Source organism: Oncorhynchus mykiss, chromosome 11, assembly GCF_013265735.2.
Source record: "Oncorhynchus mykiss isolate Arlee chromosome 11, USDA_OmykA_1.1, whole genome shotgun sequence".
In the NCBI taxonomy this organism is placed as follows: domain Eukaryota; kingdom Metazoa; phylum Chordata; class Actinopteri; order Salmoniformes; family Salmonidae; genus Oncorhynchus; species Oncorhynchus mykiss.
In genome coordinates, this window is record NC_048575.1 from 32,198,169 (window position 1) to 32,270,257 (window position 72,089).

General features: G+C 42.2%; 1 protein-coding gene across 1 annotated transcript; it reads right to left on the bottom strand.

Annotated features, from left to right (window-relative positions):
• Window positions 1–47,297: 47,297 nt before the first annotated feature.
• On the bottom strand, window positions 47,298–60,239 carry LOC110535572 (inhibin beta A chain). Its single transcript, XM_021620643.2, has 2 exons — window positions 58,983–60,239; window positions 47,298–48,565 (listed from the first exon to the last, which is right to left on the bottom strand). Exons 1-2 carry the CDS (start codon window positions 59,404–59,406, stop codon window positions 47,775–47,777), a joined length of 1,215 nt encoding a protein of 404 aa, XP_021476318.1. The 5' UTR covers window positions 59,407–60,239; the 3' UTR covers window positions 47,298–47,774.
• Between the last annotated feature and the right edge of the window lie 11,850 nt (window positions 60,240–72,089).

A 72,089-nucleotide genomic window follows, 5' to 3' on the forward strand; every position in this document is an offset into this window, starting at 1 on the left:
CTTTCAACAGTCCCACATCTGCTACCCTCCGCCAACAATGGTGTGCATCACGCAAGGTAGTGCAAGCAACCTTGCGTGCTCTGCAGAATGCATGCAACCTTTAAGTTTTACTGAAGACTCATCTCTTCAGTGGGTCATATGATTGAGTGTAGTCTGGCCCAGGAGTGGGAAGGTGAACGGAAAGGCTCTGGAGCAACGAACCGCCCTTGCTGTCTCTGCCTGGCCGGTTCCCCTCTTTCCACTTGGATTCTCTGCCTCTAACCCTATTACAGGGGCTGAGTCACTGGCTTACTGGGGCTCTCTCATGCCGTCCCTGGAGGGGGTGCGTCACCTGAGAGGGTTGATTCACTGATGTGGTCATCCTGTCTGGGTTGGCCTCCCTCCCCTTGGGTTGTGCTGTGGCGGAGGTCTTTGTGGGCTATACTCAGCCTTGTCTCAGGATGGTAAGTTGGTGGTTGAAGATATCCCTCTAGTGGTGTGGGGGCTGTGCTTTGGCAAAGTGGGTGGGGTTATATCCTTCCTGTTTGGCCTTGTCTGGGGGTGTCCTCGGATGGGGCCACAGTGTCTCCTGACCCCTCCTGTCTCAGCGTCCAGTATTTATGCTGCAGTAGTTTATGTGTCGGGGGGCTAGGGTCAGTTTGTTATATCTGGAGTACTTCTCCTGTCCTATTCGGTGTCCTGTGTGAATCTAAGTGTGCGTTCTCTAATTCTCTCCTTCTCTCTTTCTTTCTCTCTCTCGGGGGAACTGAGCCCTAGGACCATGCCCCAGGACTACCTGACATGATGACTCCTTGCTGTCCCCAGTCCACCTGGCCGTGCTGCTGCTCCAGTTTCAACTGACCTGAGCCCTAGGACCACTCCCCAGGACTACCTGACATGATGACTCCTTGCTGTCCCCAGTCCACCTGACCGTGCTGCTGCTCCAGTTTCAACTGTTCTGCCTTATTATTATTCGACAATGCTGGTCATTTATGAACATTTGAACATCTTGGCCATGTTCTGTTATAATCTCCACCCGGCACAGCCAGAAGAGGACTGGCCACCCCACATAGCCTGGTTCCTCTCTAGGTTTCTTCCTAGGTTTTGGCCTTTCTAGGGAGTTTTTCCTAGCCACCGTGCCTCTACACCTGCATTGCTTGCTGTTTGGGGTTTTAGGCTGGGTTTCTGTACAGCACTTTGAGATATCAGCTGATGTACGACGGGCTATATAAATAAATTTGATTTGATGGTGGACAAATAAGGCACAGGAAATCCAAATGAATGGCGACAAAAATGACATGCACAATTTCTATAACTCAACTAAAGCTATCTATGGCCCCTGAGGTCGCTCCATCACCCCCCCCCCCCCCCCCCTGAAAACAGCTGATGGTCTGACTCTCTTGAAGGACCAAAACCAGCTTGTGATAAGGTGGGCTGACCACTTTGAAGCACCACTCAATCAGCACTCTCCTACAGATCACTCCATCCTGGAAGAACTGCCTGTCCATCCAACCATTCAAGACCTCAACCATTAGCCAACCTTCCAAGAGGTGTTATCAGCTATTCAATCCCTCAAGAATAACAAAGCTCCTGGCTCTGACAGCAAACCGGCAGTACATCAGAGGTTTGGGACCTGGAGATCGTCCCCCAACAGTGGCGGGATATGGGGAATATACCTTATGTCTGTTGCCGGCAAAGTCCTGGCCAAGATGATGCTACCCAGGCTGGTGAACAACATCACAGAGGAACTGCTGTCAGAATCACAATGCGACTTCAGACCGACAGGAGTACGTACGGTCGACATGATATTCACGGCATGGCAACTCCAGGAGAATCCAGACCTTTTCATGGCTTTGTGGACCTCTCCAAGGCATTCAACACTGTGAGCAGGGAACTACTATGGGGCATTCTTCTCATATTTGGCTGCCCAGACATATTTGTCAATATCCTTTGCCAGTTCCATGATGGGATGATGGCTCGGGTGGCTACAGGAGGGCAGGAGTCAGTGCCTTTTGGAGTATGCATTGGTGTGAGGCAGGGGTGTGTGCTGGCACCTGTTCTCTTTAAAAAAAATCCTCCTATGTGGCGTTGCGGTGGACTTCAGACTGGATGGAAACCTATTCAACATCAGGAGGCTCCAAGCAACCACCAAGGTTTTGACGGAGCAGGTTCTGGAGCTGCAATATGCTGATAACTGTGCTCTTATGGCCCACACTCTGGAAGACCTTCAGTCCATCCTTGTAGCGGCTGTGAGGGTCAATAGCAGGATGGGACTGTCTATCAACACCACCAAAGGGGTGGTCTGCCAATGGAGATCCAGCCCTCCACCCACCAAGCCTGTCTTCACCATTGAACACAAATCACTGGCATAGTCCCGTCCTTCAAATACATGAACAGCATCCTCTCGGAGGACTGTATTATCGACCTCGAAATTCTAAATAGGATCAAGCAGGGTCTTCCAAAACAGGGATCTCCACCTCCACACCAAAGTCGCTGTCTATCAAGAAGTCTGCACCACCACAATTCTTTACAGCTGTGAAGCCTGGGTTTCTTCCAAAATAAGATGCCGGCAGCGCATCCTGGGAATCACCTAGTGTGACTGTGTGCCCATACAGAAATACTTGCTAAGACCAACTGCAAGAGTATGGAGGCCATGGTCACCCAACACCAACTACGCTGGTTTGGGCATGTCATTAGAATGTCTCAGGAGCGCTTGTCACAGAAGATCCTGTATGGCCAGCTACATCTTGGCCGGCGGTCTACAGGGGGGCAGATGAAGCACTACAAGGACCAGCTGAAAATGTTGCTGAAGATGTGCAACATCAAACCCACGTACCTAGATGATGCTGCTGCTGACGGTTGCCCCTGCCGGAAGCAGATGGCAGATTGCAGGTTCCAATCTACTTGATTACCATTCTTTAAAAAACTGTTTGGACAACACCCTAGTAAAATATAAGGATGTACGAAGATTAAAAATGCCATTTGTTTAAAAAGTATGGCAACTTCAACTGAAGTATTTAGAACCATCATGTCATAATGTCACACTATAACCTTATGAGACTATAGTAGGAATATTCCCTGCTAGTTGTTATGGGTGTTTTGAATAACATATCCATGTCACACCCTGATCTGTTTCACCTGTCTTGTGATTGTCTACATACCCCTCCAGGTGTCGACCCCGTTCAAGGTGTCGACCATCTTCCCCATTATCCCTTCTGTATTTATATCTGTGTTCTCTGTTTGTCCATTGCCAGTTCGTCTTGTTTGTCAGGTCAACCAGCATTTTTGTTCTCAGCTCCTGCTTTTCCCAGTCTCTCTTTTTCAAAACGTCCTGGTTTTGACCCTTGTCTGTCCTGACTCTGAGCCCGCCTGCCGACCTGTACCTTTGCCCCACCTCTGGATTGTTGACCTCTGCCTACCCTGACCCTGCCTGCCGTCTGCTGTAATCACTGCCAAAAGTGCTTCTACAAAGTATTCACTCAGGGGTGTGAGTTACCTAAATTATTAGATATTTCTATATTTAATTTTCAACAATTTGCTAACATTTCTAAAAACATGATTTCCCTTTGTCATTATAGGGTATTGTGTGTGTGAGGATTTAAAAAAAAATCTATTTAGGATTTTAGGCTGTAACAAAATGTGGCATAAGTCAAGGTTTGTAAATGCTTCTAAAGTTCGTAATTTCGATTTATAATTAAAATTTCATCAACACATACAAAATGTCCAGCAATTATAAGCAACATAGTATTTCACATTTCCTGTTGCTGCAGAATTATTTTCCTGCTGTGAGAAACTGGTCAAATTAAGATTCTATACCTGGGTAGGCCTCTCGGATAACATCTTCATGAATGTTGGAACAATGTTCCAGTAATGTTTTCTCAGAACCAATTTAATTGAATCCAGACATGATTTCTGAAGAATGTTAGGGGAATGTTATAGGAATAATCATGTCATAACATCACACAACATTTATAGGAGTGTTGAGGGAATGTTCCCTTTTTGTTGTTATAGGTGTCTCGGATGACACATCCGTTAGTAGAATGTTACAGAAATGTTTTCTAATAACCAATTAATTGAATCCAGATGTGACTGCTGAAGAATGTTTAGGGAATGTTATTGGAATAATTGTCATAACTTCATACTATAACTTTATGAGAGCATTGTCGGAATTGTGGCATTGTGAAAATATTCCCTGCTTGATATTATGCGTGTTAGCATAAAAACATTGGCAGAAAGTTCCTATAATGTTCTCAGAACCATTTCTATTGATTCCACATTTTGTTTTAAAAACATTACTGGTACATTGTATTATATTGCCTGGAAACCTATTGAGAATATTTCAGCGATTTAAAAAAAAAATAACATTCTAATGTTTTTGGGATGTTATCCTAATGTTGGATAAAATAATAACTAGAACTTAATGGAAATCTTAGCTAATGTTCTGGAATGTTCCCTGTTTGCTGGGTACAGTCTTAAATATCTCCCCTGCGACTCCACTCCATGTGTTTGATAACCATCTCTTATGTTTCTCATTCTGAATGTCACGTTCGTTGTCTGGATGAGATCAAGGCACAGCGTGAGATGAATACATCTTCTTATTTAATGAAACGAAGAACACTTAAACAAACTTACAAAACTTACAAAAAAAGACAGGCAACTAACACATAGACATACATAACACCTAGACTAGTTAACACCCATAGACATACAAAACCCCTAGACAGGACAAAAACACATACATCACCCACGTCACACCCTGACCTAACCAAAATAATAAAGAAAACAAAGAATACTAAGGTCAGGGCGTGACAGTACCACCACCACCCTGGAGACGCACTGGAGGCCTGGTGCATGGTACCGGCACTGGTGGTACTCGGCTGGTGACACGCACCTCAGGGCGAGTGCGGGGAAGAGGCACTGGATACACTGGAGCGTGGAGACGCATTGGAGATCCAGAACATAGAGCTGGCTCAATACGTCCTTGCTGGATGACCATTCTAGCCCGGCAAATGCGAAGAGCTGGAATAGAGCACACCGGGCTAGAATAGCGAACTGGAGACACTGTGCGCATCTCTGCATAACACGGTGCCTGACCAGTTACACGCTCCCCACGGTAAGCACAAGGAGTTGGCTTAGGTCTCCTACCTGACTCAGCCAATCTCCTCGTGTGCCACCCCCAAAAAATCTTGGGGCTGCCTCTCGGGCTTCCGTGCTAGCCGTGTACCCTCATAACGTCGCCGTTCCTCCTGTGCTTTCTCCACCTGCTTCCATTGCAGAGTCCTTTCCCCTCGGTACTTCTCCTCGTAGTATCGCCGCTCAGTTTTCGCTGCCTCTTACTCCTCCTTTGGACGGCGATACTCCCCCGGCTGTGTCCAGGGTCCTGCTCCATCCAGTATTTCCTCCCAGGTCCATGTCCCCATTAATCGCTGTTCCTCTTTATCACGCTGCTTGGTCCTTGTTTGGTGGGTGATTCTGTCACGTTCGTTGTATGGATGAGACCAAGGCACAGCGTGAGATGAATACATCTTCTTATTTAATGAAACGAAGAACACGTAAACAAACTTACAAATCAACAAAACGAACAGGAAGCTATATATGATGAGTGCAGACACAGGCAACTAACACATAGACATACATAACACCTAGACTAGTAAACACCCATAGACATACAAAACCCCTAGACAGGAGCAAATACACATACATCACCCATGTCACACCCTGACCTAACCGAAATAAAGAAAACAAAGAATACTAAGGTCAGGGCGTGACACTGAATTTGAAAGGTAGGCAGGTGATATGCACATCCTACATTTCTCCACTGGTGCTCGGTTGGGATAGGGTCTGTAAAATGAGTGATAATATATAAAGAAAAGTCTGCACACCGTATCCTGCTACTGTGTTTTATTTGTGCACCTACGTATGTGGGTTCAGGAACGTGAACGATGTAAAAGTTGTCAACCACATGAACCAATGGGAAGCATTTCAGCATTTACCCTGAACAGGCTATTCTTTTTTATCCTCATACCTCAATTGACAACTGTGTACTGTAGCCTATTGGAATGTTTCCAAAGCTCTTCTTCTGTGGTACTTCGAGAGAGACTCTTCATATAGCTCTTCATCCACGGTCGGTCAGGCTAAGTCATCTCCTGAATCAAATGTACACGTATTTTCCTCTGACAGGGTAAAAAAAAGTGCCCCTAGAAACCCATGCTCAACTTTCCCGTATGTTAATTTAATTACCTGAACCACATAATGTCTTCAGCAGCACTTCCTTCACAGAGGATATGTTGGAAGGGCAACCCCCCAGGTTTCCAAAGCAACTAGTAAACAGAGGCACTCCGATGAAGGTCAGAATGTCTCTGCAGAGGATTCACATGTGAGTCTGGGCTTGCATGATTGGACATTGCCTGTTATTTCTGCTCAAATAGTTTACTTCGATTTTGAGACCGCTCTACCAGTCTCACTGTACTACTGAGGAAATGAGGGCAGTGAAGAAACCAGTAGGAAATATTGAGCATGAACATGTTTGGGGATTTCTTTTCCTGGAGAGGAATGCCAGTCCAAAAACGAGATAATCTTGATTTAACTGTGCAGCAGGCACGTGCACAAAAAGTGCTCTACCTGTGCAGAGAACATGCTCCTACGCCCTTCGTGTCCTTTTCAGTGGCAGTATAATTTCCCCCAAAACATTTTTGTTGTTCTAAACCCACTTCCCACAAGTCGTCGTAAAATTCTTATCTATGCTTCAGAACCAAAACATTGTGCATCTTGATTGTTGACCAATGATCAGTCATCAGCTTTGGCACACAAAGGCAGGCATGCACAACCAGATTAGTAACCAAAAATAACTAGATTTCTTCCAGTTTTGCTTGGCAAAGTAGGCATATATATATATATATATATGCAGTACATACATACTGTGCATACACACATACAACCAAAAAACTTAAATTAAAATGTTAAATGAAAATATATTCTTCAAAGTAGCCACCCTTTGCCTTGATGACAGCTTTGCACCCTCTTGGCATTCTCTCATCTAGCTGCATGAGGTAGTCACCAGAATGCATTTCAATTAACAGGTGTGCCTTATTAAAAGTTAACTTGTGGAATTTCTTTCCTTAATGCGTTTGAGCCAATCAGTTGTGTTGTGACAAGGTAGGTCGGTATACATAAAATATCCCTATTTGGTAAAAGACCAAGTCCATATTATGGCATGAACAGCTCAAATAAGCTAAGAGAAATGACAGTCCATCATTACTTTAAGACATGAAGGTCAGTCAATATGGAATATTTCAAGAACTTTGAAAGTATCTTCAAGTGCAGTCGCAAAAACCATCAAGTGCTATGATGAAACTGGCTCTCATGAGGACCGCCACAGGAATGGAAGACCCAGATTACCTCTGCTGCAGAGGATAAGTTGCTTCACAGCGTTCAAGTAACAGACATCTCGACTTTACAGTAAAGTCTATTTACTTTACATTATTGTCCCTGTTACGAATCCCTTTTGGCCCGACAGTCTAGGGGGGGGATGGTAATGAGACGCGTAACATAACTCATGCAAATTATAATTGTGACAAAGTAAAAGTGTGAACGAAATAACCAGGACAACTGAAATCTACCGTCAAACTCAAGGTTTATTTATAAAACACACGGTAATGGGGGGAGCAGGAAAAGGGGCTGAGCTGGACCCAAGGAACGAAACAATAAGTATACAAAAACACCCCTAAGCTAGACTAGCCTACTTTAACAACAGCTAACTAACTAACCAAAAATACAGTGGGTGGTCCGCCCAGTTCTAACTAGTGTATTTAACAAAGTTCACCTACGGGTAGTGTATGCCCATGGGCGACTTGTCTTGGTTTCCCCTTTTCCCACCAGCAACAAACAAACACCATAACCAAAAACAATACTCACAGGTGATGACAAAGTGCTATGGAGGTGCTCAAACAAAAGGAGAGGTTAAGACATAAAGAGAGAGTGAAACAGAGCGATCTACATACATGGCATTTACAGAGAGATTGAGCTCAAGAGCAAACAAATTATGGTTTTTTTAAACCATGGGGAAGGAACTGTGATAGGGTAGGAAACAGGAGGAGGTGTGTCTTCTGATTGGTGATTGATTGTTGACTGATTGGGGAGTGATGATTTTCACCTGTGAGGGGAGAAGGAGAGAAAAGAAACACACACACAGGATACACACACACACAGGATAACTGTATCCGTCACACTCCCACCCTTAAAAGAGCAACCCTAGGGGGGATTGCGATCACAGTATTACAATGAATACTCACAAGATCAACAACAAAGTCAACCTAACAAAACATACAAAAATCATCATTACACACGAGACAAAGCATCTGCCAGTACATTATCTGAACCCTTTTTGTGGCGGATCTCCAAATTATAATTTTGTACAATCATCGCCCAACGCATAAGGCGCTGGTTCTGGTTGTACATCCGGTGGAGAAAAACTAAGGGGTTATGGTCAGTATACACAATTACTGGTAGGGCACTGGAACCAATGTATACTTCAAAGTATTGCAGAGCCAACAACAAAGCAAGAGCTTCTTGTTCTATTGTCGCATAGTTTGTTTGACATTTATTAAATTTACGGGAAAAATAACAAACAGGATGATCCACTCCACTCTTGTCCTGCTGCAGTAGAACAGCACCAGCACCTCTGGCACTAGCATCTACCTCAAGTTTGAACGGTTGTTCAAAATCTGGAGCAGCAAGTACAGGTGTACTACATAAGAGTGCTTTCGCTGATTCAAAAGCTCTCTTACAATCAGGGGACCACACAAATGATCTAGCCGGACTAAGCAAATCGGTCAATGGAGCAACTACCGCAGATACATTTTTACAGAAGCTACGGTAGTAGCCAACCATCCCTAAAAAGCGGCGTAGCTCTCGTCTGGCGGTAGGTGCAGGGAATGCAGTTATAGCCAAGACCTTGGCATCAACAGGGCGCACCTGTCCATGGCCAACCTCTTTACCAAGATAGGTAACAGTAGCCTTCCCAAACTCGCACTTTGCCAAGTTCAGGGTTAGAGAAGCAGCTGCCAACCGTTCACATACTCCCCTTAGCGAGTCAACATGATCTGACCACTCAGACGAATAAATCACTAGGTCATCAAGGTATGCACTACAATTAGGAACGCCAGCTAATACGGAGTTAACCAGTCGTTGGAAAGTGGCTGGTAACTGTATTGCCTCAGCAATAAGTTCAATGTTCTTTGATTCTTTCCTGGGCTGTTTGTCAGAGGTGATCAACTTCTCAGAGGTATCACACAATCCATCCTCTTGATCAACCTCTTTGAACAGAACAGTGTTCGACAAATCTATCACGTCACCCTCTTGTAGTGCCTGAGCACGAGTGACAGCACAAGCGGGGAACACATGTGGATAACTCTGTGCCAGCTCCTTCGAGAGAGAGTGGTCACTTTTATCCAATACTTCCAATACGGGTACTACCTTTCCTCCGGCAATATCGTTACCCATTATAAAGGTCACACCTTTCACTGGTAACATAGGACGTACCCCCACTCTGAATATTCCACTGATTAACTCAGAGTGTACTTTCACAAAGTGCAATGGCACTGGGACAAAACCCATTTCAATACCCTGCACTAACACACTGGAACCACAGTATGTATCGTCAGATAAGGGCAACACATCAGACAATATAAATGACTGCGCCGCACCAGTATCTCTAAGGATTTTAACCGGATGCTGAGACGCTTCGTCATTCGTTAGGGACACAACCCCCTCGAAAATGATTTTACACATCTCCAAATCTAACTGCCGCTGTTCTCGTTCTTTTTCTGCCTCAATTTTACACATCTACAAATGCCGTTGTTCTCTTTCTGCCTCAATTTTACACATCTCCAACTGGAGAGTCTCTCGCCTAATTTGGGCTCTCTCTTCCACCTCTAGTTGGAACTGTGCTAAACGGACATCCCTCCTGGCATCACCGGTTGACAGTGGGGAAAGTGGATCGAAACGGGGCAATGTGGCTGGAGCTTTAGCCTCGCCCTCATACTCAGACACCAATGGGCTTACAGGAGCAGTAACATCCCCTACAGGGGTAGTATGCTCAGGCAGCGGTAACACAAGCACCTGCTCTTCCAACGATACATTTAACACTAGCTGTTTAACCTCCGCCTTAACTAAACTCTGCGAAATCAATACTGAATAATGGTCAGCCAAGGTAATTAAGTCAACTCTACGACATTTGTCAAAAACCTCCCACGTAGGGTTATCCAAAAAGGATTTCAAATCAAAAGTAGCCATCTTAAACTACTTCACAAGAGCCAAAGAAAATAGCAAACACTAATGCTACTTCAGCTATAACGTTCAACACTGAACTATACCACTATCACAATCTACATGAGTGGCATGGGTGTCAGTTATGACAGATCCCGGATGAGGCTCCACTTATGTTACGAATCCCTTTTGGCCCGACAGTCTACGGGGGATGGTAATGAGACGCGTAACATAACTCATGCAAATTATAATTGTGACAAAGTAAAAGTGTGAACGAAATAACCAGGACAACTGAAATCTACCGTCAAACTCAAGGTTTATTTATAAACACACGGTAATGGGGTGAGCAGGAAAAGGAGCTGAGCAGGACCCAAGGAACGAAACAATAACTATACAAAAACACCCCTAAGCTAGACTAGCCTACTTTAACAACAGCTAACTAACTAACCAAAAATACAGTGGTTGTCCGCCCAGTTCTAACTAGTGTATTTAACAAAGTTCACCTACGGGTAGTGTATGGGGAAATGTTGTTGCAGTGTTATGTACACGTTTAAGTGGCGTTTAAATAACAAAACAAATTGACAATACAACTTCACAACAGTTACATACCAATAAAAAGAGACTAGCTGATAGGAACATTATCCCAATCTTTTTAGGAATGGATATCACACCTGGCACAAATTATTGTATAGTTCTTTTTTTCCTGCCGAGGGGTGCCCTTTACCTGCACCTAGAGGGGAGTAGTTCAAAGTCCGGGTGGCTTGGGTCTACAATTATTTTGTGAGCCTTGCAGAGGGCCCTGACCTTAAAGATCTTCAAGTACCTTGCTTGCTGTGCTGATAATCCTTCTCAGCATATTTCTCTGGCTGACAGTGGAATTGCCAAACCAGCAAACAATACAAAAAGTGAAAATACTCTCAATGAAAGATTTGTAAAACAGAGGCAGTATAGTACAATTAACATTAAAAGATCCCATCTTTTTGATAAACTACAGTCTCACTTGACTCTTTTTGTAGATTAGGTCTGTAAATTTACTCCACTGAAGCTTATTGTCCTTGAGGACACCCGGATATTTGTATTCCTCATCAACTGTTCAGAGGAGACTGTGTGAATCAGGCCGTCATGGTCAAATTGCTGCAAAGAAACCACTACTCAAGGACACCAATAAGAAGAAGCGACTTGCTTGGGCCAAGAAACACTAGCAATGAACATTAGACCGGTGGAAATTGGTACTTTGGTCTGAAGTCCAAATTTGAGATTTTTGGTTCCAACCGCCGTGTCTTTGTGAGATATGGTGTGGGTGAACATATGATCTCCGCATGTGTTTCCCACCGTAAAGGAGGTGGCTTTATGGTGTTGGGGTACCTTCCTGGAGACACTGTCAGTGATTTATTTACAATTAAAGGCACACTTAACCAGCAGGGCTACCACAGCATTCTGCAGCAATATGCCATCCCATCTGGTGTGGGCTTAGTGGGACTATCATTTGTTTTTCAACAGGACAATGACCCAATGCCTGCTTTTCCTTCACTCTGCGGACTGACTCATCCCAAACCATCTCAATTTGGTTGAGGTCGGGGAATTGTGGAGGCCAGGTCATCTGATGCAGCACTCCATCACTCTCCTTCTTGGTAAACTAGCCCTTACACAGCCTGGAGTTGATTGATTTGGATGGGGATTGTTTTATATTATGTTTCTTAAATTGATGTGTCTGTCAATAGATTCGTTTTTTATCATGCATTTATTATGAATCACTTATATTTAAGTGGTTTGTGCTTTAAAGTGGCTACATACCTTGATGTACGTTTAAGGCCAGGCATTACACCCATATAGGATTATTCTTTAATCTTAATCACATAATAATCAACTTTCACTAGTTGAATCTTACAATTGTTCTGAAATGTTGCATTAAAATATGCATTTAGGCTATATCTCATTAAATATGTATATGCATATCATGCAAATCCATATCTTCAGGACACTGGATGAAGTCAAACTCAATATTTTGTTTTCTTTCTGTTAAGACACCATAGGACCAGACTTGTACAGAACAAATTGTGGATAAATACTTGTTTCATCCCTATATCTGTAAAATACAAAATATTTATTGGGGGGAACATTTACTGTATCAAAAGAAAGGTATAGAATACATATCAAATCAAATAAAATCTAATTTATTTAAATAGCCCTTCGTACATCAGCTGATATCTCAAAGTGCTGTACAGAAACCCAGCCTAAAACCCCAAACAGCAAGCAATGCAGGTGTAGAAGCACGGTGGTTAGGAAAAACTCACTAGAAAGGCCCAAACCTAGGAAGAAACCTAGAGAGGAACCAGGCTATGTGGGGTGGCCAGTCCTCTTCTGGCTGTTGCGGGTGGAGATTATAACAGAACATGGCCAAGATGTTCAAATGTTCATAAATCACCAGCATGGTCAAATAATAATAATCACAGGCAGAACAGTTGAAACTGGAGCAGCAGCACGGCCAGGTGGACTGGGGACAGCAAGGAGTCATCATGTCAGGTAGTCCTGAGGCATAGTCCTAGGGCTCAGGTCCTCCGAGAGAGAGAAAGAAAGAAAGAGAGAAAGAGAGAATTAGAGAGAGCATACTTAAATTCACAAAGGACACCGGATAGGACAGGAGAAGTACTCCAGATATAACAAACTGACCCTATCCCCCCGACACATAAACTACTCCAGCATAAATACTGGACGCTGAGACAGGAGGGGTCAGGAGACACTGTGGCCCCATCCGATGACACCCACGGACAGGGCCAAACAGGAAGGATATAACCCCACCCACTTTGCCAAAGCACAGCCCCCACACCACTAGAGGGATATCTTCAACCACCAACTTACCATCCTGAGACAAGGCCGAGTATAGCCCACAAGATCTCCAACAATTCCCTCCGTACAAGTCTGGAGAATATATCTAATTATAACCAGACACAAGTTGGTGTGTGGGAAGAGTCAGACTTTCGGGAAATGGTAGTTAAAGGCAAGTACAGTGAATTTAGACTACCAAACGCCTATTTTGGCCCAATTACAAACTCTTCAAGCATACTAGTGCATTGTACAGGCACCTCAAATGTTATGCAATGGAATATAATATTCTCTCTAAAATATGAACACGGCTACTGTACAATATATATGTGTACTGACACCTAAAATGAGTACAGGCACCATGTTTCATTCCACTTCAAGCACTGATAATTGGGACTGTGCATGAGACAAAGCAAATGATTGCATGTATCACTGAATACTTAAACAACACCTGTGACGCGCATCATTGCAAAGCCAAGTGGGTCCTTCACGTGATGATATAGGATTTGACTCATCATTTTCAGCCCCAGAGGGATTTGAAGAGGCATGACACAATGGTTACATGATGAGATATGGATAAGAGAAAAATCATTTTAGTTTGATAACTGCCAGCCAAGCACTGATTATGATGCCACCAGCATACAAATAATACCCTTGATATATGTTGGAAATTTGCACGCAAGCTCATCACCGTGCACATAACCACCATGTGAAGTTCATCAAAACATTATTTAATCTGCCTAATTAAAAAACTCTTCATGCTTTTCCATGTCATGGTCAGAGGACACAACATATCATTGTTTGTGTTTACCTTAACTGTCTTATACTCTTCACTGTCAACATGGATACAGGAAATGTCTTACCGTCTCCATGCGGGCCGTTTCACTAGGTACAATTGTAGGTCAGCGGTGTCTGGGCTATTTACCTTAACAGGGTCTGTTAGGGTGTAACTCATCTTATGTGCCCAACAAAGGAGCATAAAGGAGCATAATTCTTTACCATAACAGATCCATCTGTTATTGTTGGTCATTATGAATGAACGTTTTGTCAATTTATGACACTGTTATTCTCTCTTCTTGGGGTCGGCCGTTCCAATGTGGCCGGATCCCCTCTTTGATCGCAGCCCAGAAAAATGGACTGGGCTGCAATCAAACAGTGGGAACATACAGCTCTTCCTCCATCTTCTACTCTCCCCAAACAGGTTCAACATTTTGAATTGGCATGTTACGAAACTTCAAATCTAAATAAGTTGAAACATCTGTTATGAGCCTATATCTGGATGTGAGTCTCCATGTTTGACCTGTGATTGTAATATAAGGCTCTGGGGAACTCAAATGTCAAGGTTATGGTTGAATGTGTAACTATGTCCAAAAGGTTTTTGGAAATTCTGGCGAAATCTGTCCCGAAGCCTAGCGCTTTGCCATCTGGCTGCTTAGGGCCCTGAGAAAGCCCTTATTCGCTGTGGCAGCTGTCTGTGGCAGGAAGGAAGCTGTCTGTGGCAGCTTCCTTCCAATAAAGCCGTCCACCTTCTCCCAGACCAGGAGCACTACTCCAGATGCATGGGTCTTCCAGGCTCCATCAAAAATTCCCAGGACATTCCCAGTACAGCAAAAGAGCGTGTTGTATAGAGAATAAGAGGAGATAACTGGGAGTGAATGTGTATAAATCCAGCCAATAAATCAATAACAACAGTTTTAATTTCAGTCTTATGTTTGTAATTCTCTTTGTACCTTACTTCCCAATCAAATGAAATTGTATTTATCACATGCGCCGAATACAACCTTACCTTGAAGTGCTTATTTACAAGCCCTTAACCAACCATGTTATTTACTAGAGTAAAAAAAGTAACACAAAATCACAATAGCGAGGCCTTATGCTAACAGCAAGTAACAAGTAGCAGTGTAAATAGTCTGGGTAGCCATTTGATTAATTGTTCAGCAGTGTTATGGCTTGGGGGTAGAAGCTTATTCTGCCCTCGCAAAATAGTCAACTTCTTAAAAGCTTAGCAGATAGATAAAGTCGGTGCAGCTACTGTAGTGTTGAATGATGATGTATTTCCACCACTTCATAGGTACAGTAATAGTGACTGAAATGAGTAAAACTGAAATATAGAAAGAAAAGAACAATGAGTATGACTTATTGTATGCTAGCTGATTACTAGACTAGCTGATTCTATATAATAACACAGCATGTATTTGTATGCATGTCCATAGAAACGTAGAAATATGCAGAATTATGCATTAAATCAGATGTAAATGATTCCCCAAACCATGACAGATCAAATGCACTGAACAGATATCCATGTGGCTATCAAGAAGATTCATACATCGCATCAAAATGATCATCCGTACAAAATATCATCATGAATTGAATGCCAAATGTGTTATGATTATTTTTACTTACAGACAATGCTTCTACAAAATGACATCAAGAAGGATGGAGTTTGATAACGTCTGCAGCTCCACAGTGTAACTTTCACCATTTTGGAACATAAACAATTCTTCTTCTACATGGTTTAGCATATTAAATGAACAACACACTTCAACACACTCCCCGGCTGGTGTCTGTAAGGATGCCACCATTAACCATTAAGACTATGTATAGTCATGGCCAAAAGGTTTGAGAATGACACAAATGTTAATTTTCACAAAGTCTGCTGCCTCAGTTTTTATGATGGTAATTTGCATATACTGCAGAATGCTATGAAGAGTGATCAGATGAATTGCAATCAAACTGCAAAGTCCCTATTTGACATGCAAATGAACTGAATCCTCAAAAAACATTTCCACTGCATTTCAGCCCTGCCACAAAGGGACCAGCTGACATCATGTCAGTGATTCTCTCGTTAACACAGGTGTGAGTGTTGACGAGGACAAGGCTGGAGATCACTCTGTCATGCTGATTGAGTTTGAATAACAGACTGGAAGCTTCAGAAGGAGGGTGGTGCTTGGAATCATTGTTCTTCCTCTGTCATTCATGGTTACCTTTAAGGAAACATGAGCCGTCATCATTGCTTGCACAAAAAGGGCTTCACAGGCAAGGATATTGCTGCCAGTAAGGTTGCACCTAAATCAACCATTTATCGGATCATCAAGAACGTCAAGGAGAGCGGTTCAATTGTTGTGAAGAAAGCTTCAGGGCGCCCAAGAAAGTCCAGCAAGCGCCAGGGCCGTCTCCTAAAGTTGATTCAGCTGCGGGATTGGGGCACCACCAGTACAGAGCTTGCTCAGGAATGGCAGCAGGCATGTGTGAGTGCATCTGCACGAGGCAAAGACTTTTGGAGGATGGCCTGGTGTCAAGAAGGGCAGCAAAGAAGCCACTTCTTTCCAGGAAAAACATCAGGGACAGACTGATATTCTGCAAAAGGTACAGGGATTGGACTGCTGAGAACTGGGGTAAAGTCATTTTCTCGGATGAATCCCCTTTCCAATTGTTTAGGGCATCCGGAAAAAAGCTTGTCCGGAGAACTCAAGGTGAGCGCTACCATCAGTCCTGTGTCATGCCAACAGTAAAGCATCCTGAGACCATTCATGTGTTGGGTTGCTTCTCAGCCAAGGGTGCTGGCTCACTCACAATTTTGCCTAAGAACAGTCATGAATAGAGAACGGTACCAACACATCCTCCGAGAGCAACTTCTCCCAACCATCCAGGAACAGTTTGGAGATGAACAATGCCTTTTCCAGCATGATGGAGCACCTTGACATAAGGAAAAAGTGATAACTAAGTGGCTTGGGGAACGAAGCATCTATATTTGGGTCCATGGCCAGGAAACTCCCCAGACCTTAATCCCATTGAGTACTTGTGGTCAATCCTCAAGAGGCGGGTGGACCAACGAAAACCCACATATTCTGACAAACTCCAAGCATTGATTATGCAAGAATGGGCTGACATCAGTCAGGATGTGGCCCAGAAGTTAATTGACAGCATACCAGGGCGGATTGCAGAGGTCTTGAAAAAGAAGGACCAACACTGCAAATATTGACTCCTTGCATCAACTTCATGTAATTGTCAATAAAAGCCTTTGACACTTATGAAATGCTTGTAATTATACTTCAGTATTCCATAGCAACATCTGACAAAAATATCTAAAGACACTAAAGCAGCAAACTTTGTGGAAATTAATATTTGTGTCATTCTCAAAACCTTTGGCCACGACTGTAGGTTAGAACTTCAAAGTTACTTTTCAGTCTCAGGAGAGAGGAGTAGGATAGCCTCAGACTGGACACAGGAAGGTCTTGCATGACCCCTCTGTTGCTGTCTTGACTTTGACCTTTCTCACCTTTCCATCTCTGCTGGGGAAGGTCTTTCTGACGATGCCCATGGGTCAGTTGTTTCTTTTTGCTTGGCTGTCTTTTAGCATCACAATGTCTCCTGGCTGAAGGTTGGGCTTCTCATTTTACCACTTCCGACGACTCTGCAGGGAAGGAAGATATTCTTTATTCCAAGGGGCCAGAATGTGTCGTCAAGGCTGTCTACTTGCCTTCATTGCCGTCTGAAGAGGTATTTCTTGTTGAATTCCCCTCGTGGAGGGGTAACAGCTGCATACTTTTGGGTTTGGAGTGTCGCTGGTGTCAAGTTGAGGGGGGAGTCTAGATCCGTAGACACAGGAACCAGTAGACGAGCATTCACTATGGCTTAGACTTCCGCCATAAATGTGGTCAAGACTTTGTGGGTAAGCTTCAATGGACCAACCTTCAGCAACATGAAATCCAGGATAGGCCTCGTGACTCCGATCATTCTCTCCCAGCTGCCTCCCATATGAGACGAGTGTGGTAGGTTGAAGACCCAAGTACACCCCTTGTCGCTCAGGTACTCTTGACCTTGCTTGTCTCACTGAACGGCCTCCATCTTTAGCTCTCTGCAAGCCCCGATGAAGTTTGTGCCACTGTCAGACCTGTTTTGTTTGTCTGGTCCTCTGATAGAAAAGAACCGCCGCAGAGCATTTATAAAGCTTGAGGAGTCCATTGACTTAATGACTCTAATGCGTATAGCCGTGGTGCTCATACATACAGTGCCTTGCGAAAGTATTCGGCCCCCTTGAACTTTGCAAACTTTTGCCACATTTCAGGCTTCAAACATAAAGATATAAAACTGTATTTTTTTGTGAAGAATCAACAACAAATGGGACACAATCATGAAGTGGAACGACATTCATTGGATATTTCAAACTTTTTTAACAAATCAAAAACTGAAAAATTGGGCGTGCAAAATTATTCAGCCCCTTTACTTTCAGTGCAGCAAACTCTCTCCAGAAGTTCAGTGAGGATCTCTGAATGATCCAATGTTGACCTAAATGACTAATGATGATAAATACAATCCACCTGTGTGTAAAAAAGTCTCCGTATAAATGCACCTGCACTGTGATAGTCTCAGAGGTCCGTTAAAAGCGCAGAGAGCATCATGAAGAACAAGTAACACACCAGGCAGGTCCGAGACACTGTTGTGAAGAAGTTTAAAGCCGGATTTGGATACAAAAAGATTTCCCAAGCTTTAAACATCCCAAGGAGCACTGTGCAAGCGATAATATTGAAATGGAAGGAGTATCAGACCACTGCAAATCTACCAAGACCTGGCCGTCCCTCTAAACTTTCAGCTCATACAAGGAGAAGACTGATCAGAGATGCAGCCAAGAGGCCCATGATCACTCTGGATGAACTGCAGAGATCTACAGCTGAGGTGGGAGACTGTCCATAGGACAACAATCAGTTGTATATTGCACAAATCTGGCCTTTATGGAAGAGTGGCAAGAAGAAAGCCATTTCTTAAAGATATCCATAAAAAGTGTTGTTTAAACTTTGCCACAAGCCACCTGGGAGACACACCAAACGTGGAAGAAGGTGCTCTGGTCAGATGAAACCAAAATTGAACTTTTTGGCAACAATGCAAGACGTTATGTTTGGCGTAAAAGCAACACAGCTCATCACCCGTGAACACACCATCCCCACTGTCAAACATAGTGGTGGCAGCATCATGGTTTGGGCCTGCTTTTCTTCAGCAGGGACAGGGAAGATGGTTAAAATTGATGGGAAGATGGATGGAGCCAAATACAGGACCATTCTGGAAGAAAACCTGATGGAATCTGCAAAAGACCTGAGACTGGGACGGAGATTTGTCTTCCAACAAGACAATGATCCAAAACATAAAGCAAAATCTACAATGGAATGGTTCAAAAATAAACATATCCAGGTGTTAGAATGGCCAAGTCAAAGTCCAGACCTGAATCCAATCGAGAATCTGTGGAAAGAACTGAAAACTGCTGTTCACAAATGCTCTCCATCCAACCTCACTGAGCTCGAGCTGTTTCGCAAGGAGGAATGGAAAAAAAATTCAGTCTCTCGATGTGCAAAACTGATAGAGACATACCCCAAGCAACTTACAGCTGTAATCGCAGCAAAAGGTGGCGCTACAAAGTATTAACTTAAGGGGGCTGAATAATTTTGCACGCCCAATTTTTCAGTTTTTGATTTGTTCAAAAAGTTTGAAATATCCAATAAGTGTCGTTCCACTTCATGATTGTGTCCCACTTGTTGTTGATTCTTCACAAAAAAAATACAGTTTTATATCTTTATGTTTGAAGCCTGAAATGTGGCAAAAGGTCGCAAAGTTCAAGGGGGCCGAATACTTTCGCAAGGCACTGTACATGTGTAACCATCCATGGCCCAAACACATCCAACCCAACAAAGGAAAAGGGAGGGTTAGTGCTAAGGCGATCTACGGGCAGATTAGACCTTCTGAGATTCAACCTTCCCACGGAGTCTGCGGCAAATGACGCATTGGTAGAGTGTGCTGATGATGTGGCATTTCCCACCGATGACCCACAACCCAGGTTTTCTCAAAGCACCCTCAGTGAAGTGGCATCCTTGATGGTGGACCTGCTCGTGGTGGTGGCAGATGAGTAGAGTAGTGTCATGACTCCTAGGGAGGAGGAAAGGGTTGATTTCATCTTGGCCAAGGTGTGCTTGGGACAGGCGTTCTCCAATCCTCAGTAGGCCTGAATCATTGATGTAGGGGCACAGACTGAAGAGTGGGCTTTGCATAGGAACAGCTTTACCTTTTGTGATGCATTCCATTTTCTCTTGAAAGGTGCTGTGTTGCAGACTGCATATTATGATTGTCTTGGCCTGATCCAGGAGCAGTGTTTGTCACAGATCTGCCCTCCTTTGCAGCTGCTGTTTTGTTTGAAGGAGTGAGCAACGTGCACAAGCCGAACTGTTGTATGTGTCAGTGCTCGCCAGCTTGAGAACTCTCAAAGCGCTTGGGTCGAACTTCTGGAGATGTTGGTGGCGTGGCAAGCAACTTAGGGGCAGATCTCAACATCAGATCCAAAGTCAACCAAGGAGTTTCTGGCTCAGCTGACCTGAGCAAGGAAGCTGGTCCTGTCAACCATGTGCTGTGACTCAAGCTTCCTGCTGGGACTGATCTTGAGGCATGGTCAGCAGTGTTCTGGTCGGTAAGAACGTGCTTCCACTGCTCCGGGTTGGTGGATCTCCTGATACACTGTACCCTGTTGTTTACATACACATAGAATCGCCTGGAGTTGTTGTGAATGTAACCCAGGACCACTTTACTGTCAGAGTAGAATTTGACAGCGTCAAGTTGGATATCAATCTCATCGATTGATGATTGCTTCTGCTATTTCCACAGGTAGAAAAGCAGCACACAGCGCAAGAGAACGGTGATCTCAGGACGTGGTGTGAGCTTGTCCTTGCCAAAGATGAAGCTGACATCTATGTTCCCACTGGAATCGGTGGTCTTCAGGTAAGACACTGCTGCGATGACGTTTGTGGATCCATCACAGAAGATGCATATCTCTTTCTTGTGTGCTAGGCTGAGGCAGGTGGAGGTGTATGTGCGGGGAATCTTGACCAGTTCAAGCTCCTTCAGCGAGTCTCTCCAAAGTTTCCATTCCTTGAACTTCTATTTTGGGAGAGGAGCATCCCAGTCGCAGGCCTCCATAGTAAGCTCTCAGAGTAGAGACCTTCCTTGAATGCTTACTGTGGTGGCTTATCCATCCCATGACGGTAGCATCCCACCTGCCCAATATCCGGTGAAATTGCAGAGTGAGAAATTCAAAAATACTCAATTCAAATATTTAACATTCTTGGAAATATATGTGTTATACATCAAAATAAAGCTTATCGTCTTGTTAATCCAGCTGATGTGTCAGATTTCAAAAAGGCTTGACGGCGAAAGCAAACCATGCGATTATCTGAGGACAGCTCCCCGCATGCAAAAGCATTAAAATCATATTTCAACCAGGCAGGTGCGACACAATAGTCAGAAATAGCGCTATAAAAAATGCCTTACCTTTGATGATCTTCTTCTGTTGGCACTCCAAATGGTCCCAGTTACATCAAAAATTGTCCTTTTGTTCGATAATGTCTTTATATCCATAAAAACTCAGTTTAGCTGGCGCGCTTTAGTCAATAATCCACTCAGTTGCCCTCCATCAAAATGCTTTCAAAATGAATCCCAAACGATACTAATAAACTTTTCCAAACAAGGCAAACAACGTTTATAATCAAACCTTAGGTATCCTAATATGCAAATAAACAATCAAATGTAAGACGTAGAATAGTATGTTCATTACCGGAGATAAATAAGAAAGAACGCGCTTTCCTCCACGCGTTTGGAAACACTACAGCCAAAATGGAAGCCACCAAGAAAAACTACAATTTCTGGGTAATTTTTCCAAAACTCAGCATGGAACTCTTTCTAAAGACTGTTGACATCTAGTGGAAGCCCTAGGAACTGCAATCTGGGAGGACTTGGCCATATTATTAAAATACTATCCATTGAAAATAGTGGTAAGCTGAATTATTTTTGGGGGTGGTGGTTTGTCCTCGGGGTTCTGCCTGCCATATCAGTTCTGTTATACTCACAGACATCATTTTAACAGTTTTAGAAACTTTAGAGTGGTTTCTATCCAAATCTACCAATGATATGCATATCCTAGCTTCTGCGCCTGAGTATCAGGCAGTTTACAATGGGCACGCTTTCATCCGGATGTCAAAATACTGCCCCCTATCCCAGAGAGGTTATCCAAGTGGCTCAAACAGGCTGTTGATCGTTGACAAGCCTCGACATCTAGTGTATGGTTACTCTGCTGAGAACACCTGAAATGTGAACATATCCTCTGCGATGTCCCAGCTCACCACAAGATTTCACTAAATAGGAGGGAAGTCGATGCCCGGATATATGTCCTTCAACCCTTTAGCTAGGTCGTCTGGAGGAAAGGCACTCATGATTTCTGCCTTGTTAGAGGCAAACATTTGCTAGCGTAAGTTGAAGAGGGTCTACATCTCTTGAGCATGGTGGAGAAGAGTGATGGCTTCTTTCTCTGTGGGTAGGGATATAAGACTGTCGTCGACATAAAAATTCCTCTTGACGAAGTGCCTTGCCTCTCCTCCATGATCCCTCTCGCCCTCTAAGGCGTCTTTTCTGAGCCCATACATGGCCACTGCTGGGGATGGGCTGTTACCGAAGACGTGGACCCGCATCCTGTACTCCACATCTTCAACCTCCAGGTCGTTGTGCGTTACCATAGGAATCGCAGTTAGTTCTGATGGTCTTCACAAACCACAGAACAGTGAAACATCTGCTGCACATCTGCGGTCACAGCCACGTGCATTTTTCTGAACCGCAGTAGTACCCAAACAGACTGTTGGTCATGTTGGGACCGGTAAGCAGGATGTTGTTCAGTGATACCCCGTGGTGCTGGGCACTGGAGTCAAATACCACTCTTATTGTCCGGGTTTTTGTGGATGAAACAGGCCGAAAATTGGAAGATACCAGAACTCTTCATCAGCTTGTAAGGGTGGAGCAATTTCAGTCTGCTCATTCTCAAAGATCTTGCGCATAAACTCAATGAAGTGATCCTTCATCTCTGGACGTTTCTTGAGCATGCGTGCAAGTGAAGTGAGGCGATTGTTGGTCTGTGTGCGATTGTTGGGGAGGCTACGGACAGTGAGCAACCCAGCTGTTTTATGCATCCTGATGGATCTCGCTCTCCATCATCTTCAGGAAGGCGAGATCCTCCATTGAGGGAGCTGGTTTGTCATTGTCCTTTGTGTAACAGAATACAGAGTCACCCATGAGACTTACTGCGTCTGCTGACATTTCTCTTAGCTTCAGGGATGGGTGGCAGAGCTTTGAGGCTGAGGGGTATGGCTGAAGCTCTCCTTGACCTGGAAGATGCTGAGACATGGACTCATGAGGCTGGGGCGCCCATTCTCAAGAATGTTTCTTGAAGGCATTGACTGTTGAAGGCTTGTGTGCCCCTCCGTGACAGATATATCCCACTATCACCCAGCCAACGGTTAGGCGCTGTGCGAAGTGGGTGTGCAAGGGCCGTTGCTCTGTTCTAGCACCTTGTGGACCTGGATGATGTCTCTCCCTAGTAGTAGCAGGATCTCGACCTGAGGTTCCAGGGGAGGTATATTGGTGTTTAAGAGGTCAGGGTGGTACCTTGCAGCATCTGGGGTAGGGATTTCAGCCTTATTGTTCAGAAGCTCATTGCACTCAATGAGTATGGGAAGAGGTAAACAGGCCTTTCATTCAGCTGATTCCACAATGAAGCCTCTCGCTCTCGGGCCCATGGTCTCTGAGATGCCGGCAGATGTTTTGAGGGTGTAAGGTGAGGCGTCATCGGCTACGTTGAACATCTTGAAGAAAGCTGATCTGGCTAAGGACTTATTACGTTGGTCGTCCAGAATGGCATACATTTTCATATTTTTCTCAGGCTGACCCTCTGGGTAGACATTAACAAGACATATATTGGATCAAGATTTCCCATGGGTGTTGTCCCCACAGACCACAGTGCAGGTGGAAGTGGCAACTGGAGAGCAGGGAGACTCGTCTTCCTCCCCGCCATGATGTATGGAGGAGCTGACGGCTTCTTTCTGAGACCAAGGAGCAGGACCCACGTGAAGAGCAGCAATGTGTCCTGTCGTTTCCACAGTCTGAGCACCGGATGAAAGCTTTACAGTTATTCGCCTGGTGCGCAGTTGAGGAGACACACCAAAGGCATCAGAGTTCTCTTTAAGGAACATTTTCCTCTCTTCAATGAGTTTTTCCTCTACACTTTCACAGGGTGTGTGGCTTTTTGTGGATAGGACAATGTTTGTTAGGGTCACCCATCTCAGATTAATCTTTTTGGATGGCATTGTTCACTTCTGTCTTGTGCACTGTGATAGGGGCTCTTGCCGTTCTCATTGAGAATATCTATCCTTTAGATGGTAGTTGGCCGGAAGTGGAAGTTATGAAGCTTGGGTCATTCTTCATCTTTGCTTCAAGACGGATTACACTGGAGAAGAATGAGAAGGGTTGGAAGCTAACACTGTGCTGTTGTTTTATCTGGTCCCCTGTGATATCCACTTCTCCTGTAGGCTGAAGGTACGCTTTTCCAGGATAGGACTGATGCCTCTTGCACTGTCCAGGTAGGACAGAAAGGGTAGGTAACCTTCAGCTTTGGCTGCCTCCAACTTGAGTAGAAAGTCCCCTAGCTCTCTCAGACGCTGGGGACTTTGTTAGAGATTTTTTTTAAAGCGTCCGAGCTTGTTGAAAAAGGCTGCCGCCATAGCTTCAGCAGAACCATATCTCTCCTCTAGCCATTGCCAGACCATACTGAGGGCTGTGGCAGGGTGATTTACACGGACAGACCTAATCCTTCTCACATTTCCAGCGATCTCTGGTCCAAGCCACTTGATCAGTAGGTCAAATTCCTCACTAGGCTTCAGGCCGAGCCTGAATGGCGTTGGTGAAAGTTGACTTCCAAGCCCAGTAGTTCTCTGGCTTGTCCGGCTGTGTGGAGATCATGGCGTGCTAGGAATTTCGACCAGGTCAGCAACACCGGCACAATCAGAATGTGCCCCACTGGACTCATGTCATTCTACACCAGGTGGCTGGCCGTCATCACCTGCTTAGTCCCCAGTCCCGCGCCTATAAGTGGGCATGCAGGCATGCAGTGAGTCTTTTGGAGTCTAGGCATGCAGTGAGTCTTTTGGAGTCTAAGGTGGCTGGTGCTTCACTGTTAGTGCTGGCATGAGAGATAGTATGTGGTTGTGGTTGTGAGCTCTGGGCCGGCTTGCTGTGGGAGGGATAGGGTTTGTGTTGCTGGAGGAAACTAACATCGACATCTAGCGTTCTGACTCCCTTGTATGTTTGTGGCTGATGACAGTTCATGTAGACTTGCTGGTCTTGTAGATACCGCTCAGTCCTCTCAAGGGAATGGTGGGATGAACCTGTTCTGCTGCATCCACTGTTGCCTCAAACACATGCCTTTGCCTCCTTTTCATGCTGAAGAGCCTCTAATGTGGCCTCCAGACAGGTCTCCTCCACTTTAAGGTGGGCTTTCTTAACCTTCACCTCTATTTCTTTCTGGGAATATGATGATCTTGCAAGTTCTGCTTTTGCCTTGACACAAGCTTCTTATGCAGCCAAGCTTGCTGTAGACCTGCAGGAGCGTCTTGATGACTTAGATGAATGAGAACACTCTGACCTGGTTGCACAGCTCTTATGTTCAGAAGCTGACATCTTGCTTTGGATGTGTGCAAAGGAGTAGTCAACTGGATGTCTTGTCTACCGGAGGATGCAATCAATGTTACGGATGTCTTTTTATTATTCTGCCCTCTCAAAAGAGTCCCCTTCTTAAGCTTAGCAGATAGATAGACTCGGTGCAGCTACTGTAGTGTTGAAGGATGATTTATTGCCACAGCTTCATAGGTACAGTAATAGTGTCTGAATGTAAATGATGTAAATGATTCCCCAAAACAGACAGATCAAATGTACTAAACAGATATCCATGTGGCTATCAAGAAGATTCCTACATGTCATTAAAGCGATCATCCGTACATAACATCATCATGAATTGAATGCCAAATGTGTTATGATTATTTTTACCCACAGACAATGCTTCTACAAAATGATAGCTAGAAGGATGGAGTTTGATAACGTCTGCAGCTGCATCCGTGTGACTTTCACCATTTTGGAACATAAACAATTCTTCTTCTACAGGGTTTAGCATATTAAACAAACAACACACATCAACACAGGACAGGGGCCCCAAGTGGTGAACAATGGAATTTACACAATAGCTAAAAGGAACTCAAACCCAACTACAGGGGCCAGAACAAGCTGTTAGGGTGCCTTTTGGACCTAAACTTTGCAGTCCGGTACCGTTTGCTATGCGGTAGCAGAGAGAACAGTCATAATTACAAAGCAAAAACAGGTTTTTAGAAATGTTAGCAAATTTATATAAAACAAAAAACAGAAATAACTCTTATTTATATAAGTATTCAGACCCTTCGCTATGAGACTCAGGTGCATCCTGTTTCCATTGAACATTATTGAGATGTTTCTACAACTTCATTGGAGTCCACTTGTGGTAAATTTAATTGATTGGACATGATTTGGAAAGGTTCACATCTGTCTATATAAGGTCCCACTGTTGACAATACATGTCTGAGGAAAAACCAAGCCATGAGGTTGAAGGAATTGTCCGTAGACCTAAGAGACAGGATTGTGTCAAGGCACAGATCTGGGGAAGGGTTCAAAAACATTTGTGCATCATTGAAGATCCCCAAGAACACAGTGGCCTCCATTATTCTTAAATGGAAGAAGTTTGGAACCACCAACACTCTTCCTAGAACTGGGCAAACTGAGCAATCAGGGGAGACGGGCCTTGGTCTCCCGGGCAAACTGAGCAATCAGGGGAGACGGGCCTTGGTCTCCCGGGCAAACTGAGCAATCAGGGGAGACGGGCCTTGGTCAGGTAGGTGACCAAGAACCTCTGACAGATCTCCAGTGTTCTTTAGTGAGGATGGGTGAACCTTCCAAAAGGACAACCATCTTTGCAGCACTCCACCAATCAAGCATTTATGGTAAAGTGGCAGACGGAAGCCACTCCTCAGTAAAAGGCACATGACAGCCCACTTGGAGTTTGCCCAAAAGGCACCTAAACGACTCTCAGACTATGAGAAACAAGATTCTCTGGTCTGATGAATTCCAAGACTGAACTCTTTGGCCTGAATGCCAAGTTTCACGTCTGGAATAAACCAGGCAGCACTCATCACCTGGCCAATACCATCACTACGGTGAAGCATGGTGGTGGCAGTAACATGCTGAGGGGATGTTTTTCAGTACAGGGACTGTGAGACTAGTCAGGATCGAGGCAAAGATGAACGGAGCAAAGCACAGAGATCCTTAATGAAAACCTGCTCAAGCACGCTCAGGACCTCACACTGGGGGCGACGGTTCACCTTCCAACATGACAATGACCATAACCACACAGCCAAGACAACGTAGGAGTGGCTTTGGGAAAAGTCTCTGAATGTCCTTGAGTGGCCCAGCCAGAACCAGGCCTTGAACCCGATCAAATATCTCTGGAGAGACCTGAAAATAGCTGTGCAGCGACACTCCTAATCCAACCTGACAGAGCTTGAGACGATCTGCAGAGAAGAATGGAAGAAACACCCCAAATACAGGTGGGACTAGCTTGTAACATCATACCTTAGAAGAATTAAGACTGTAATCGCTTCTAGCTTCAACAAAGGTGCTTCAACAAAGTCCTGAGCAAAGGGTCTGAATACTTGTGTAAATGTAATATTTCAGTTCTTTATTTTATACATTTGCTAAAACTTATAAGAACCTGTTATTTCTTTGTCATTATGAGGTATTGTGTTAAGATTGATGAGGGAAAAAATCTATTTAATCCATTTTAGAAGAAGGTTGTAACTTAACAAAATGTGGAAAAAGTCAAGGGATCTGAATACTTTCCAAATGCACTGTACCATTAATTAAAAGTACAGATTTGCAAATCCATAATGGCTCTTATAATGATGAAGCTTGCTTTTACTGTATAAAGTCCAGGTACTGGAAAACCTGCTGTTGAGTATACACACATTCATAAACGAGCAACAGGTCTTTAATGGTCTTGTCAGAGGGTCGCCAAATTAGATTGTGCACTCTTTCACCTCAGAAAGAACACTGCTAAGACATCAGAAACTGGACTATTCTTTAATATTGGACAAATATGACACAGGTTGTTTTTTGCACAAGACATTTATAGAATCAATTGAATATAACAATGAATTTCAATGACGCACACAACCCTAACAAGTAGCTGTTTGGTGACAGTGACCTGTTGTTTGGCACATAAAGGCCAGGGTCATGGCCCATCACTCTTCTCGGATGATGTGCTTTTCTACTTTCACCCACGTCATTCAGTGCAGAACAAATGAATGAGAAAGGCAAAGGCTTTTAGCACCTCTGCTATATACAAGTGATGATGCAGGCTTTTGCAGACTGTACTGAGTTTTGTAAAATTTCGTAGCATACAGTTTGTAATTATTCTTTCCATGAATGTATCATCCTTACTGACTCAAATTGGCATGGCTATCCCTTATGGAAAAACCACATGAATTCCACCACGTGGACACATCAGAGCACATGTCATTTTAGTTAATGTGATAACAAGTGAAAACGTGAGACAACATGTGATAATATGAATCTTCACATGACAACATTTGAACATGTGAAATCAATGTGAAATAAATGTGACAACATAGGGATAGTAAAATTTCAATTTGCGATATCATGAAACTACACGTGACAAAATTTGAGCACAAGTGTAACATTTAATTAAGAATATGTACTTTAAAATACATAATTGATGTTAATTCAACGTAAACCGTCATGGTCCACTGCATCTTTTGTCTAGTCCCCGGTTTGTGTCATGGACCCCTGGAGGTTGTGTCATGGTCCCCTGGAGGTTTTTGTCTAGTTGCATAAAAAATATGGTAAATCTACAACAAGTTACTGTATTTTTACTAAATTAAGGTGTTAATGCACAATATGATGCTCTATGCTTGGGTCTCAACCTCACTTTGAACATAAACTGTTGGTTGTTAGCTATCTGAAGTTTCTTCTGCACCACAAAGTCTGTGAACATCTTTGAGATTGGCTTTACATTTATTGCCAAGTATACGTTTCTGCACTTTGCCAAATGTTGCAGTAAAATAAAAGTAAATACAGCATATACAACAACTTGGTGTTTTTTCTATAATATGACAGTATGCTGCTCTTTCCTGATTTCAATTGCTATGGTGGCATAGCAGGCAGATTGGTGCGCTGTAAACATGGAGGTTTTGTGAGTTCAAATATCAGTTGAGGAAATGTTGAATAATTATTATTGTATAAATTAGCATACAAAATGTAGTTTTGTATGTCAATGTTCAAAATATATAACTAGAAAACACTGTAGGTAGTAAGGCATCAAATGTGAAAATGTTCTTATCCACACGTGAAAGTTATGTGATCATATGTGAAAATCCAAAGGTAAAACTTCATGTGAAATATGATCATTTGAAGTCTTCAAAAAACACATTTTTGGCTGGTGTTAAGGTGGCGCTAGTGTCAAATGCACATTCGTTTGCAATTGTGTCATGTAAAAACTGCCGCACTGGCATTTTCCAGCCCTAACACCAGGTTCGCCAATTTACCTGTCTTGTATCAGCTCGTTTGCGCTCAGATGGGAGTAGTGTAAATATTTGAGGTGTGTCCTTAAAAACATGTGCTATTTTCAGGTAGCACCACCTTCTGAGTGGCACAGCAGTCTAAGGCACTGCATCGCAGTGCTAGAAGCATCACTACAGACCTGATTCGATCATGGGCTGTGTCGCAGCCGGCCGCAACCAGGAGACCCATGAGGCAGCCCAGCGCCAGCCGGGATGTCCTTGTCCCATCGTGCTCTAGCAACTCCTTGTGGCGGGCTGGGTGCATGAACGCTGACTTTGGTTGGCAGTGTTTGGTACAGTGTTTTCTTTGACACATTGGTGCGGCTGGCTTCTGGGTGAAGCAGGCAGTGTGTCAAGAAGCAGTGCATCTTGGCAGGATGTATTTTGCAGGACGCATGGCTCTTGACCTTCACCTCTCCAAGGTCAGTACGGGAGTTGCAGCGATGGGACAGGACTGTGTAACTACCAATTGGATATCACGAAAAAGAGGTAAAAACATGATGAAAATAATAATTTCATGCAGCACTGATAGGGATACAGTTACTGTAGTTATGGCATGAATTTCGACAGTGGAAACACAGCCTATCCAAGTGTGACGCACACTGCTCAAATGTGCATGGAAGAAGAGTAGCTTAACAAACTATAAAGGACTAACATTAGAATTGGAGTAGATTCCAAGGCAATACATAAGACCGTAAATACACAACTTGAAGCAGCCACAAACTATTTTCCGATATACTGTAGGCCAACCGTAGGAGACATGAGTATAACTAGTGTTGAGTAATGTGCTGTTAAAAGTGGTGTAGGTCTTATTTATTTAAAGAGCATATTGAAGTTAGAAGAAATAGGATTTGAAGCAATTTTAGCACAATTTCACACTGCTCTGAGACAAGCATGGGGACTGGTCTTGATAAATCAATGACATTTTAATTTTCACTGAATCTCCGTTTGGGTATTTGTGGACTATTTGTGGGCTAATGTAGGCTAATGTGATTAGCATGAGGTTGTAAGTAACAAGAACATTTCCCAGGACATAGACATATCTGATATTGGCAGAAATCTTAAATTATTGCACTGTCCAATTTACAGTAGCTATTACAGTGCCATTACCATGCTATTGTTTGAGGAGAGTGCACAGTTTTGAACTTGAAAAGTTATTAATAAACCAATTAGGCACATTTGGGCAGTTTTGATACAGCATTTTGAACAGAAATGCAGTGGTTCATTGGATCAGTCTAAAACGTTGCACGTACACTGCTGCCATCGAGTGGCCAAAATCTAAATTGTACCTGGGCTGGAATAATACATTATGGCCTTTGTCTTGCATTTCAAAGATGATGGTACAATTTTTTTTTATATGTATTATCTTTTACCAGATCTAATGTGTTATAATTCTCCTACACTCCTTTCACATTTCCACAAACTTCAAAGTGTTTCCTTTTCAAATTCTATGAATAATTTACATATCCTTGTTTCAGGTCCTGAGCTACAGGCAGTTAGATGTCATTTAAGGCAAACATTTAAAAAAAGGAGCGGATCCTTAAGAGGTTTAATCAAATGAATTAAACAACATTTCTTAAAATCAGTCCCATATACTATGTTCTTAAAAAAAAGGTTTTAAATTCTCTAGTACAGCCACTATTGAAGGCTATCAAATGCTTCTCAGAGATGCCCTCTAGTGGTCAAAGTAGCACTAACTCGTATCACTTGTAACAATGGCTGACACTTAAATAACGTGCCATAGAATTCTGCAGCACCATGCAAGCTGTGCTGCAGTACGCTGCAACTTTTAAAGGATGAACCACTATATTTAGCCATTAATTCGGGATAGTGAGATGCTAGCTCTCAAGTGGCCAATAGCCTCGGGAAATGCATAGCGCCAAATTCAAATAAAACGCAATAAAACTCAAACTTTCATTAAATCACACATGCAGGGTACTCAATTAAAGCTACACTCGTTGTGAATCCAGCCAACATGTCAGATTTAAAAAATGCTTTTCGGCGAAAGCATGAGAAGCTATTATCTGATAGCATGCACCCCCCCTGAACCACCTGAACGAGTTGTAGACAAAATAATTAGCGTAGCCGGCGCTACACAAAACGCTGAAATAAAATATAAAACATGCATTACCTTTGACGAGCTTCTTTGTTGGCACTCCAATATGTCCCATAAACGTCCTTTTTTTCGATTAATTCCGTCCATGTATACCCAAAATGTCCATTTATAAAGCAGGTTTGATCCGGAAAAAAACAGCTTTCCAAAACACAACGTCACTACAAAACATTTCAAAAGTTGCCTATAAACTTTGCCAAAATATTTCAAACTACTTTTGTAATACAACTTTAGGTATTTTTAAACGTTGATAATCGATCAAATTGTAGCCTGGGCAAACTGTATTCGATAGAGAAAGTAAACACATGCCCCTTTTTCCTTCTTGCGTAACTCTCAAAAGTGTAACGTTGTTCCAGGATCTGCCTCTTCTTCGTTTCACCAATGATTAACTTCAACCCAATTCCAAAGACTGGTGACATCCTGTGGAAGTCGTAGGAACTGTAAAATGGGCGCTATCTAATTTCCATTGGCAAAGACAACCGAGGGAACTGTCAGATTAAAAAAATTGTTTTATTCTGAACAGTTTTTCCTTGGGGTTTTGTCTGCTACATAAGTTCTGTTATAGTCACAGACATGATTGAACCAGTTTTAGAAACTTCAGAGTGTTTTCTATCCACACCTACTAATCATATGCATATAATATATTCCTGGCATGAGTAGCAGGAAGTTGAAATTGTGCACGCTATTTATCCAAAAGTTTTAAGCACGTTCTGATTGGCCAGTTAGGGGCCAAGCCTTGACACACCCACAACTTGTTTATTCATCAAATCCCAGCGCATTTGCACCAATGTCAGCATCTGCGCTGATAATTGTATTGTGAAAATAGCAAAAATATTTCTGACACACACCCAAACCGATAGCACTACCGCCCAGTGCTTAGACTGACCATTGCATTAGGTTTGTTAAAACAGAGCAAAAGGTTTCACATGATTTCACATGTGCAAAACATTGTGGTATTTCCATAAGGAAAATGATTTTGCTGTTGGGAGACTCCAAAATGCTAGCAAGTTTCCCAGTAATTTGCTCTGAATTTTTTTTCACTGTTTAACGGGCATTACTTGTCGAGATTGTTCTCAAAAACAATGTGTCTTGCTTTAAATTCAAGGACTTTCTTCAACAGTGGACACTCATCCAAGTTAAAGTATAGACAATGATCGGAACTCCTTGTTGATTAGAGAAGTGCTTCTGCTTCAGTGTTTTGTTAACAGTCCACTGGAGTTTTCATAACACAGCATCATTGACACTAGCAGACCATCCCTGGTTCACTATCATACGTTCTTTGTGTACTCCCATGCATATGTGTATGTGCGATAGTTCAAACTCATTTATCATTTTAATGTGTTTAGACTTAAGCATATCAAAACAGATTCTCATTTCCATGTAAGGGCTGCCAGATGATGTAATCGACTATGGATAATAATTTGTCTAGAAATGAATATGTCTGGAATTGTGTAATGAAACATTAGATGTGTGACTTAGAAGTATGATGACAAAGAAGGAAAATATAAACGTTACATGGATCCAATTGATTTCATTTTCTATCATTTGTGTTTGTTTTCCCTCTATAGCTACTGTATGGAAAACAGCAGTCTATTTACTACATGGACAGATTAGAACTTTGCGACAAATGCTACAAAAAATTGGAAGATTAGTATTAAATGAATACTTCAGAATTTCGACAATGAGTCCCTTTATCTACTTCCGCAGAGTCAGATAAACTTGTGAATAAATGTGTATGTCTCTGTGTCCAGTATGAAGTTACATGTAGTTTCACGAGCCAATACTAAGTAGTGCAATGACTGGAATGCTATGGGTATCTGCTACCATGCTTACACCTCTAACATCCTTCATACTGGACACAGAGACATAAAAATGGTATCCACGAGCTCATTGGACCCCGTGGAAGTAGATAACGGCCTTCAATGCCAAAATCCCGAAGCATGAAAAATGAAAACGACACTTTAAACTCAACTCCTAATAAGAGATAGATGTGGCTGCGCAAAGAAAGAGGAATCCTATCTGTGAATGAGATATCATTTATTTTGGCCCCAGTCTTGTGCTTTTCTCACTCTGCCTATCAGAGGATTAGTGATGTAGGTCTCAGACACTGAAGTAACGTGCTAGCTGTATCCCTCTCATGGGAATGAAATCCTCAACTTTGAAGTCATGCTTTATTAAGAATATAATCCTATTTTGACGGCTCTCTTGGACAAAAGTGTAAAATGATAGCGAATCAGGAAATTAAAAAGTCTGCACACAGGTCCTGGTCTCGGGAAGGGGGCTAGAGTTGGGAGAAGCAACACCTGCTTTTAAGTAGCAGGAAATGGACACTTGAAAATAGTCAAATTAATCCATGAGAAAACCTGTAACGTTATTTTACGGCCAACATTATATTAAAAAACTATGTGGTAACAATGGATACTTTCTTGTACTTAGAGCAAATAATTCAACACAATTGATAGCTAGCTGGCACAAATTCCACATCGTGACACTGGCATTAAGGAATCTGAAAGTGTAATTGCCATGTCATTAAATGTCCTTAATTTAAAATGGTTGAACCAGGTTAATGAGGTCTTTATGGATCCACCTATACCCGAGAAGGTCCGGATCCAGAATCCTGAATAATGCTGTGTGTGTGTGTGTGTGTGTGTGTGTGTGTGTGTGTGTGTGTGTGTGTGTGTGTGTGTGTGTGTGTGTGTGTGTGTGTGTGTGTGTGTGTGTGTGTGTGTGTGTGTGTGTGTGTGTGTGTGTGTGTGTGTGTGTGTGTGTGTGTGAGAGTGAGAGAGAGAGTGAGAGAGAGAGAGAGAGAGCTACTGAACTTTCCTTTTTTGATTTGAATTTTCACGAGAGTGGCCCGTGTTACTTGTTGCTGGCCAATCATAAGTCATCAAAGTGGCAACAGGTTATAATTATAGAACGACAAAGAGTTGTAACGGTTCTCCTCGTCATCGGAGGAAGAGTAGTCAAGATCGGACCAAAATGCAGCGTGGTATGTGCCACTGTCAATATTTAATAAATCAACTGAACACTGAATAACAAAACAACAAAGAGAGTGAACAAAACAGAAAACAACTACCAAACAAATCAAGTGGGAAAAAACAGGCTACCTAAGTATGATTCTCAATCAGAGGCAACGATTGACAGCTGCCTCTGATTGAGAACCATACCAGGCCAAACACATAGAAAACCAAAACTAGAACAACACATAGAATGCCCACCCCAACTCACGCCCTGACCAACATAAACAAGAAACATAACAAGGAACTAAGGTAAGGACGTGACAAGAGCCAACAGGTTGGCTGCTACATTATATTCTGAATAGAGTTGTTGTTGTTTGTAATTGATAGGACGAGAACGCTCATGCAGCCTCAATTAGCCTAGCTAGCTGGTTAGCTTAACTACCTTCTGCCTGTTTGATGCAGTCAAGACCAGTGATGTAAAGTACTTAAGTAAAAATACTTTAAAGTACTACTTAAGTAGTTTTTGGGGGTATTTGTACTTTACTATTTATATATTTTTTTTTACAAATTTTACTTTTACTTCACTACATTCCTAAAAAATATAATGTACTTTCAAAATGGATGAGAACGCCCCAGGCCTCTAGAGCGAAACCCTTTCAAGGAATCTTCTATTGTTTTAAAATAACACTTTGAATAGTACAGAGTTTAAAATAATTATTGCTTTGCTGTGCGAGAGCACATCAGAGTATAAGACCGCTGGGACTGCGTGATTGATGACCCTTGGCTGGTTCACTGTCGAACCTGAGAGCACCACATGAGTGTTTGTGTTTATATTTCCCAAACCTGCCGCTCTTATCCCTCACACAGCTTCTTATGTCAGCTATCAGTGCCATAATCGCAAATAACAAATGGGACACTCTGAACCTGCAGCCTGAAACTATGTGTGAAAGTGTGTGTGTGTGTGGAAAGAAAGGAAAAGAGAGAGAGAGAGAGTATGTGTGGGGAGGTTATTGTCAAGATAACGAAGGAGTCGTAAAGTCTGAGTGGTGTCGCTCTAATTTTACTAAATAAACAAAGAAGTAAGTGTTGGATTTCTAAGCCGCTCTCACTCCAATATTGTTCGATTTGCACACAAAAAGAATCAGCCCACAGCGACAGTTTTGGCAATATTCCCTTCTCAGCCTTGAAACCAACAGTCCGCCTATGATTATGCTGGATCATGAGTTTGCTGCCTCAAAACCATCTTTTTTTCCAAGGAACAAAAATCATAGCAGTATCGCTTTTCTTTTATTCCCCCTTCAAATCAGCACTTCTAAATGAGGCTCTCTCGCCCTGGGTGCTTGGCAGTAGATTAAGCTCGCGCCAGCCTTGACATAGCTCTCTCTCCTGCCTTGCCATTCCCTGGAGACGCTCCGCTCAAAGTTACTGTTGGGCCAGGGTCAGACGCTGACGTCGCCCCGTTGTTGAGTCTCTCGGCACAGGGTGAGGACAGGGCCACTGGCAACTATATCAGCTTCACCTGATAGCACGGGGGGCAACTCAGATGCCAGTCTGTGTGTGTGATGGGGTATCTGCTCACATGTCCAGCTCTGCAGAGCAGAATCAGGGTAGCAAACTCTGGCGAAGTCATTACCTCTATTGCCCCTTGAAGCTCATTAAGAGCCCACTGCAAGTGTTCAAAAACTCTTTTGAGTGAACAGGTTTCTTCCCAGCAACTTCAGAGTTGAAATTGGAAAGATACATATTATTTGTGACCAGGATGTTGATTATCCAACAAACCCTGACTCAGAATACTTATCCTATATGTTAAGCACGATGGCGTATAATTGTCCAATTTGTGTTTTGAAATGGACCCTTCTGTAAATCCAATGCACATCTGTAATAATAACCAATAGAGGATGAGATGTTGGAGCCTGACACGTGCCCAAGTGGGGTCCAGTGAGTCTATATAAGACAACGCAACCTCTAAGGCAAACGAAGTGAGTTGTCCTAACTGCAGGCAAGAGGACCGTTTTCATTAGTGCAGGCAACAGATGGGTGTTTGGAAAAGAAAGGAAATTAATTTTGTTTAGTTTTTTGTTGCAGAAATTCCTTATTGAACGTGAACTTTCATGTGCCTTAATTACTTGTATGTGATCCGCAAATATGAACTATGAACTATTTTCAGGTGTGAAAATTTCAGCAAAACATTCAAGTGCATTTTCCCCCTACTTTTCTCCTTAGTGGGATTACTTTCCCATGTTTCCATCAACTACAATGTATTATATACCATTTCTAAGCTCTGAGTGTACTTTTATGAATTGTAAAGTTTTTTATTATGTTTGTTTGAGCAGTGGTCCCTGGGCAAGAAACGTTTGAAGACCCCTGTACTAGATGGTAACAGGTATCTGCGTTGGCCTAGTGAAGTGGTTCCCAACCAGAGGTACAAGGATCCCTGGGTGTACTTGGCCTATCCACAGGGGGTACTTGAGTTGACCCATGAGACCATAGGTTCACTGGTAAAATGCACATGAGGGGTACTGCAGGGGTACTCTGGGCAGAGCAAAATTCAGATGGTGGTACAGTAAACAAAAAAGGTTGGGAACCACTGGCCTAGTGGACTGTTGGAAGTTGCCATGGATATAAAACAACAAGCCATCCAGTATATCCATCATTCTATTAAAGCATGGACAGTGCGTAATTCACTAGAGTTTTAATGCAATTGTGAGCTCACAGAAAATCATGGTGGCGTACATAGAGAGGAAGGCGTCATGTGACGGGAAAATGGCAGTATACCTGGCCTGTTCATCATGGAATGATGCCTGAGTGGTAGAGAAAATCTATGTTTATATTTTTTGAGTGATACAACAGTGTTTATAATGAATATATACAGTACCAGTCAAACTTTTGGACACACCTACTCATTCCAGGGTTTTTCTATATTTGCACTATTTTCTACATTGTAGAATAACAGTGATGACATCAACACTATGAAATAATGCATATGGAATCATATAGTAACCAAAAAAGTGTTAAACAAATTCTTCAAAGTAGCCACCCTATGCCTTGATTACAACTTGGAATTTTTGGCACACTCTTGGCATTTTCTCAACCAGCTTCATGAGGAATGCTTTTCCAACAGTACTGAAGGAGTTCCCACATATGCTGAGCACTTGTTGGCTTTTCCTTCATCCCAAACCATCTCAATTAGGTTGAGGTCGGGTGATTGTGGAGACCCGGTCATCTGATGCAGCACTCCATCACTCTCCTTGGTTAATAACCCTTACACAGCTTGGAGGTGTGTTGGGTCATTGTCCTATTAAAAAACAAATGACAGTCTCACTAAGTGCAAGCAAGATGGGATGGTGTATTGCTGCATAATGCTGTTGTAGCCATGCTGGTTAAGTGTGCCTTGAAATCTAAAAAAATCACTGACTGTGTCACTAGAAAAGCACCCCCACTCCATCACACCTACTCCTCCATGCTTCACAGTGGGAACTACGCTTGCAGAGACCATCTGTTCACCTACTCTGCGTCTCACAAGGACATGGCAAATGGAACCAAAACTCTCAAATTTGTATTTATCAGACCAAATGTCAGATTTCCACCGGTCTAATGTCCATTACTTGTGGTTCTTGGCCCAAGCAAGTCTCTTTGTCTCATTGGTGTCATTTAGTAGTGGTTTCTATGCAGCATTTCGACCATGAAGGCCTGTTTCACGCAGTCTCCTCTGAACAGTTGATGTTGAGATGTGTCTGTTACTTGAAATTTGTGAAGCATTTATTTGGGCTGCAATCTGAGGTGCACTTAACTCTAATGAACGTATCCTCCGCAGCAGAGGTAATGATAAACTTGAAGAAACTTTCAAAGTTCTTGAAATGTTCTTTATTGACTCACCTTCATGTATTAAAGTAATGATAGACTGTCATTTCTCTTTGTTTATTTTATTTTTATTTATTATTTTTATTTTCTACATTGTAGAATAATAGTAAAGACATGAAATCTATGAAATAACACATATGGAAACATGTAGTAAACAAAAAAGTGTTGAACAAATTTGAGCTGTTCTTGCCATAATATGGACTTGCTCTTTTACCAAATAGGGCTATCTTCTGTATACCAACCCTACCTTGTCACAACTCAACTGATTGGCTAAAACGCATTAAGAAGGAAAGACATTTCATAAATGTACTTTTAACAAGGCACACCTGTTAATTAAAATGCATTCCAGGTGACTACCTCATGAAGCTGGTTGAGAGATTGCCAAGAGTGTGCAAAGCTGTCATTAAGGCAAAGGTTGGCTACATTGAAGAATCTCAAATATACAATATATTTTAACAGTTTTTTGTTAACTACATGATTCCATATATGCTATTTCTTAGTTTTGATGTTCACTATTACTCTACAATGCAGAAAATAGTACAAAGAAAGAAAAACCCTTGAATGAGTAGGTGTATCCAAACTTTTGACTGGTACTGTATATAAACATGTCCATTTGTGGAAGTTTTTGGCATGCCTAAACTTAAACTTGTCCGAATATGTGCAAATACGCACATACAGTATATACATAAAAATACACACACATATAGTTTGTGCAAAGTATCCATAGTGAGCTGCTGATGGAATCACAGACTAAATAATGTGAGACAGTGTTGGTCTACAAGCAGTTTACAAGCAGACCTTCAAATAAATCAAGAGTCCCCTAAAAATCTTGGCCGGGGACAGTCCCAAGTAACCAATGAAGTGTAATAAATGTCATGTTGCAAAAGGTACAGACAAGAACCACGTGCCTCTGAGACCAGCGGGAGTGTCTTACTGGTCAAAAACTGTTTGAATTAATGTAATTTCAACCAAAAACGTAAATGTGATGACGTTGAAACAATGTGCAAAACTGATTGGATTGAAAGCAGTCATCAGCATCAGGGAATTTTAAACCTAAACGACATGGTGAAGAATTTTTTTATTTCACTTTGAATTCCCGTTAGTTGACAACTCAACCAAATGTAAATCAAAACTAGACATTGAACTGACTTCTGTGCCCAGTGGAGCGCATCCTGGTGAAGGACATGGCCTGGCGATTAAGTGTTCTAAGAGAACAGTCCTGCGATAAGAGTTGTCTCCATTGGATACTAAGATTACATGGATACAGTGTACATCCAAACTCATACGAACATACACCTCAGGGGCTTCCTGCAGCTCGGATCATTGTTGCCAATGAAGAGGAAGTGTTCTGCTGTTGAAGGCTAAATGGAGGATATACACTGATAAGGTTCATATCGCCCCGAAAGAGGACCGAACACGTTGCAACTTTGTTGGTGATGATGTCAAACTGCGAATTGGCTAACTTCTCAGTGGATGAACAGTGCTAAGTTAGGAGATCATGAAATTTAGTAATATTTTGTATTCCTCAATTGCATAACATGCTAAGTTATGTAGTCAAGTGTGATCAAACGCACATCCTTTAGTGGGGCCTAAAAAAGACTGTATGAAAGAAATAGAGCCTGCACACTAATAAGCTCCACCACGCACCTTTATGAACAAACAAACACCGTTTCACCCCTGCAAGGATCTTCGTCAGGTCTCTGGCCAATCCCACAGATCAAGATGTGCAAGATGAGGTACGTTGGGAACCTTCTGACATGATCATTTGTTCTTCTCTTTCTCCTCAATGCTTCCATCCAATCCAGGACACCAGAAGTAGCTTTGTGCAATTTTCTTACTTCATGAAAACCATTCCACAATGACCTGAGAGTAGCTGTTGCAACACTGGTTTCCTCAGTGAAAGAGGAATGATAACTCTCCTCATTCACAGCAGACAACCGGACTGTACTGACAGCTAAGTTCTGGAAAGGTAAGGTTTTCAGTTCTGGAGCATCCCCTGTGGCTTTACCTTTGATAATGATGTCTATTACTCCAGATAACACCGGGTCAGGTAATGGTAGCCTGGAAAGCCAATTTGAATTGCAGTGCTGTTTTACTTGCGGTATTTGATGTCAGTTAATGGGTGCTGACAACAACTAAACCCACCTTTTGAATTCTGCTTCTGCAAGTGACAGAATTCCAGTATGTGGTCCAAAGATGCTCATCAGCGGATAATGAGCTGTGAGAAGGGTGAACTTCCTCCTGTACAGATACTGGTGAAATGTATGCACTTCAAAATTGATGCCTAGGGCTTCACTTATATCTCTGTGTAGTTACTTTCTGCATTGTTCAATGTCCTTTATGTGAAAGCGATCGGCTTCTCTTCACCGGAAGGCATGATAAGGGACACGATTGCTCCCACACCATATGGAGTAACATCACAAGCCAGTTGGATGAGCAATGACAGGTCTAAGTGTGTTAGTGCCTAAGATTTCAGGGGTGTTTTTTTGGTTTTCAAGAATGCCTCATCGCATTGTTTTGTCCATTTACATGCTTTGTGCTGAAAAACCATCATTTTTTTCTTTATCAATGTAATTTGCAAGAACACAATATTCAAACCATTCTGTAGAAGCTCCACTGCTCAATATTTCGTGAAACTGTCCAATGTTTCCAACCATTTTTCATTTCTCAATAGGCTCCTGATTGTCACTCACTTCAATATTGTCCTCAACCACGGTAACATTTTCCTCAGTCACGTGATCTTCATTCACTTCACGCACTTTGGCCTTTCTAGGGAGTTTTTCCTAGCCACCGTGCTTCTTCACCTGCATTGCTTGCTGTTTGGGGTTTTAGGCTGGGTTTCTGTACAGCACTTTGAGATAACAGCTGATGTACGAAGGGCTATATAAAATAAATTTGATTGATTGATTGATTGACTTATGTTTCATCCTCAAATTCAGTCCTCTAGCAGTTTTTCATTTCAAATTCATCTTCACAGGTGAATAAATGGCCTTCCCTTTGCTTCTTTTCTGCCGTCTATGACGATGCTAACTCCCTCGATTAACTAACTCGATGCTGCACTTGCTTTTGCTAGCAATACGCTGCGCTAACATTAGCCTAGACTGTACTACGGAAAATAAGTTTTAAACTTAAAAAAAAAAAAAACGTATTCAAGACAGAATAATAACAGCCAATTTTGTGTTATGTCTCATTTGTTTCATAACCAGGTCTTTGTAACAATTCATTAATGATGAGACGGGAGGCAGGGATGTGATCATCACAACATAATTCCGATGATGCTCTGCGGCACAACCCCAACACACAACACATATTTTATTTTCAATGTTTTTTTCTTATGGAACCATATTAAAAGTTACCTTGCTATCTAACCATTCTAATTTCACTCTACTGGCTCCATTTGTCTGTGCAGCATGTGTAACATCCTGAAGATAACAGTTGACACTTTAAGGTTCTTTTATTGTCTCCGTACAAAAGGAAATAGGTCAGAGGCTGTGGTTTAGTTGGGTTCAAGAAGTGGTTTAGATATTTATGTCTGAAAAACAAAACAATTCTGAGGATAAAATTGACAAATATGTTTTGACTGCATATACAGTCTTATTGCGATGATGCAATTTATCCTGACCTCACCATCATCACAAAAACTCCCTCATTGTAATGAATCTCCTCTTCGTCTGAGGAAGTGTAAGAAGGATCGGACCAATATGCAGCGTGGTAAATGTCCGTCATAATGTATTTGAACGAACACACAAAACAAAATAACAAAGGGAAATGGACGAAACAAAACAGTCCTGTAAGGTGACATACACTAAACAGAAAACAACCACCCACAAACAAGAGTGGGGAAACAGGCTACCTAAGTATGGTTCTCAATCAGAGACAACGATTGACAGCTGCCTCTGATTGGGAACCATACCAGGCCAAACACATAGAAATACCCAACATAGAACAAAAACATTGAATGCCCACCCCAACTCACGCCCTGACCAACCTAACATAGAAACATACAAAAGGAACTAAGGTCAGGACGTCACACACTTTTGTTTACACTGCATGAAAAGTGCAAAAGCTACGACAGAAAATTCAGACATGCAAATTGGTGTTGTCAGGAGATCGCAAATGCAGTTGATCAGGTGTCGTTCATCCTGCAACACTGAGTTCCTGTTTTTTCGTGCACACCCTAACCATCATGAAAAATCATTGTGAGTTAGACGGCAGCAACATTGTGAAAATCTTTTAATTAAGCCTTTCAATGGAGGGGGGTTCCATTAAATTAACATGTGGAATTGTTTTTAGATCATAACATGGATCATTTTGCGATTTGATTTAGAATTTTAGGAAATCTGTAGGTATAAAGAAATATATATACAAAAAATGTTGATTAAACATTGAATTTGCTCTTACTGTTCTTAGTCCATAGAAACGCATTGAATAACATATTCATACGTGGCAAAACAGAAGGAAGAAAGTTTTGAAGTGTCTGTCCTACATCTGAAAGATATTTTTTATACCCATATTTAACCCCCTTTTTTTGGGCACTAAAATAAAATAAGCCTAATGATGATTGAGGATTCTACATGCAACAGTCTGAAGATCAAATAAATTCTGATAACATATACTGACTGCATACACTGAGTGTACAAAACACACATTCCTGATATTGAGTTGCACTCAATTTTGCCCTCAGAACAGCCTCAATTCGTTGGGGCATGAACTCTAAAAGATGTCGAAAGCATTCCATAGGGATTCTGGCCCATTATTGACTCCAATGCTTCCCACAGTTGTGTCAAGTTGGCTGGATGTCCTTAAGATGGTGGACCGTTCTTGATACACACGGGAAACTGGTGAGCATGAAAAATCCAGCAGTATTGCAGTTCTTGACACACACAACCGGCACCTACTACCATGGCCTGTTCAAAGGCACTTCAATCTTTTGTCTTGGCCGTTCACTCGCTGAATGGCACACAAACACAATCCATGTCTCAATGGTCTCAAAGCTTTCTTTAACCTGCCACCTCCCATTCATCTACACTGGTTGAAGTGGATTTAACAGGTCACATCAATAAGGGAGCAGAGCATTCACCTGGTCAGTCTAGTTCATGAAAAGAACGGGTGTTCCTAATGCTTTGTCCCCTCAGTGTATGTTGTAGTCGACCAAAGACAATAGTCCATATTCAGCAGTATGAGACTGCAGGCTGATTGTGCTGAATGGTTGGCACATTATTCTCACCTTAAACTCTCCCCAGTCTATGCAATCAAATAACGATGTGCTTTGATTGAGATGAAATATAACTGGAAAACACAGATTACATGCAGATCTATTAACGCAGCAAACAAATGGTTGACAGCCATTTAGCCAGTGTTTGGGAGCGTGAGTGTGTGCTCCTGTGTATGTGTGGGTATTATTAAGGAAAGAGAGAATACAATGCTTTGAACAGGAAGTGGAGGATGGTGGATCTGCACTGTTTGAGGTTGACCTTCACCACTAGCTGTGTCACAACAGCAAAGACTTGCACAACACACCGGTTTAAGCGTCTTACATGAATGATCATCAAAAGGCTGTGGTCCACAACTTCTGCTCACCCAAAGGGAACACCCTTCTGTGGTTTTTGCTGGCCCTCTGATCCTCAGCTATTGAAGTATGATCATCTGCAAGCCATTTTGGTGTCCCCCTTGTCATTAAGTGGGGGCGGCTCTATTTTTAAACAGTCTGCCTGACACACAGCTTTATGTCATCTTGACAAAGACCAATTTGGCTTTATTAGTGTTTCTTTCCACTTTTAAGAAGAGGAATCTGCAAGTCTGTCTAATGTTATGCATTGTGTGAGTAGATGTGAATGGTGAGCCCCCCCCCCCCCCCCCCCCCCACACACACACACATTACATCACATTCCGTGGTTAGTGGATAGGAAATACAAGGCTGTCCTCATGGCTAGGCCATTTCCTTCCTAGCCATAACCCTGTTGTGTCGCTTGTTTCGGCTCTTGTCTTACCTCATCAATGTAAACTGAGCTGGCTGAGGTCTACTCACGAAAGACACCATATGCTGTGTGAGTAAGTAGTCATGCAAGCTTTTGTTCGCAAAATATCCTCTCCATAACATCTGCCTGTCCTTGGTTTTCATGTTGCTCTCATTGGTGTTTTGTGTGAATGGGTTAACCAATGTCTTAACTCAACACTAATAATAATAAATAAAATGAAACAATTCTGTGGAAAGCAAAGCTGTTCTGTTGAGTTTCTCTGAGACTAATTTCATAATTGTGTGTGTGTGTGTGTGAGTGCGTGTGCGTGTGTGTGCGTGTGTACTCATGCACAAGGTCAAATATACTGAATTATACTTGACTGAGCATGCGTAGAACACCTTTTCAGAAACTGCAGAAAACCAGAAACAACACATTTCTGTTTTAGTGTACATCCTTTAAACTTTAATGGTGAAGTGAAACAAATAAAATACTGCAAAATAAATTAGATAAAAAAACTTTGCCACAAGCACATTTTGGATTTGTACAACAAAGCAATGCAACATCTTGGTATTTGCATTTCAATATATACAGAATAAAAAATATGTTTTATTCTAAGTCCACTTGTTTCAGTGTAAATTATTTTGTATTGATAAAAGAAAATGAAAACAAATACAACCACTTTTTTTCTATTGATGTTGTATGCATTAATGCACACTGTATGGTACATGAATGTGTTTCTTAAATTAGTCTATACTCCAAGACAACACTTTGTGGGGCAATATTTTGGTAACATTTATTTTACAGCCCATTTTAAACTGGTACACTTTACATGGTACTAACTAAGAAACTATGTGCAATGGATACTTTCTTGTACTTCTAAACTGTCAACATTGAAATAGATATCCATAATACTGGTAACTCACTGCTTTAACTAGTACCAAATGTTACATATTGAAGCTTGCGTCAAATGAATCTCAAAGAAGATAAAGTATAAATACTATGTAAATAATTAGCTGGTAAAAAAAAGCAGGCAGTAAAAGAGAGTGTTACCAAAGTTTCTAATTGCTTCATTTTAGAAATTGGACCATGTACAATGTTGTACGAAGGCAAGCGAAAGAAACCAACTCTCCAAACAAAAACTTTTACTTGGTGTAAGATGGGACCTCCAATATTTGGCGAGATATTTTGAAATATGAAACTATTTTAACTAGAATTTCAAATCCAAATTCAATGGAGACATTCATTTTCTGCCAAAACATGACAAATTGGCCTACAGTAAGTGCTTTTACAATAATAATCAAATAATAATACAATAATAACATAATAATATGCTGCTCTCCAACAAGATAGTATTGTGAAAAGTATAGCTTAGAGTGAAGCATTATGGGAAATGAAGTCATTGTGCAGGAGCAGAAGGAATGTTTGGGCACTGATGCTAGGCTACGCTAATGCTGACATGTGATCTGTAACAGCCTCACAATGACGGTTGGCAATACTTACAAAAAGTCTTTGGTGGTCAAAAAATGCTGTAATAATACATGTGTACTATGTGTTCTCAAAATTACATCTACTCGTCTTTTTTTCTCGTTATCTCTGTTTTACACTCATGTGCTCTATAGATGTTTTGATTCATAAGTGCCTTTTAACCTCTCTTAGAATACCATTGATATTTGTGACTAGGCTGATCAGAATGTTGGTATAGTGCAAACTGAAAACGTTCGTAACGTTTTTCAACAAAATTGTAACAAAAACAACAAACAATAATATTGTTATCAATAGCAAATTATAATAATTATACATAGAGAACTGTTTGGTTCCAGCATCTGGTCCAATGTGTTTCTTTCAAGTATCTCTCAACAACACACACTCACACACACAAGCACGTACACACCATGAACGCATACACGCACGCACACTCAAACAAGTCTTCTCTTTTTAAGTTTTGAAAAAGTAAACAGTTGAGAAAATGAAACAGGCAAAAAAAAATATGAATTGTAATACTTGACAAGTTGCATAGTTTGGACAGTTGAAGTCAGAATTTTACATACACTTAGGTTGGAGTAATTAAAACTCGTTTTTCAACAACTCCACAAATTTCTTGTTAACAAACTATAGTTTTGGCAAGTCGGCGAGGACATCTACTGTGTGCATGACACAAGTCATTTTTCCAACAATAGTTTACAGACATATTATTTCACTTATAATTCACTGTATCACAATTCCAGTGGGTCAGAAGTTACACTAAGTTGACTGTGCCTTTAAACAGCTTGGAATATTCCTGAAAATGATGTCATGGCTTTAGAAGCTTCTAATAAGCTATTTGACATAATTTCAATTGTCAATTGGAGGTGTCCCTGTGGATGTATTTTAAGGCCTACCTTCAAACACAGTGCTTCTTTGCTTGACATCATGGGAAAATCAAAAGAAATCAGCCAAGACCTCAGAAATAATATGGTAGACCTCCACAAGTCTGGTTCATCGTTGGGAGCAATTTCCAAACGTACAAACAATAGTACGCAAGTATAAACACCATGGGACCACGTAGCCATCATACCGCTCAGGAAGGAGACGTGTTCTGTCTCCTAGAGATGAATGTACTTTAGTGCGGTGGACCAAAATTCCCCCAACTTATTGTGGGAAGCTTGTGGAAGGCTACCCGAAATGTTTGACCCAAGTTCAACCATTTAGGCAATGCAAATACTAATTGAGTGTATGTAAACTTCTGACTCACTTGGAATGTAATGAAAGAAATAAAAGCTGAAATAAATAACTCTCTCTACTATTATTCTGACATTTCACATTCTTAAAATAAAGTGGTGATCCTAACTGACCTAAGACAGGGAATTTTTACTAGGATTAAATGTCAGGAATTGTGAAAACCTGAGTTTAAATGTATTTGGCTAAGGTGTATGTAAATTTCCAACTTCAACTGTATATTTTTCAGGCACCTGGTCTCATGGTCGCATGGTCTCTCATCTTGCAGTACATGAAAGGAGCAACTACACCGCATCTGGGTCACATAAATATCCTCTCACCTCCCTCCCTTTGTTTTGTAACAAAAATATATTAGATATTATTTGTATTTTTTTTGAAAGTGCCACAGAGATTTCTCTGAGTTATAGATACCCCCTGGACTTGCCAACGATGGAGAACAAGCCAGTCATTGAGTCCAAATAAAAGTCGGTCTTGACAGTGTCTTGCACGCAAGCGAGAGAGAGAGATAAAGGGCCTCTTCCGTTTAGTTCTGTCTCTCTGGGCATGAGACCAACTTCCAAGCCCCACCAGCTCCGCCAGGCTTTTACGAGCAGCCACACTCCTCTACGACCATGTTCTGAATGTCTTTTTTGACAATCTTTTGCTCCTCATTGTAGTAGAGCATAGACATGGCGCGTAGCCTCGTGGGCACGCAGCACGACTTAATGTTCTGGAAGGGCGCGTAGCCCCGTATGCGGTAGTGATTGATGACGGTGGAGTGGAAGGACAGAGAGGAGCCTGTGATGCTGGCCACGTGGCTGGGGCAGTCGCCCTCGCAGTAGTTTGCGTGGTAGCCCCCCGGTGCTATGATCCAGTCGCTCCAGCCAATGTCCTTGAAATTGACATAGAACTGGCGCTTGCAGCAAGCACGCACCTTGCCGTCGCATTCCAGGCCCCTTTTGGGGCGTCGCCGTGGCTCGCCGCCCTCGCCCTGCTGCACTACCGCCATGAGAAAGGGCCGGTGGGACTGCTCACGCTCCTGGTTGCCGCTGGTTGACACCAGGATGGGTGTGGCGCCAGCATTGGCGCACAGCGGGCAGGAGATCTTCACACTGAGCATGCTTCCGCCACCCTTCAACAGGGCCTGGACGCTGGCTGACACGGGAAAAGTGTGCCAGCCACTGCGCCGTGTGTCCACTGCCTTCTCGGCCAGTAGCACAGACTCTTCATGGCCGTCTTCGCCATGGCGCTGCTGCAACAGGAGTATAGTGACCTTGGCACGGCTGCGATTGGTCTTGGCCAGCCGGAGGAAGATCCATACATTAGCCTGCTCCACCAGAGACAGCTCACCGCCCTCCTTGGAAATGAGGAAGTTGACCGCACCCTGGGAGTCGCCTAGAGAGGAGGAGAATAGAGAGAGGATCGGAGAATTCGATTAGTAAAGCATTGTAGCGAAGTCTGAGCTCATTTCAGTGTAAGTAAAGGTTTTGCTGTCTGATTCTTGTCTGAGTCTGGTGGGGTGTGATAGGGCCACATCTATCAGACTGAGTCACTTTAGAGATGGCACACATATCATTAGAATTTCCTTACTTTACATTTTTTTAATTTATTTATTTCACCTTTATTTAATTACTTAAAATAGGCCCTTATTTTTAGCCTCTGTCTCTATATTTAATAACTTATTTAATGACTTCAATGACATGAGTTCACGCAGAGTAAGGCACTAGACTGTTTCTCTTTTTCCAAATTTGCTTCATTCAGCTCATCATTGATACTTGTGGGCACATCAGTTTGAAAATAATATGTAATGTCCTTTGCTAACATTAAAGTGAAATGTGTTTACAGGAGAGACAGTAGAATGGTACATTTTGCGTACAACATGCAAATATGTTTTGCGACGTGTATACACTCACTCACTCACTGCACACACACACACACACACACATTCACAAGCACACAGCAAGACACAACACAACAGCACTGTCCATCACATACTGTTTACCTCTCCTAAAAAATAATGTTTTGGGGAGGTTTAAATGCCACAACATTGCATAATCTCTTTGTGTCACCTTTACTGGTGGCAGCCAGCATACTGTAAAGTACACAATAGGATTACATAGAGATACAGCAAGAGGTTGAAGGATTTCAGTTATTACCCATAATAACTACAGTTTTCACAGGCAGATGTGACTTCACTTGTGATGTGGTGACATGTCTTCTCGTGCCACTGTGGGAGGCGTGCTGGTGAACCAAATCTACTAGCTCTGGCTCAAATCTGGCTTATGTCCAGGGACCTAAGCACAAGCACGCCTCTGGAAAGCTTCTCCTAACAGTAGAATGTCCAAGCTAATCTCTTCCAATTACAGAGGAAAATCTTTACAATGTGATGTCTTAACAACGCTTGAAGCTCACTTTCCTGATATTACATTTGGCTCTGGGTTAGGGTTGAATGGCAGGAACACGGTTACACTCCCATTTCCCGGGATAAATAACTGCGAGAAACCAGTAAATGATAACAATTTTATATATATGAACGGCATGACGTGAAATTGAACTGTTCAATTATATGTGATGTCTAAATTTGGCTTCTCTACGGCATGATGAATCTGAATGATGAATCAATGCTCAGGGTGGGGACAGACAGCCCAGCTCAGTATGGAGTGCAGTTCACAATGCATGTAGACTTACAGTATCATCTCATTATCGTAATGTTTTTTCTTGGGACAGGTAGGCCTACATTTGCTGCAGAATAGCCTATGCTACAGTAATATAAAGACAGAATTCACGTCTAATTTACCCATCTCCATCTGGAATTCGGGTTCACCTTGTTTTTTAATGGCACCTGCAGAGTTTTCAAACAGCTGACCACTCAAAGAATATTGTTGCTTTCAATCAGTGCATACGTGAACACGTGAATGCAGTTTTTCTCTCTTTCCATCAACTCCATTCAAATTGCATCCAAAATAGATTATCCTGTTGTAGATTGACATACTGTATAGCCTGATATATAGATGTCCTAGCCTACCTCTTTCAGGTAATACATGCAATGCAGTATTACCCTTATTTTTAGCTAATTAATGATGGGTTATGCATAATAAGCTTTTAACCCGTGCTCTACGCCCCTTAGGTCTTGGAGTCCCATGCAAGAAAAGCTAGACAAGAATGAGCTGAATGTTCTCAAAGTGGCTGTGATGTCATTATCAAAGGAATCGACACAGCAAATTGGCCAGTTAACCTAGTGTTGATTTGTCAGTGCAACGTTTCTAGTGTTGATTCAGGTGTTGGTGTAAAATAACCCAAGTGTTGGTAATAATAACCAGTGCTAAGATAAAACCACTCCCATCATTATCACATTTCCCAGCATGCTCTATTGCAGACTGATTTTTACAAGTGTTTGTTAGTGTCTGCATCACAAACACAGGCAAAAAAATAATTGGCTTTTCCAGTGGTGGCTCCGTCATTGTTCTTCCGTAATCCTGCACTGGGGCTAAAGAATGGGACTGTACAAACCCAAGGGGGCCCTAACCCAAAGAAAACCTGCCCTGAGAAGAGGGTTTGAGTGGATCGCTGCCCATCATGGTTCCTGAAATAAGTTGTGAGAAAATAATTGGAATCAACTAAAGAGCGGTACAATAACCCCTGAACAGTAAACAATAATTTTGCCAATGAGAAAGACAATTTGCACAGCTGTCCTGCACACAAAAATTGAAAATGACATTTTCACATTTTTACCTCCCCCATTGCGTGCCTTCAAAAGAAGAATAGGGAGTGGGGGGGTGAGCTCGAATTACCTGACAGCTTAGGAGCATTAGTGGTGGGTTCCTGTTCTGTCCAAATACTGTCCTAATTAATGTAGTCAATATGCTCACTCTTAATCCAGTTTAGCTTTGGAGGGCTAATGGTCTTTGATCTCTCCCTAGAGGTTCCAGTCTTATTGTATGGAGCCCTAACACTCTACCACTGAGGCAACACTTCAATAACAAGAAGGATAACACTATAACACACTCTTGAGGTGTTTATTGTTTACCAATTTAAGAGACATTGCAGTTCATTTATACAGTTTGATTGCCTAATTTGATAGGAGTTAAACAAAATTGCCTATTGATTAACATGAACTCAATCCGATACAACATGTATCCGATGTTTCTGCAACCCGTGACCTGCCAGTTGTGTTGGAGGTAGTTGTAGCAGCTTTAATACCTGCCAACTCTCCGTCCACTAGTTAGTAGACCTACATTCAGAGCAGACTAAACAGAGTACTCTTTGAAAAATGTGTCTTTTTCACATTTGCCTCTTTGCCTGCTGCAACTTTGAAAGAGTTCTGGTTTGATAAATCAAGCACAAAACTATTATGGCTTACTGTATCCTGGACAGCATAATATATAACCTCTTTTTTGTTGTTGTTGACTTATCCCGATAAGTAATAGTTTTAATGCATTTCTTGAAAAATATCATCATAATGATAACAGAATTGTAGCAGCATTTTTCTCTGAAAGTGCCAATCACCTTATTCTTCCCAAATTGATTTCTCTTGAATGGTGCACTTGCCTGTTTTAACACAACCATATGTGGGTCTCAAGACATTCCAGGAATGTTCCCTGACAATGACAGCAATGTTGGAGAGCCATTGTGCAAAGAACCCAGTGTTCTATGAATGTCATTAGGATGTATGTTAGATGCTATCACCACCAAATTGAAGCAGTTACATTTTAAGAATGCTTGTAAAACATTGTAGGGCTCATGGCAATTGTCTTTTAATAGACTGATAAAAAAAAAGTTACAAGCTATCTCATGTGTACCTGAAATCATTCCAATAGCATTCCCAAAAGCACTATTGCAAGGTTAACAGAGTGCATCTGCATACAAATTGAACCCTTTGGAAAAAGTCCAACAGGCATTTACGATACGTTCCATCTTAGCCGAGTCGATAAACTGACCACCAACTGACCACAGAAATTGCAAAGGTCAGTGGTGCCATCAGTCTTGTAACCTCTTTGACTTGCTTCCTTGGACTCTCAGCCTCTCCGTCTCACACTCCACTATCTCACTTGCAAAAACACTCTGTGCTGGCCTCTTTGGAAGGAGATGAACCAGCGGTGGGCTTGATTTATGACCCTGTACACACAATTAGACACCCAAGCCCAGGAAGATGTGCAGCAGTCGCTCTGAGTCACCGCAGTCCAGGCATCACAGGCCAAGGCACTCCCAAGAACAATGAGCAAAGTCGGGAGAAATACAGCCTCCTCAGACTCCTAACCTTTGGAGACTGGGAGAGTGAGAGACTTTTTGTCTATCTAGCGGCTCTTTAATGCCAGGTTGTAATTATTTAAATGAGGGTTGTAATCCCCCCAAATATATATTATTTGGTCTATGCCAAGAATATTCCATTCAAATCCTCTATTCAAATTTACAATGACAACAGTAATTAGTGAAGGAGACGGAGAAGCACCCAATGATTTGCAATCATGCCACACATTTGACCGGAAGACTGTTCAGTCACAACAAATGACTTCATGTGAAGATACAATAGATCTGACTAAGCTCTGACTAACCTGTAAACCTGATCCTATCCCTCTCTCCTGCTTACTCTGTCGCTGGTTAATATCTGTTCACAGATGTTAGTGGCTGAATCAAGCCAATAAATACTGTGGTGTAGGTAGTGTGCAAGAAGAAACCTTGCCACACATGGGCTGTCATAGTGGAGAGGTGAGGTGAGGAGTGATTGGGCCCATATGAATTGGAAGTCAATGAGACCTGTCCAAGGCTTCTAGTTGTCTCCCTCTCAGTGAGGCACCATGGCCTTCATAGGAACGTGTATGCCCTCCTATACTGCTTGAAAAGCTACACAACTCAACAAAACACCGGACTCCCAGCCGGATCCTAAAGGCATCATCCACCAGTCGGTTTATTTTTATTTGACCAGCCCAGAGATATGTGAAAGTATTTACAAAGTTGCCACATTTATCACATTCTTTCCCCTTGCTTTTTACGATTGCCTGAAGATACTGGCTGCTGTTTCTTTTCTGTTTGTCTGGGCTTTGTTAAGGAGCTAGAATAGTCTCTATGAACCATAAAGGTTTCGTCTGACTCGATGTCGGGACACTTTCTTAACACCCTTTTGGAGTAGGCCTCGGCAGCATGATATTCATTTGGAGAGATCAGAAAAGAGACTCAGTTGGTGATGTCAAGATTTGACGTCACATTCCAAAACATATTTAATTGCTCTGGCCACGGCACAAGAATGAATGGTGGTGGCAGCATTGAGGGGAAAAAACAGCAAATGTCTTTTTTGTCTTTTGCTTTATGCAGCACTGATGGTTCATTGCATTATATACCAAATGGAGAGATGAGACAAAATCAAACAGTAGTTAAACCTGTCAACCATGCAGGTTAACAAGCCAAAAAAAGAGACTTGCCAATTTAGGCTACAGTACAATAACTTTCCATTGACTGCTATTTTGTACTACAATCTAAAAGTAATTAACTATTATTGGAGCGACATGGTTAGGAGGTGAGACTCTTTTGTAACTGATGTGGAATGTGACCTCTCAGCCTCAAAGTCCTTGTGAGAGGAGTGCTTGAGCTTGATAACTGATAGCAGTGCTGGATACGTAAAATACATGACTGATGAGGGCATTTTAATGGAATTATTAGTTAACTTACACCAAATAGGCAGAAAATAACTGTTTCACATACAAATGTACATGTTGATGATATTCAGTCTCATGAGAAAGTGTGCTTCTTTTCTTAAATCACAAACAAATCTTAGCAGTCACTATAGTTAGTCTATGTAGCCCAGTTAAGGTGTCCAGAGACAGCTGTGCGATTAAAGAGACACAGCTACCAGAAGATAAATGTGGATATAAATGTGGACATCGGAATTTCACTGATGATATGTTTAATTAATCGCTATACTCCATGGGTAGGGGGGTTGAAGGGGATAGTGGGCACAGACTGCAGCGGAAATTGGCACTTCCAGCACTCAGCACTTTCCACACAGTGAGCTAGGCTCTTTCATGAGATACTGTCCCAACAGCCCAAAATAATTATTGGGCCCCATATTCCGTTGAATGAAGCAATTATATGCAGCAGAATGCCCCTGGTGCGTGGTTAATTTAACCCTAGTTATTTACGCTTTTTTGTATTTATTATTAAAGACCCCCAAGCAGAAGTGCCACTCTTCCCTTTTAATCTAAAGTTCATTCAAATGCCTATTTAGAGTAAAGTTCGTTTTTTTTTTTATATAAGCCAACAAGTACAGCGAATGTGAATGTGGAACTCAATAGTGATCCACACAGGAGTCCCACACAGGAGATTTCTTTAGTAGCCCTCTGATGTCGAAGCAACTCTGAATAATGATAATGTGACTAAATGTCAGGCCAAATCAAATTCTCATCACAAATTTAATTCGGAGAATAATTTATTATGCACTAAAAACAAATGGTTCTATATAGTGCCAAATAAGAGTTATTTGGCTTGTAACCCCTTTTGCTGCTATAAATAGCCTTTTAAAGGTTCTATAAAGAACCATGCTCATAAGGTTCTAAATGGAACCTTCATGGTGCTATAAAGATCCCTTTCCTAAAGTTGTCGAAATGACCTTTTGAAGAAACATATAGTGTTCTTTTCTTTTTGGTTAGCCATATTATATTGATAAAATTCCATAGGTTTTATTATTCTGTTAATTGACAAGTTCAAATCAGTTGTGCTAGCTTTGGAATGGCTGGGGTTCCCTGAGGAGAAGTTTGAGAACCATTAAACTAGACATCAGTTCTCAATTGACGCAAAGCCATACGTGAGTCTTTCAACAAATAGAGCTGTGAGAAAACCCCCTACATTTTTATTATGATTACTAAAAGAGGAAAGAACCCTTTTCTGAACTGCAAAGAACTATTGAAGGGCTCAAAGGGTTCTTTGAGGTGTTATGGTTAAACATAGAACCCTCATTCTTCCCAAAGAACCCTTGAGGAACCCTCTTTTCTTAAGGTGACTTACAGGCTATGATCATTATGACTGTATTCATGTTAATTAAAATGATTGACTCTACTATGTCAATATGCCTTTGTTGTAAATCTTTTGGTGCCAAAGCGGTGGCAGTACTGAAAACAGCAGTTGGAAGAGTTGGAAGACTTAAAAATAATAGTACTGTTGATAAGATGCTTTTATTTTTTAATTGGGATATTTTCTATTGAACCATGTGGTCTATGCACTAGAAACTCATGAACACTATGGACACATATATATAAAAAAAAAAGTAATACTATAAATTAATACATTTTGTAAAAGTTATTCAATTATAAATGACCAAAGTGACCATAGATTCTGGTAACTTTGGTAAGTTAACGGTAGCTTTGCAAACCTAGGGAAAGCATAGCCAAGAGATGTATCAATGACAAATGTAGGCATAAGCATAACCAAAAAAATGTGAGATATGTTTTCAATTACAAATGTCACATACACTACCGGTCAAAAGTTTTAGAACACCTACTCATTCAAGGGTTCATCTTTATTTTCAATAGTGAAGACATCAAAACTATAAAATAGTACATATGGAATCACGTAGTAACCAAAAAGTGATAAACAAATCAAAATCTAATTTATATTTGAGATTCTTCAAATAGCCACCCTTTGCCTTGACGACAGCTTTGCACACCCTTGGCATTCTCTCAACCAGCTTCATGAGGTAATTACCTGGAATGCATTTTAATTAACAGGTGTGCAATGTTAAAAGTTCATTTGTGGAATTTCTTTCCTTCTTAATGAGTTTGAGCCAATCAGTTGTGTTGTGACAAGGTAGGGGGGTATACAGAAGATAGCCCTATTTGGTAAAAGACCAAGTCCAAATAATGGCAATAACAGCTCAAAAAAGCAAAGCGAACGACAGTCCATCATTACTTTAAGACATGAAAGTCAGTCAATACGGAACATTTCAAGAACTTTTAAAGTTTCTTCAAGTGCAGTTGCAAAAACCATCAAGCGCTATGATGAAACTGGCTCTCATGAGGACCGCCACTGGAATGGAAGACCCAGAGTTACCTCTACTGCAGAATATACGCTCATTAGAATTACCAGCCCAAATAAATGCTTCACAGAGTTCAAGTAACAGACACATCTGAACATCAACTGTTCAGATGAGACTGTGTGAATCAGGCCTTCATGGCCGAATTGCTGCAAATAAACCATTAACAAAGGACACAAATAACAAGAAGAGACTTGCTTGGGCCAAGAAACAAATTGGAGATTTTTGGTTCCAACCGCAGGGTCTTTGTGAGAATGTGTGTGTGAATGGATGTGTATGGATGTGCATGTGTATTTCCCACTGTACTGAGGTGTTATGGTGTGGGGGTGCTTTGCTGGTGACACAGTCAGTGATTTATTTAGAATTCAAGGCACACTTAACTAGCATGGCTACCACAGCATTCTGCAGTGATACGCCATCCCATCTGGTTTGGGCTTAGTGGGACAATCATTTGTTTTTCAACAGGACAATGACCCAACACACCTCCAGGCTGTGCAAGGGCTATTTTACCAAGAAGGAGAGTGATGGAGTGCTGCATCAGATGACCTGGCCTCCACAATCCAAAGACCTCAACCAAATTGAGATGGTTTGGGATGAGTCGAACCTCAAAGAGTGAAGGAAAAGCAGCCAACAAGTGCTCAGCATATGTGGGAACTCCTTCAAGACTGCTGAAAAGCATTCCAGGTGAAGCTGGTTGAGAGAATGCCAAGAGTGTACAAAGCTGTAGTCAAGGCAAAGGGTGGCTATTTGAAGAACCTCAAATATAACATGTTTTAGTTTTGGTAAACATAACACTTTTTTTGGTTACTACATGATTCCAAATGTGTTATTTCATAGTTTTGATGTCTTCACTATTATTCTACAATGTAGAAAAATAGTACAAATAAAGAAAAACCCTTGAATGAGTAGGTGTTCTAAACTTTTGACCGGTAGTGTATATTTTTGTCGGCTTCCTGATCTTTATGCTAAGGCTTTGGTATAATAATATTAGGTCTGTCTTTGTCATATTGATGTAAGCTTGAGGCGTGGTATTTATGGTGACACACTGTTAGAAAAATATGTTGATGCTCACAACAGAAGGTTTGTGTGTTGACATTTTAGTTGAGCAAACTCATAATCCTATTGCCTTACAATTGCATGTTTGATTAATCAACATTTGTTTAATTATAGTGCATACTCTCACTTAGGTTTTCCTAAATGGTTCAACTGTTCATTTATTTCAAGTGTATGCTGTTGAGAACCTCAGGGAGGGAACCTGGCTCCAGTAATCAGCATGCTATCATTTTCTAATGAAGTGAGGTAAACTTTTATTTTTTAACTTGACTCTGTTTTCTCAACCTCAATACACGCATTGATCAATAAATAAATAAATAAATAATGGTTATTTCCCCCAATTCTGACATAAAAAAAGTTGTTTTCAATGCCATGTTATAGCGACTTGAGAACTATTTCAAATTGTACTGTAAAATGCATATTCTAAAATGAATGTTTAGAGAATTCCTAATGGACAGGTTGGAAAGTTGGGTCTAACTACCCATATAGAGGAAGAGACTACGTTGAAAATATACATCGTTTTTCTAGAATTCTTTGCTTTTACCTTCTTGTTTGTTTGTTTTCATCACATAACAGGAACAGCAACTTGACATCACACAATGAAGGACATTCTCATTTTCTTCATTGTGTGTCTGACCATTGGTTTTAAACATAAGTTGTGTGAGTGTGAGTAGGCCTACTGCAGTAGTTTGCTAAATGTAATCTGTCAAGTCCTTGTGAACTCACTGCAAATGCCAGACTTGGAGTACACATCCTTTACACTCTCATTGAAGCACTCCTCTCCCCCCCCCCCCCCCCTTGCTCCAACAGAGATTCATGAGCACTCAAGATCACCTCACCAATTGCACAGTACTGTATTTCCGAACCGAATAGCCCTTTCCAAAATACTGTACTGTAAAATGTTCTACACCTCCAATGGCAGTCATAATTTGCTATGGGAGGAAAAGGAACATGGTTCTTGTGCCCGACACAGTTCAGCTTTTTCTATACTCCATGTTCCCCTCCTGGGCTATCTAAGTCAGAGCAGACTCAGATCTCCCTACACATCATAGGTTTGACAGCACCTTTGAACACACCACTCTACACCCGACAGCAGGCTTTAAACCCGCCTGTGGAAGAAGAAAACCGAGTAGAGTCAGTACCTGGATAAGAGTTTATTTTTATTTAACCTGAGGAGCCTTTTTTACATTTATTTTTAATATCTCTCTCTCTCTCTCTCTCTCTCTCTCTATTCGCTGTCGCTGCCATTTCTAAGAAAAACACTCATTCGGTCTCCCGGCGACTGCTACTGCACTACTCTGAATAACTTCACACGGGAGCTAAGGAACACAAGCCTGGGAGCTTTCTAAGCAGATAATTGTGTATTCTTAAAAGCAGCAGGGGGTCATTAGGGACCTTAAGGGAGGGGTGGCAGGGGAAGGTGTGGGGGTGGGAGCAGCTCTCTGAGTAGAGTCAACAGGTTAAACTTTTCTTTCACACAGGTGGAATTAAGCAGGTCGAGAGCCTGTCGTTTCAAAGAATTAGGTCTGCAAACCTGCCGAACTGGGTTACAGTCCTATAGCCTTTGTAGCGTTTAGCAAGGCTGCTTTTCTGTTTTTGCCTCCTTAGACAAGGACCTTCCTTGTTGCTCTGTCTATCGCTCTCTCTCCTTTTCTCTTTTCACACATGTTCATGCTCGATCACCCCCCCCCCCCCCCCCCCCCCCCTCCACACACACACACACACACCTGTGGCACTCACCGGCCTCTGCGAAGGTAAGGATCTCAGTCGTCTCGACCATGTCGGCAGCATCTGGGCGCCCGTGGCCCCCGTCCTCGATCTGGACGCTGCCGTCCTCGGCCACTCTTCCCACGTGCAGCTTGCGGATGGCATTGAGCAGAGCAGCGCGGGGCACCGGGTGCGTGACATTGGGCCGCACCTGCAGGTGCAGCATGTTGAGGATGTGTCTCTTCACTGCCTCCACCACCTCGGGTTTGCTGCCATCCTCCTCCTCGTTGAGCCGCGCCAGGGCGCAGGAAGGGCAGTCGGTAACCTCCGGCACCAGCTGGGACTGGGTCTGTGGTGGCGTCTGGCCACCACCCATCGCCACGGACAAAGAGCCGGCCCCGCCACAGCTATGGGCAAAGAGTAGCAACATCCCACTCAGCAGGGGCAAAGGAGACATCCTGGACTAGACAGGTCTGCTGCCGGGACAACGTAGAGAGCAGCGCAGCGAGCACCAACTAGTAGGCGAAATGATGAGAGTGGGGGAAAAATATCAGTCCTTCTGCCAAAAGAGATTTTAAAAACTCCTCCAGACAAGGTAAGCTCTGGAAAAATAAATTTAGTCAGCAGTGCTGTAAGACTTGGAATAAAAGTTTAAAAAGTGACACCTAAAAGTGAGAACGAAAAAGAATAATCCTTGTGTTTAAAAAGGAGAGATGGCTGAAGAAGGAGAGGTGTGGACTGAAGATGGTCTTGCCAGTGCTGGAGTGGAGATTATGTCTGATCCTTGGGAGGTTTTGTGTGGGAAGGTCAGTCGTCCTCAGAAGGTTACCCCAGGGAAGAGTAGGTCTCTGTAGAAGTCTGTGAGTGCTCACTGTGCACAAGTTGAATGGTTTTGTGAGAGTGGGCAGGGCTCTCTTTGCTGTCTCTCTCTCTCTTTCTCTCTCTCCTTCTGTACCTCTCCCTGTGTCTTACCGTAATTATACCTCCCTCCTCCCTCCTGATCCCACCCTTTACTAACTCACTACTTCTGACTCATGTGTTTCACTAACTTTGCCTTTATTTATTTATTTGGGGTTGTGCTGTGTGCCTCACAGTGGAAGGCTTGCAAACCTTTTCTATCACATTTGATGAACTACTTTTGAACATGTGTTTTATCCTTTGTTGCTCATTCCCCTCTCACTTCTGTTAAATTCAACCACGTGGTTGTTGAATAATTTATCTTATAGAATTGTAGACATTGGTTTGTAGTGATGTACAATAAGAAGTTCTGATATGGCTTGCTTGTATGCATGTGTTTAGAGTGTGTGACAAGTTGAAACTCTTTAACCCATTATAGTCTAAGCCCTGTCTAAGTCGGGGGTGGGGGGGTTCTACTAAGCTATATGGAATTGTTTTAAGAAGGTCATACCAAGGATCATTTAGCTATTTGATTTTGAATTGTAATACACCTTGATGTCTCAAAAAAATATATAAAAAATGATTTGATTAAACGTTTATTTGGTCTTACTTATACGTGCCCATACAAACGCATTGAATAACAGATTCACTACATGGAACAACTGATAGTCCCGCAAAAAAATAAAAATAAGGTTGTTCTGAAGTGTCTGTCCTATATCGGAGAGATATTAGAAAGATCAGTAAATATATAAATATCTTTTTTTACATGTATAATAAAAACTAGAGTCGATTGATCCCATAAAATTCTTAATCAAATAGCTAACTGATCCATAGTATGAGCTTAAAACAATTCCATTTGTCAGCCCCCCCCCCCCCCCCCCCTCTCCCAACGTCTTAGACTCTAAAGATTTAAGTTGAAACATTCGAATCATTTTGAAGATGGACATGATTGCCTTGTCTGGTTGCAAGGGTTAGATAGCGTACCATATTAGGGCTTTGTTTAAAGGAATGTACATTTGTGGTCACTGGTAAGCCCCAGGCAAAACACTCAAACCCCACAATGCATCAATCCATGTTTTAGATGGCTGTATGTTGTGTCATTGTATTTCATGTATTTCTCGCCAGTTTGACGTGAATGGGATGATTAGGTTCAGTTTTTTTCCTTACAACTGTATGACATCTGCCGATTCACCAGGAAGTGACCGCAGGGTCAACGTCCTGTTTTAATAAGTTGAGGTCAGACGTCTGGGATTCTCAGTGACGTAGACAGACTCCGACTCTTCGGAGTGACATCATCAAAGGCAAAGCAGAAGGCTAGCGTGAGTCGTCCGTGTATCCAAAAATCTACTCCAAGTCATGCAAAGTCATCCCTAGTATATTATCAAATTAGACATTGATCTTGATCAATGGAAATTTACTTGCAGTTGTAACAGCTCTGGAAAGTGACTGGCTACGATGACTCACCATCTTGTGTTATGCTCAAATTAGCATCTGAATTGTTCATGTTAACTAAGGCTATGTGAAAACTCCGAATAAACTGTTTTTGGAGCACTTGGGGAACTAACAGTATGCTTCAAAATGTTTGTTTTTGTTTCTAATGGTCAAAGACTTTGATTACATGTACTGCATTCAATTTAATTGTAGTTCTAGACCTTTATGCAGCTCTATACTATGTGGAAAATTGTGTGCAGGTAAACATTTGTATGTGTTTAGTGTTACATTACAGTTGAACACTTTAATATCCTAATCTACAGTGTGTATTGTAATATATATCTTCTAAACTAACTGAAGGATCACTGTATATGGCACTACTCCCTCTTGTGGACATATGATGTACCTTCAACCACATACTCATTCCTTCTCCTTTAAGTTTACTCTCCCCCTCTATGTACCCATCTCCTTCTCCCCCTCTCTCTATTTCTCCCTCTCCATCAACCTGTCTGTCCTCTTTCTCCCCCTCGTGCCTCGTTCTTTACTTCCCTCACATTTTCTAAATCCCCCCCCCCCCTCTCTCTCTCTCTCGCAGTTTGGCTGCTGTCCGCCACTGTCTCTCGTAAAGGTTAGGGGTCATTTCCTTCCACTCTGAGCTGTAGCTGCAGGACCTCTGCAACTTTATGAAACACGTAATAGGTGAATTCAGCACATCGTTCCGCTCCTGACAAATTTACTGCCTCAGAGTCTCGAGAAGAGACTTCGTCCTCCGCGGACAGTGATGGGCCAATAGAGCAGCTCAACGTAGCGCTGGCCGTATCATGTCAGACGGCAAAAGACAGGAGGTCCTCAAGCCAGCCAGAGGCTACAGCTGCCTGTGTGTGACACCCTGTTGCTGAGAGGAGGGTGGGGGTGAGAAGGATGGTGGCTTGTGTGTGTGTGTGTGTGTGTGTGTGTGTGTGTGTGTGTGTGTGTGTGTGTGTGTGTGTGTGTGTGTGTGTGTGTGTGTGTGTGTGTGTGTGTGTGTGTGTGTGTGTGTGTGTGTGTGTGTGTGTGTGTGTGTGTGTGTGTGTAAGAGAGAGCACGGGGAGACAGCAGGTTATGTGGAGGTGAGGTATCTGTTATAGTTCCCATAACACCTTTTATTGTACTTTGTACAAGACGGAGTAGCAACAGTACAGAGTTGAATGATGACGATTTTTATTATTATCATTATTATTATGCTCAGCGTGTGTGTGATGGCACGGAGGGGCCACGGCCATGTGTGATGGATTGGTTCACTCCGTCTCCACGCCAGGGGAGATATAACCGGGAGAAGGATGCCGAGAGTCCAGCAACACTCAAGTTACGGCATTCCTCACCGTCGCGGCGGGGGCGTTGAGCAGACCCCATTAAAATCAAATCCCCAACGAACTGGGATGAGGTGGTGGTGACAGTGGCATGGGGGGGGGGGGGGGGGGCAGGTTTTATTCACCTGGGGGGGGGTTGGAGTTTTATTCACCCTGAGAAAGTGATGAGTAAGTCTTTCACCAGATGTGTGCTCCTCTAGTGCGGAGTAATTCTCCCTTCCTCCATCCAGACGCATGGGAGAGCCCGTGGCTAAGGTTTGACCGTCACTGGGCCTAGCCAGACAGTGTCTAAGTCTCCCCTCTCTCTCCATTAGCCTGGTTCCAGACCTGTTTGTGCTGTATAGCCAACTCACATGGTTGTTCGCATGACCACAACCTTAGGAGTTGGCTATACAGCAGAAACAGATCTGGGACCAGGCATCCTCTATCCTGAGAGAGACATAAATGGGAAGAGGTAGCTGGACAGAGAAAGTCAGGGCATGTTGAGTGTGAGTGTGGAGCAGAGGTTTGTTGAAGCAAGATGTAGGTTCAGGCTCAGTATAGGTCCCTTGGCTGTCCAATTTCTGAATATACTGGATTTCAGTTTGTATTAACTGATATGTGGACGTAATTTGGACTTGAACTTGAACTCAAGTTCTGAATCTCCAGGGCCACCTCAATGTCCTTTATGAGCCTCGCTGTGGAAATGTACACTGACTATATTAAAACTTTAAGTCCACCTAGTGTACATTTGTGGAATAGTAACAATTATTCCCTTTTGCCAACTGTATTAGTTGTTCTTCTGAGGCGTCAGTGTGTTTATATGTACAGGGTGTCCTGGCCCACGGGCCATCCGTTTAAACTAGCCGTGATTATATTTCGCAGTCCGGTTAGGATACACCTGACCTAAATAGACATTGTATTCTCAGACTCCCACTCTGTTGGAAAAGTGAGAGGCGCATCTAATGTGTGTCTGACTGGACGTTTTTCACAGATGAAACCCCACCCAAATGGAGAAACATCATAATTAATGTTTTTCAGCTAAATGTTTATTTATAAGCAGAGTTAAGTGTATAACTCGGACAGGGGTGCGGTTTAGCGGTTTGGGAGACGGGCTAGTTACCAACAATTCTGTAGACTGAAATTGCTTCTTGGTATTTATGCAACTGTCTTCAAAAATGTGAGCTATGTAAGTCACCCTGGACTGTTCGGTAAATCTCCTCGATGAACAAACACAAACACTTGATTCGTTCATTAACTGTAAAAATGTCATCATCTAAATCTCTTCTGTCCTAAGATGAGCTATTAACGCCAAATAAGGAAAGAGATGGATGGGGTATATGGTCTGTCTGGGAGTAGTGCGGAATGTTAGTTACTAGTATAAACGGGCACACAAAGTCAGGCTGAACTAATGCAAATGCATACAGAGTGGAGAATGAGAGAGACAGAGCCTTATGACCCATCTATTCAACCTGTTAAATCCCTGACCTTTTAGCGATGGTGACCACACCGAGATGACTTCACTTTACAGTAGACGCAGTGGAAGGATAAGATCTGCTGGAAAGGCCAGCGCAGCCACGAAACTAGCGTAGCCTCATTGTTTCCGAGTGGAGGATTGAGAGAGTGGAGCAGAGGAGAGGCAGCGGGTGGGGAGTAAGAGGGGATGGGTGGGGGAGGGGGAAGCAACGTTCTGTTGCACAGCTGTATGTGGTGTGTGACGGCGCAGGGAACCCAGACAGCTTTAAAAACTGTTTCCGAAAGCCGGTGGCTTCATGACAAGCTTCTTCCACACACACACGATCAGGGGATTTCTACGCCCCATATGCAGTCTTATGTTAATAAACTGTTCTTTGTTTTGATATGCCTGTGTGGGTGCATGTGTGAGGGTGGACCAGTGTGTGTGTGTGTCTGTTCTTACTTGAGTGTCCCTTAAGGTTAAGGCTACCCTTTGACTAAAATACATATTGGAAAGGAGAAAACATCAGAACTGTATTTTCCATGCATAAATCAACCAGCCCTACCCCCTCCCCCTAAACCTCACACACACACACAGTGTTTACCCCCTAAACTCGACTCACACTCTATAAAACCAGGCTCTTGCCCCCCTCACCCAGACCAGACGCATCACTAGCCCCAGACTCATGACACCTCAAAGGTCCGGCTGATTCAAGGGGTCTATGGCTACTTGGAGGGGCCAGATTATATGTGAATCAGGGGCCCACCCATTACTCTCATTGTCTTTGTAGTCGCTGAGTCAGGATCCGGTGAGAACTGGGGAGAATACGGTAGCACCCTTCTCTCACTAAGAGTGGTAGACAGACGGTCAGGCCAGATGCTGACCATGCTGCGTGTTCAAGCCCATAAAGCAGCCTGTACAATATTAGTAACTTTGTTTCTTACTTGGATCGGCCTGTGACTTTAACTGCTGCTATGTTAAGTGCCTTGGAAAAGTCCCCCTGCCTCTTACTGGCAGACTTGACGTATGAGATTCAAATATTTGGCTAGTCATGTTGGCGAAGGACATGGAGTGTTTTGCCTTCTCTTTTTTTCCCTATTGTTTAATGTGGAGAATGTTCTCTTTTGAATTGCTTATACAGTACCAGTCAAAAGTTTGGACACACCTACTCACTCATTCAAGGGTTTTTCTTTATTTTGACTATTTTCTACATTGTAGAATAATAGTGAAGACATCAAAACTATGAAACAACACATGAAACAAGTCATGTAGTAACAAAAAAAAAATGTTTTAAAGAAAAACTCTGGAATGAGTAGGTGTGTCCAAACATTTGACTGGAACTGTATATGCAACTCTCGAATGGACTTGGGAGAGGCGAAGGTCGAGAGCCACGCGTCCCTCCTGAAACACAACCCTGCCAAGCTACAATGCTTCTTGAAAACCTGCTCGCTTAACCCAGAACCAAGCTGCAGGTCAGCTAGCTAACGTTAATTGTATAATCTGTGTAGTAATATTATTCGTATCTCAGAGCCATTTCCTTTGCTAGTTATAGCCTAATGTTAGCTAGCCAACATTGAACCTGGATTGTTTGCTACCTGCAGATTCATGCAGGGTAGTAACATCATGAGTTGGGATTATGGTTCATTGTTTATCTAGCTAGACGTCTTAACAATAAAAAAAAGACTCCATTATGCAAGTAACCATTTCAATAGAATGTTCATGATGTCACTGCGACAACTGTTGATTGACATAGCCAGAGCGAATTTACCAGCTATCTACTCCGATTTTAGAGCACTCTCCTCTGAGTGTGGCAGAGTTCAGAATAACTGATAAATATATGAACACTCAAGACCCATTGACTATGTCAGTGTCAGTGTGTCAGTAAACGTTGGCAAAAAAGCATAGTTAAATTGTTGCTAGCAGCACAGTTGCAGTCACCAAGGCTCTGGATAACAAAAAAACAGCCTAATCAGCTCTGCTAGAGTGAGTAAAATGGTCAGAGTGAGCTGTTCTCTCATTTGTGTCTGGAAGCAGCTAGCAAGCTAGCCAACGTTAGCCAGGTAGCTTGGGTGCTTGGCTGCTGTTGTAAGCACAGAATGCTCGGATCAACCCTACTCCTCGACCAGAGTGTCCATTGAGCTCTCTAAACGCTCTAAATTACGAAAGGTACATCTAACAACGCTCTGAGTTGACGAACACCCAGAGCATACTCTGGCACTCCTGATTAAATTTACGAACACACCTGTAGTATAAACCACATTTCAGTCCAGAAGGAAAGGGTGCTTCGGATCATGCGATTAGGGACAAGTAATGGGTGCCTTTGAAAGAAGTGATAACAGGGGTGGCTTTAAGTGTTGAGGAGGATCCGTTGAAATTGAAGATTCCCGGTGTCTGTGATGCCTGCTGTTTGGAGAGCCTTTGCCCGACAAGGTCAAGTTAGGAAGTGTAAGTTATCCAGTAAGAGCTTTTGTTCCGAAAATACTACAGTGTTTTAGGTGTCAAGTTTATGGGCACGTTGCAGCAGCAGTGTATGAGGGAGATTCCTAGATGTGAGAAGTGTGTAGGAGGACGCACACCTCCTAGGGACGGCATGGAGGAGCAACAGTAAGCCAGTGACTGTAATAGGGTTTGAGGCAGAGAATCCCAGTGGAGAGAGGGGAACCGTCCAAGCAGAGACAGCAAGGGTGGTTCGTTGCTCCAGTGCCTTTCTGTTCACCTTCACATTCCTGGGCCAGACTACACTCAATCATAGGACCTACTGAAGAGATGAGTATTCAATAAAGAGGTAAAGGTCGAGACAGAGTCTGCGTCTCTCACATGGATAGGCATTCCATCAAAATGGAGCTCTATAGGAGAAAGCCCTGCCTCCAGCTGTTTTCTTAGAAATTCTAGGGACAGTAAAGAGGACTGTGTCTTGTGACCATAGCGTACGTGTAGGTATGTACAGCAGGACCAAATCGGAAAGATAGGTAGGAGCAAGCCCATGTAATGCTTTGTAGGTCAGCAGTAAAACCTTGAAATCAGCCCTTGCCTTAACAGGAAGCCAGTTTAGGGAGGCAAGCACTGGAGTAATATGTTCAAACAAATGTTTGGTTCAAATCAAGATTCTAGCAGCCGTGTTTAGCACTAACTGAAGTTTATTTAGTGCTTTATCCGGGTAGCCGGAAAGTAGAGCATTGCAGTAGTCTAACCTAGGAATGACAAAAATTGATAAATTTTTCTGCATAATTTTGGGACAGAAAGTTCCTGATTTTTGCAATGTTACGTAGATAGAAAAAAAGCTGTCCTTGAAACAGTCTTGATATGTTCGTCAAAAGAGAGATCATGGTGCAGAGTAATGCCGAGGTCCTTCACAGTTTTATTTGAGAAGATCTCTTTGTTTCTTGGGACCTAGAACAAGCATCTCTGTTTTGTCCGAGTTTAAAAGTAGAACATTTGACGCCTTCCACTTCCTTATGTCTGAAACACAGGCTTCCAGGGAGGGCAATTTTGGGGCTTCACCATGTTTTATCAAAATGTACAGCTGTGGGTTGTCCGCATAGCAGTGAAAGTTAACGTTATGTTTCCAAATGACATCACTAAGAGGTAAAATATATAGTGAAAACAATAGTGGTCCTAAAACCTTGAGGAACACCGAACCATCCACAGAGATAAACCGATATCTTTCTGACAGATAAGATCTAAACCAGGCCAGAACTTGTCCATGTAGACCAATTTGGGTTTCCAATCTCTCCAAAAGAATGTGGAGATCAATGGTATCAAAAGCAGCACTAAGGTCTAGGAGCACGAGGACAGTTGCAGAGCCTCGTTCTGATGCCATTATTAAAAGGTCACTTACCACCTTCAAGTTCAGTCTCAGTGCTATGATGGGGTCTAAACCAGACTAAAGCATTTCGTATACATTGTTTGTCTTCAGGAAGGCAATGAGTTGCTGTGCAACAGCTTTTTAATTTTTTTTAGAGAGGAATGGGAGATTCGATATAGGCTGATAGTTTTTATATTTTTGGGTCAAGGTTTGGCTTTTTCAAGAGAGGCTTTATTTTTGACACTTTTAGTGAGTTTGGTACACATCCAGTGAATAGAGAGCCGTTTATTATGTTCAACATAGGAGGGTCAAGCACAGGAAGCAGCTCTTTCAGTAGTTTAGTTGGAATAGGGTCCAGTATGCAGCTTGAAGGTTTAGAGGCCATGATTATTTTCATCAATGTGTCAAGAGATATAGTATTAAAGTATTAAAAAACTTGAGTGTCTCCCTTGATCCTGGCAGAGTTGTGCAGACTCAGGACAACTGAGCTTTGGAAGAATATGCAGAATTAAAGAAGAGTCAGTAATTTGCTTTCTAATGATCATGATCTTTTCGTCAAATATGTTATTTTCGTCAAAGAATTTATCACTGCTGAAGTGAAAGCCACCCTCTCTTGGGGAATGCTGCTTTTTAGTTAGCTTTGCGACAGTATCAAAAATACATTTTGGATGATGGTCAAGCAGCAGTGAGGGCTCTTCATACTGCATGGTACTGTCTTTCCAAGCTTGCTTCAGAGCTCGGGTATTTTCTGTATACCAGGGAGCAAGTTTCTTATGACAAATATTTTTTGTTTTTAGGGGTGCGACTGCATCTAGGGTATTATGCTAGGTTAAATTGAGTTCCTCGGTTAAGTGGTTAACTGAATTTTGTATTCTGATGTCCTTGGTTAGGTGGAGGGAATCTGGAAGGGCATCTAGGAATCTTTGCGTTGTCTGAGAATTTATAGCACGGCTTTTGATGATCGTTGGTTGGGGTCTGAGCAGATTATTTGTTGCGATTGCAAACATAATAAAGTGGTTTTCCAATAGCCAAGGATTATGAGGAAAAACATTAAGATCCACAGCATTTATTCCACGGGACAAAGCTAGGTCCAGAGTATGACTGTGGTAGTGAGTAGGTCCGTAGACATGTTGTACAAAACCCACTGAGTTGATGATGGCTTCAAAAGCCTTTTGGAGTGGGTCTGTGGACTTTTCCATGTGAATATTAAAGTCACCAAACATTTTAATATTATCTGCCATGACTACAAGGTCCGATAGGAATTCAGGGAACTCAGTGAGGAACGCTGTATACGGCCCAGTAGGCCTGTAAACAGTAGCTATAAAAAGTGATTGAGTAGGCTGCATAGATTTCATGACTAGAATCTCAAAAGACGAAAATTTCAGATTTTTTTGTAAATTGAAATTTGGTATCGTAAATGTTAGCAACACCTCCACCTTTGCGGAATACGCGGGGGATATGGTCACTAGTGTGGCCGGAACTGATTGAATCGGAATTTGCTGTCGGACTCGGCCCAGAATCAAAATGAATGACTGCCCAATTCCATCTACCGGAATTCAGCCAACCCTGCCAGCATTTTACCAGAATCCTCCCAGAAGCGACCCGATACAAATTTAAATAAATGCACACAAAATTACCCAATTTAGTCATTTTAAATATTACAATTATCATTTGTATACATACAAATTACACCCATCCACAAAAAAAAAATGTATCGGAGGAAACACCATACATCTGGTGACAGTGTATGAGCCTGGCCCCCCACAGGAGTCGTTAAAGCACGATGGGACAAGGACATCCCGGCCAGCCAAATCCTCCCCTAACTCGGACGACGTTGGGCCAATTGTGCATCGCCTCATGGGTCTCCCGGGTGAGGCTGGCACGGGTCTCAAGCCAGCATCTGTAGCAACGCAGTTGCTAGACCGTTGCGTCACTCAAGAGACTCCATCCACAGCATTTTTAATGCTTATCAATTGGCTAGCACAAAGTATCAAAATACTAAAATATTACACAGGACTCTTAAAGAATTTAATTTAAATGCTAATTGTATTTTTTGATCACAGAAATAATGACAAAATATGGAAAAATAAATAATGAAATGTTAATTATATGAAGCAGCCCGTGTAATCAACTGCCAGAAAGTAGCCCCAATCGGCCCGAGCCCCAAGAAATACAGTTGGGCCAGATACCTCACACTTGAATCGGCCCGAGCCCTATTCCCGCATCCTAGCCGTAAGTAATACTGCCGAAGGCAGCCGGACTCGGGCCACAATACATTGGCCGAGTCTGACTCTCAGCCGAGTGCCCTGACTCTAAGCCGGAATAGTCCCAGATCCACTGTGCTAGCTGGGAATTAGCTAGCTAGCTAAATAATTGCTAACGTCATAACCTTTAGGACCTATAAGTGTTTGCTGACAGGAAAAAGTATTATTGGTAATGTCAGCTAACAGGATAGCCTCTTCACTCCCGGAGCTATCAATGTTCAAGCGTTGCCTAACCTAGTTAGCTAACGTTAGCTTTTCAACGTCTAACATTGTGAGACACAAACAGAGCGATACATAGAGTGATCTTCAGAAAAAGGCACAAAGCATACTTTTATCCAAGCTAACTAGCTAACCCCCATTGGTCTGTTTTAACTAACGTTAGATAGTAAGTTATTCTTAGTTAGTAAGCTAACAGCGACAGTTTCAACAAACAAAGAAATTACTTTTACCTCAAATAATTCTTACTTTAACATAATAGCTAGCTGACTATTTCAGTTTGGACATTCAACACGGGTACAAAAATCCAATCTCTTTTACGAAGATGTCCCTACGCAAAAGTTATCACGGTCGTCTTTTTCTTCTATGGTATTATAACGGTCGGCAAACAAATGTTAGATGTGCATGCCGTTACCTGGTGTACTCGAGTGAGTAGTCAATCACAGAGGACAGGCTAAATTAAGAAAGAACCAAACATGAACAAAAAACAAAACTCTCCTACCTAATACTGTACGATTAAGAAAATAAAAAAGAGCCTCATTAACTTCTAACAAACCATCCCCCATTCCCCAAATCCCCTCCCAAATCCCCGTCCAACCTCAATAACCCTTCACATCAATATTGCCCTTTCTTCCACATAACGGTACTTACAACAAGACATCAACCCATGCTTCACTTTTTCTTTAACCATACACTCTGCACACAAACCATTCACATGCTGGAAAACTGGATGTAATGACGAGTTCAATGAAAAATGCGCATCCGAGAAAACACCACCTCTTCCTTCCTAATCTGACCTTTGAATCTTGGTCAACCAACCTTTCTTTGGAGGGCAAAAACTGTAAATGCCGGTCCTTGGGCTCGCTGTCCACCTCTACTGCCACACATCTATCATAATGACTCTAATTTTATATTTGGCTTAACCCACCTCTCCTGGTCGTAATGTCTGAACTAGCTTGACTGCGTATCAGGGTTCCCCAACTAGTGGCCCGCAAGACGAATTTGACCCGCAGATGGTTTTATTTGTGCCCCAGGTTTTCTGAGCAAAAAATAAATATAAATAATATTTGAATCTTCATTTGTTGGACATAAAATACTAAATGCATATGTGATCATTTCCCAATGTAATCAAGGTTCGAAATCATACTGAACAAAATATAAACGCAACATGTAAAGTTTTGGTCCTTGTTTCATGAGCTGAAATAAAAGATCCCAGAAATATTCCATACACACAAAAAAGCGCATTTCTCTCAAATTGTGTGCACAAATGTGTTTACATCCCTATTAGTGAGCATTTCTCCTTTGCCAAGATAATCCATCTACCTGACAGGTGTGGCATATCAAGAAGATGATTAAACAGCATTATCATTACACAGGTACACCTTGTGCTGGGGACAATAAAAGGCCAGTCTAAAATGTGCAGTGTTGTCACACAACACAATGTCACACAAATGTCTCAAGTTTTGAGGGAGCATGCAATTAGCAACCAACCGGCCAGCCTCACAACCACAGACAACGTGTAACCACGCCAGCTTCTTCACCTGCGGGATGCTCTGAGCCCAGTTACCTGGATAGCTGATGAAACTGTGGGTTTGCGCAACCAAAGAATTTCTGTACAATCTGTCAGAAACCGTCTCAGGGAAGTTTACACAATCTGTCAGAAACCGTCTCAGGGAAGCTCGTCGTCCTCACAAGGGTCTTGACCTGACTGCAGTTCCTCGTCGTAACCGACTTCAGTGGGGA

What these genes read in the sequence shown, in the direction of transcription:
- LOC110535572 (XM_021620643.2), bottom strand. Translation starts at nt 59,406, where the DNA reads ATGTCTCCTTTGCCCCTGCTGAGTGGGATGTTGCTACTCTTTGCCCAT. An exon ending in CCTTACCTTCGCAGAGGCCG is followed by an intron (nt 48,566 to 58,982) that starts GTGAGTGCCACA and finishes CCTCCTCTCTAG; the next exon opens with GCGACTCCCAGGGTGCGGTC.